The sequence below is a fragment of the Mya arenaria genome, chromosome 7 (assembly GCF_026914265.1).
Source record: "Mya arenaria isolate MELC-2E11 chromosome 7, ASM2691426v1".
In the NCBI taxonomy this organism is placed as follows: Eukaryota; Metazoa; Mollusca; class Bivalvia; order Myida; family Myidae; genus Mya; species Mya arenaria.
The window spans coordinates 56,578,227-56,639,187 of NC_069128.1; the positions used below are offsets into that span (position 1 = coordinate 56,578,227).

General features: G+C 33.3%; 1 protein-coding gene across 1 annotated transcript; it reads right to left on the reverse strand.

Annotated features, from left to right (window-relative positions):
* Nucleotides 1-23,340: 23,340 nt before the first annotated feature.
* On the reverse strand, nt 23,341-59,699 carry LOC128241275 (dynein heavy chain-like). Its single transcript, XM_052958218.1, has 3 exons — nt 59,695-59,699; nt 58,867-58,974; nt 23,341-23,992 (listed from the first exon to the last, which is right to left on the reverse strand). The coding sequence occupies exons 1-3, from the start codon at nt 59,697-59,699 to the stop codon at nt 23,341-23,343; spliced, it is 765 nt and encodes a 254-aa protein (XP_052814178.1).
* Nucleotides 59,700-60,961: the final 1,262 nt, after the last annotated feature.

Here is a 60,961-nt window from a genome sequence, read left to right on the forward strand (position 1 = left end):
AAATGTATGGCCGATGTTGAAATGTTTGTAATTGTTAAATGGCTCCGCGCTTGTCCTATCAGAATTATACAATAAAATAAAGAATGACTTCGTTCCATGCATTGTTCATCATAATTTCCCTATAGAAAATATAAGGACAAACGTAAATATTTTCAATTATTATATACAATGCGGTCTAATACCCATACACACATACAACAGCTGGTTGTTATTTGTCATAGAATTTACTAATTATATTCAAATGTATTAATTTTGCATGCTATGATCTTTGGCCGATCCCTTTTAGTACAAATAAAACAACTGATTTGACTTGACTTAATAAAAATGATTTCACTAGGGCATTATTTCACTTGCAAATGAATATACGAATGTACTTGGAATGTGTGTTGACTTCGTCAAAACGCAAACATAATTATTGATATGTTTTATTATAACACGAAGGCACTGCGTAGGCATGTTTCGTATGCTATTTTCATTAATCATTCTTCTATTTTTCATCAAAGATGCAAATGTAGTAGAGAGGGAGACATAATAAAACAATATTCCATGTCTACTCTCGTCAAACACGCGGGAGAAATAAAGGCAAACTATGATAAATTGTCCTGTACGTCATTCAAAGCTTAAAAATTAATTGACAAGTGTAGGCTGATGTATGTAAGTATTTTGTATGACGGCTTCGTAATAATCGTTTGTAAAAATGCTGATGTCGATATACCGTAAACAGAATTTAATTAAAAGGCTTATGAAGTGATATATAATTTTTTGTGTCATACTCGTACAATGCTAGCCTAAAGATGATACTAGTTTTTTGCATGTGCTGCCTTCTGAGCTGATTTCAAAGAAGACCGTACAGTTTCTTAACTTAACCACATTTTACCGCCTACAATATTTACGCGGTACAAAGTAGTGCGAGGTAAAGCATTTCGTAGCTAAACATAGATTGCCTATAAACACTTGTTTTGTCATGGTGACATATCACTGCCGTAAAATTGCATAATAATGTTCGCGAATTGTTTTGTGTAAACCAATCAAATTTCGCGATAATTATCTAGCTATAAGGTTAATATTCGCAAAAACCTTTCGTAAAGATATATTATTATACTTAATGCAAGCTTGAACTGCCACCTGTTACCTTTTCATGCTGCACAACGCTAACATGTTATCTAGTTATTGTTTGTGAATTCCATTTATTAAGTAGCATATTTACAAGTTAACTAAATGGGATTCGTGTAACCACTTATCTATAAAAATAGTTTTGGCATCGTACAGTTTCTGGTTATATAGTTATAGTTTGCGAATTCCTCTGAATAAGTAACATAATAACTGGTTAACTAGATACCATTCGAGTTACTAGCTATCTATCTATAGATTTATACAACTGGTTATGTACTTATGATTGCAAATTCCACTTAGTAAGTGGTGACACGAATCTTATCTAGTTAATGGAATGCATTTATAGGTAACTGGTAACATGAATTCCATTTAAATAAACTGTTAGTATGTTGCTTTGATAGAAAATGATAGAAAACTACAAAATATATGATGGCCAGACAAACAAAACCTCAAACCACAAAGCAATTATTTCTGATCAGTGTTTATCATTTTCTTTGTCTACCACGAAATGAGATTATGACAACACGGTGTTTAACCCGACCTCTACACTTACAACAACGGTTCGTAAAGGGTTGATCGAATTGCAAGCCTTTCGCGTAATAGGAATTATTTCAGCATCGTGAGAAACAATAATTGCTTTGTATAATATTTGATCCCAGATCGAATTGTTCCGAATCTATTTGATTGAAATAGCGATGTTCTAGTGAAGAATTGATCATGTTGTTGATGGGGGTTTTCACACCTCGCTACAAAAACTTTTATTCTATTATCTTGATCTGTAACAAATCCAGAGTTATTGTTTAACCGGTAAACATTATAGAATTTATGTACAAGCATATGAACGCATTTTTATCAAACCAAGATAAGTAAGTACATGAATGAAAGCATGTATATATAGATATATTCAAACCGTTAAGTGTATTAAAATATAATTTCACTGTATCACTTAGTTTAGGCCGGTTGGATATGGACAAAAATAATATAAACGCACACAGTGTTTGGAAAAATATATTACATCATCGCTTGCATTGTTTCTGCTAAAAGTTAAAAAGAAATCAATCAAACATCAATTAATTATACATTGTGCTAAATAATGCGCATACAATTCAAACTTGTATGTCGTATTGCCATATTTGAAGATATTCCAATGTGAGTAAAATAAAATATTGTTTTGTGTGTTAATAGACAGTTGCTCTAAGCAACTTAAATACAGATGACAGGCATACGACCAATGAACAAATCCTTGTCGAATGGGTGCGTTATTATCTGGCACTATACCACGGTGATTAAAATGACATTACATGAATAATGCGATGGACTTACAACGGAAGAAGTTAATAATTGTACTATATAACGATATTCAACGTATATTTCAGGTTTAACAGCTGATGGTTTAGTGAATTATTTTGTAACAATCTTCACCGTATAATTTAGGTTTAACATCTGATAGTCCGTTGTTTTGTAACATTCTACAGCGTATTATATAGCGTATATTACAGGTTTAGCAGCTGATGGTCCTGTGTAACATTTTGTAACGATTTTTATATGCAAGATTGAGGAACCCGTTTGTAATGAAAAAAAATTCTGTTCTAGACTGAGCAGCTGATGTGACTGGGTATTGAAACGAAATATTGTTGTTGTTTTTTCAGACCGTACAGCTGATGTTCCTATGTATCTTGTTTGTTACGTTCGTGGTTGTTAGCTTCCTTATCCTAGCCGGCTTTGTATCCTCAGGCAAGCAATGATCTCGTATTAATATGTTCTTCATCAATGTAGCGTGTGCAAGTACACAAACAATTTTTTTTTACCATATTGTAATATATGGGGAGAAATAACCACTGTTCATAGCTAATCATAGTACAAATAAATAAATAGCACATCACCATAGTTTATGTAATTATCAGTTTTTTATGGCCATAGATAGTAAACAGATGTTTTTACATATGGCATATTTCGAGCTATCTGGTCTAATTTCGACTGTCGTAGAATTATCGCAAGTCTGTTGTTCTCACAGTCGATATTGATGCTAAATATAGTCACATTAATATGTTGAAACCGTTTGGGTTGCAGCGTATCCGTTGGCTGTCTCCTGTTACTTACATACATCATCGGTGACAATCACGTGGTACGAGGGCTACATTGGTTGTAAGGTGGTTAAATTTGCCCAATGTGTAGCCTACTCTCTTGAGGAGCTGTCTATATATCGCAAGACAATTGAATATGAACTATGTCAGTAAGAACGTTGCAACATATTTCTGAACTAGATTACAAATATTGTAATATCGATAGTCAAGTGCAATGTATTTTGTAACATATTTAACACCACTGATAGTGATATATTCCTTTAAAAATATATGATGACTGTACTCTAAATATGTATTCATCAAAAAAAGACGAACGGCTGTCTAACATTTGCAACGATAATGTTCTGAAAAGACAAAGTAATCCAAACAGTTTACAAACATCAATTTAGAGGGAAGAGCCATGCTGGCCGTCAAACATTTTACCATGAGTTGTTAAAAGGCAAAACGACATCTTTTTAGCATGTCTATTTTTTTTACAAAGAAGAGGGCACTAATATTTGTATAACCAAAAAATGAATTTAGATTCAGAAAACTATGTTAAATCAACACAAAAAAAATCAGAAAAGTGTTCAGCATAGGCTAATCAAGCGAAAATTCCCTCCGACAATCAAAAGTGAATGACAGAAAAACCATCGCATTTAATGATATATGAAAATGCGACGTGAATCATGTTATAAAAACAGTTTTTAGATGGATCCCTAATCATTGAAGTACTTGGGGCTTACGTATTAGTTTTTTTTTATAAAGTTTTATCAAGTTTATGCATACTTTGATAAGATTTACCTTTAACCCCCTCCCCCCAGTAAATTTACATTCTACTGACCATTCCAAGGCGTTACCGATCATTCCTAGTTGCACACCCCTAGTTTTTTGTATAGTCTATATGCACTGTGTTATTTGTGGAGTTTGTGCTGTTGTTCAAAGTTTCTTGTATGTGATTTTTTTGTTTTTGTGTTATATGTCTTTGGCGTTTAGCCTGTGCTATTAAACGGGCTCTATGCCTAAAATTTTAGCTTCTGAGCTTATTTCTGTAGTTTTTCACATAACTATTGAGTATAATTTCCATTTAATATTATGTGCAATTTCATCGCCTACTGGATGCCTGATAAGAAAGATAAAAGGCTTCTTTAAGCAAATCCTTTATAAAAATAACACAGACATTAAATAGCTTATTCCGTTTTATTCTTCCGATATATTTTATATGGTCGTAAATTTCGTTACACAGCCTTCTGTTATAAGGACTTTGATTTAAAGATACACTCCTACTCCCAAATAAGATGAACCACAATTAACACAATTGTTTTGATTTACTGAAAAGGATGAATCAACATCGAAAACAATGGTTCCTATGAAGTGCATTTAATTCGAAAGAAAGGTGCAGAAAGCAAGGTATTTTTACATAATGAGTTGATAGTTGATCACTATAAATCTTCTAGCACGCACCAGAATTTAATATTTGTGCATTGTCAGCTTTTAAATACACGGTTACAATCGTGTATCAGTAATTATAATTTCCATAAATGCATAATTTAGTAAGTAGTAAAAGGTTTATCACTCAAGAACGGGTAAGCCGTTTATCAATGTCAAAACATGTGACTGAAACTTCTATGACATATTTGATTTTAAGATGAATGAAACGGTGTGAACGGAATGATAATTACGCTATATACATGACATATACTGTGTTTGTTGTTTTTTAGTTTATTCGTCAGAATCAATATACGTACAACTAATTAACGAAAAAATCCTCGATTGTCATTTCTTTAAGACATGTTAGCCTCTGTTCTCTGCAAGATTAACTGGAAACAATGGTTATGAGAAACTCTTTAAAATAATTGTATTTTTTCCATTCCTGTTCATTTAGATTCAAACGTCGAGATTTGTTTTTAATTTTAATTAATGATCAGCATTTCATAATACCAGCAAGTTTTTCATTCGTCCTAATTGTACGCCTTTTATCGGTCAGTTAAGCTTTTGGTAAAATTAAAGGAGACAATTTTACAACATAGCTTTTCCGAATACGGACATTTATATACGTTTATTTCTAGCCTATTTTCAGTTGAAACATACAACTTAGATAACATATTACCTGTCACATTTTACGACGTTTATATGTCAGAAGTCTCCTTTTAAACGACGCAACAGAAACTAACATTAGTAAACAATATTTATTTAAATTGGGCAACTATAATAGCTTGTCTATTCCAGAGAGGAGGTGCCGTATACTTCTTGGTTTGGCCTGGCTGTTTGCTGTTCTATTTTCCACCCCGATGTTGCACATGTTACAAGTTGACGTATTGATAGCTGTAGGTTGTTGGTTGTCTTTCAGCATTCTTAGTCTCTCTTTATGAGAGCGCTGAACGCTGTGCATTTAAAAAGGCTTTTCCTTACAGAATAGGCTTTTGGATGTGTTGCTGTCGTTTCATTTTACTAGAAGACTATATAAATCAGTGTTGGCATAAGGGGAAATTGAGGCTGAGTACTTATATACAAGCCCACCCTAAAACAATGCATTACACGGCGGTTTGAATTGTGCCCTTAATCCCAGTGTCGTTCAGCAAATTTATTGTATAGTATCTACCTTTGCCCACCAGTGCCACGCTTTGGATGGTGTCTGCTTCGCCCATTAGGGTCTTACTCATTGTATGGTATCCGCCATTGCCAATCAGTGAGTATGGAATTTTATGGTATCAGCGTCTAACAAGCAGTGCTTAAGGCAGTGTATGGTGTCTGCGTTTGCCCATTAGTGCCTAGGTCATTGTATGGTTTATGTGTTTGTTTATCAGTGCGTTTGGGCTCTGTATGGCTCTGACTTCCATCATTACTTAAGGCATTGCATGGTGTATGTGTTTGTTTACCATTGCCTGGGGAATATTATTGTGTCCGCGCTTGTTTATCAGATACTAGGGCTCTGTATAATGGCTGCTGTCGTCCATCATTTCTTAGGGCATTGTATGGTGTTCGAGTTTGTGTATCAGTACCTAGGACTCTGTATGTTATCTTCTGTTGTTCATCAGTGCTAAGTGCATTATATGGTGTCCGCATTTGTTTATCAATGACAAGGTCTGTATGGTGTCTGCTGTCTTTCATCATTTCCTAGGGAATTGTATGGTGTCTGCGTTTGTCCATTACTCTCTAGGGCATGTAATTGTGTATGTGGTTGCCAATCATAGCCAAGGTCATGGTAAAAATAGCAATATTAAATTGAACGCTGGCTTTCAAACATATCTTATCTCTGTGTCTTATCGCATGCAACGCGTTGCTTAATATGTTCATTTAATACATGCACTTAGTATGTCCTTAGAATTTTAAAAATTGATCTTCCTTAACCTAATTAGCTTGCATAGTCCATTAAACGTCCATAAATCTATTTAATTAAGATCGGAGACATTTTTTTACTTCAATTTTCTAGGAAACTTCGTTTTTGTTTTTAATTCGTTCTTTTAGAAAATAAAATGTGAAAAGTTCATAATGTTTTTTTTTGTTAACTAAGTTATTTTCTAAGTCTAGACTGGTAGTGCATACGATGTTTTGTTTACGCAGAAATCTTACCCGTGTTATCAGTTGTAAGAATTAAGAGTGATAAGGCCAGTATTATTTAAGCAAGTTTCTGGAATAAAAAAATGTACAAAAACGCCAACAAACACTGACTATTATATATTTCAGTTACTTTTTTAAATTTGTACTAATTTGGTAGGAATTATACTCCGTATGCCATGTTTTCAGTGTTTGTAAGTTAATAAGTAAAAATGTAAAATTGAATTAAATAAACAGCTGCCTTACACATTCCATACTAGTATGTGTCAAATGCATGTTTCGTATTGAATGTACTTTTGGAATGGAAACTAAATGGACAGAAAAAAGCTAATGTTGTGTTGTTCGAAGTCACGATAATCAGAAATTAACTGTCACTCAGACTAACAAAGAGATACACACGACAACATAATTACAAGTTTATAACTTTTGCATAACAGTTATTCCGGTATCATTGTCCAGTCTATTGCGACCTACGCTTAGATAAAACTGTCCGTTTATCTTTTAAACGAAAAGTTTGGACATTCGTTCAAGATGATTATGCAAAACTAAGGAACTTTATCTCTAATATTGACTGGTTAAGTTGTGTGCACACAGTTATCAATACATATACCGATAATTTCACTAACCACTTCATGACTATGTGTGAGACATGCATACCTACATAGACTGTTATAATTCGCAATAGGGACCCACCTTGGTTTTTTTTACAAAATTTAAAATTTACATTTTACTGACCGTTCCAAGGCTCTACCTAACACTCCTAGATAAACATAACCAGTTTTTTATATATAGTATGTATTCACTGTGCTGCTTGTGGAGATTTGTGCTGTTCTTCCATGTTTCTTGTTTGTGATTTTATGTTCTATGTCTTTGGCGTTTACCCAGTGCCATTAAACCGGGTTTATGTTTAAACGTTTTGCTACTGAGCTTGTTTCTGTAGCTTTTCGCATAAATATTCACTCTCTTCGACAAAGACGGCTCGCTTATAGAACAGCAGAACGTATAATACGATTCAAATACGGACAAAGCGAACCTACTAAATAATTTCTTTCAATCTCAGACTCTATTAAATATACCAAACAGGCCCTTTCCTTCCTCCACTGACACTGATAATCCGAAACTACGAGACTTTGTTATTTCACTTCAAGATGTAATTGATTCAATAATGGTTCTTAAGACAATACTGTAAATGTTACGTTCAATGGGGATAACATAATAAACATAGACTAATGATAGATGTAACACCTTTAAGGACATATCGTCGCTCTCATCACAACACTAGTATAAAAACATGAGCTAATTGTTAGCTACGAGGCTGTTTAAACTTTCTGCTATTGAGCTTGTTTCTGCAGCTTTTTTCATAAATATTGTACAGTCTCATTTTATTGCGATTGGATGGGATTTTCTGAATGTTTCGGAATGTCCTCCAAATATAATGTCCTTTTCACGAGTTCACATCTTAATCACCTTTCTATTCAAAAACCTTTATGCAGTAAAAGTTTTTTCCTATACAATTGTCTCCGTCTGTGGATAAAAAGAGTGTTTACCATTGGAAGTCGTATATTTATACCCGATCAATACTTTGACAACGTCTGACTTATTCCTACGTTGTCTAGTGTATCTTTTGTTCTTTTTATATTAATACATTCCACTGTTTTTCATATGAATGCAATCTTTTACGAAAGCATTCGTAACGCAAAACATTGACGACGTGTCGTAAATCTTTTTGTGAAATAGCCTTTAGTACTTAACTTGAAAAACATAAAAAATGTGATGTGTGTATTCTACATGGAATTGTGTTGGCATTATATAAACGCATTTGCTAGACAGATATTCAAGTATTGCGATCGTTAAACTATGTAATAGGTTTCAGACGTGCTATTGTCTATATCTACTGTTAATGAACCAAAGCGGACATTGATCACCTTGAATGTGTGTCTTTGGCGTTGCCCATTGCCACTAAACCGGGTTTATGTTTAAACTTTTTGCTACTGAGCATGTTTCAGTAGCTTTTTGCATATATATATATATTATTCTATAAATATAATTCATAAAAGGATAATATAAAGTAAGTTTCCATTATCGCACGAAAACGAAAATACATCTTTCACCAGTAATATGATGTTCTAGGTCTTTCGCAAACAATATTTGTCTCTATTACATATGTAAAAGTTGTAGATTATACAGTAAGTCGTGATAGAAAAAAAAATAAAAAAATATACTTCAATAAAATAAAAGCCGATGTTTGAAACTTCAGCTTCTCTTTGTAAAATGGCGTGCGTTTTAAAATAAAACGATGTAACAAAAATAGACGTCATACCGCCTTGTGTTCTATGTATTCATACAATTATATTTCATTATTTTGTATCGCGCAGGTATCTTGTTTTTTGTATTCACATTAAACCTTCTGTAATTGTAACTTTAATCTATTATACAACATGCAGTGTAATGGAAATAGCTTTAAATTGTTTGCAACAACATAAACAAGATAACGTTTTACATTTATATATCCATCAAACGTAACTCATTAAAATTTTGATTCTCTAAATTCTCTAAATGCTGTTAAATTTAGAATTTTCCTTTCAGAAATGTTTCCACAGCCCTGCAATTACAAACAGCATGAGCAATACTCAATTATATTTTTAAAAAAATGAAAATTGAGATTTTTTCCTCACTAACTTTGCAGAAATCGTTGTCCTTATTGCTTTGACTCCAGAACCACCTTGCTATTTAATGCTATATAGATAGTTTGTATTGTTATGAATGATAGGAAAATGCTTGATATTACATTTTTAATGTACATTGGTTCCAATTAAATATGTTGTATATATGTTGTTGTGAGATTTACGGAAATCGGTTCTAGTAATGTTGTGCAACGGTATCATATCGTTAAAAACCTCTGTACTTTGTCAGGATATCTTCGAAAGGACGGCGAATAGTAAGCTTTGACAGGAGACGGTGTAATTTTGTGAACAAGTTAAAAAAAATATTGCAGTTGCGCTGCCTAAGCGAGCAATTGTATTAATGGAACTACTTCGATATATAAGTTCGGCTGTGATTTTTGATTTATTTCTCGAGGTACCTGCGCCGATTGTCTCGCCATTGTTAAACGTGTGCTCCGGTTTAGTCCAGGCCTTTAAATGCAAATGTGAGTGTTTTCAATATATAAGACACAATCCGGTCCTAGGAACAAGTTTGAGCCATCATTTATAATAAAACACCAACATAAGCACGCTGTCATTAGTTATAATATTTGCTATCGATATTAATATACATTTTGTTGCGTGTTTTTTTTTGCCGGTGGCCTCTAACAACCAGTAAAACATTTGACTTGATTTTATTTAAAAACAATAATTTCACTTTATTACAAAATGACGTAACCTATAGAAATTCAAGAATACACTTCGAATGGGAAGTACTTTTGTCAAAACGCACACAATTATTCAGCAATATTGAATTTAAATTGTTTGGTTATATAAACACAAAGGCATTGCGTGTACATATTGTGTATGCTTATGCCATTAATCACTCTTTTAAATTTCATCCAATATGCAAACGTAGCTCAGAGGGAGACAGAATGAAGCAACGTTCCATGTTAACTTGTCATAAAACACGTGGAAACAAATAAGCAAATTATGACCAATTGTCCTATACGCCATTCAAAACTACGTATTTATCCCAAGTGTAAGCTGATGTGTGTCCTTAATACGTTGTGTAGCATGCATGTTATAATTGGTTGTCGAATAGATTATTTAGATATCATCGTCAGCGGGATTTGCTTAAAACAGACTGTCAACGAAATTTGATTGGAAGTATTTTAAACAGATACTAAAATATTGCTTGTCAGAGACATACCATGTAAGCCAACAAGTGAAATCATTTGTATTTGATGTCTTTGCAGCTGACTACAATGTAGATGGTCTTTCCCCAGCATTATAGTTTCTTCACCTACCTCTTTTCTCAATCGTACAATTTTTTTTTACCTACCCACTATTTACCGCCAACAATTGTTTACGCGGCGCAAAAAAGTGCACACTAGAGCATTTCGTAGCTGAACGTCGAGTGGCAATATACAAGGTTGAATGCAAACTGCTGTTTTTTCCTTATTAATTCTGTTTTGTAGATTACTTAGTGACTGCCCGGTACACGAGAGGTTGAGTATTCTGTGCGAAAGATCAAGGGTTCAATCTAAGCACACGCAATATGCATGCTGTTTTTTCTTCTTTTGATAATGCAAACCTTTTGAACAGAAGCAAGTTCTAATACATTGAACTCATGGCATCGTACAGTACAACAATGGAAAAGAACCGTTCATGTTATGTTCGTCTTCCCTTTTTACGTTGAAACATTGAAAATATGTTAAAACATTCTATAATGAGCACGAGGGGTATATCTAGAAAGTTGTGTTAATACAGTCTAAAATGAATTTGAGAATTCATCCGGAACGTTGTTTTGAAACAACCTAGTTTAATGAGTATAAAGGATTATCTAGAAAGTTGGGTATATAAAATCGTTAATGCATGTGCGGGAGTTATCTAGAAAGTTGCTTCAATAGAGTCTATGTTGCATGTAAGGAGGTTATCCATAAAGTTGTGTATTTATAGTCTTTGATTTGTGTTAGGGGATTATCCAGAAAGTTATGTTCATACAGTCTATATGCAAGTTGTGGGGGGTTATCTAGAAAGTTATGTTAAAACATTATATAATGCATGTTGTCGGGGTTATCTAGAAAGTTATGTAAATACAGTTTATAATGCAAGTGGTGGGGGTGTCTAGAAAGTTATGTGAATACAGTCTTGAACTAGCATGAGGAGGATTACCCAGAAAATTGTGTAAAATACAGTGTGTAAAATGCAAGTGAAATGTTATCTATACTGTTGTGTTTAAACAGTTTCAATCTAATGAGAGGAGGAGGATCAAGAACGCTGTTTAAATACAGCTTCGTAACGAGTGTTATTAGGTTGCCGAAACGTTCAAGGTCGTTAGGATTAAGACAATATTATTGGTATCGATTTGCTTTCAAATGTGCATGAATTTTCCTTTTTCGTTTTAACCAAATCAAATCATCTATCATCATTGTCATATAATTATTATTGATATATAATATATCGTTTCAGTTTTTGGTAAGACCAAGGCTGCTATGACCAAGGTTATAATTGTTATCTCAGAGCGAATATTGGTTCCCTTTCTTCACTTAGCGTATTATCTTACGAACAATAACATATACTGTGATCCGACCTCGCCTTGAAACTTTACCACTGTCTATGCACATTACATATTCTGCTAACACACAACTAAATCATGAACACGAAGAGCATAATTCTGTGTCATTATAAATAAGTAAGAAAATATGAATCCTAACTTTTTGGAAAATCTAAATCGTTCAATCAAATTTCAACATTCATCTAGATATATACGTTTATACAGTATGACCTCTGGCACACCAACCATGTTTTAAGGACAATGTAGCAATTATCTTGGTAAGCCATTCGTATAAGTACGCTGGGACATTGACTCTGCGTTATTGGTTCTGGACACGCACATTGCATACTTTAAGATACATACATAAACGAAATGTTATTTTCTCCTTAATATTTTCTCCGTGACATTATCTGTTGCATACACATTGTTTTCCGAAAACCATTTTATCAGTGAACTTATTTTGTCGCCATGATATAGTTCCGGAGAAAAAACAACTCGCCATCTTATTTTCCAATAATGCGTTAAGCCAGATATATGCGCGAATTGGAATGACCAAAAGCAATGCCTTTTTTTCTAATTTGATATAAGTTCTAACATAAGTTGTCTAGTCAGATCGCTATCACACTGAATTGATCTCAAAAGTACCAGGGGGCTATTTTATTTATCTCAGTTGTTCTCGTAAGAATAATAATATTATATAATTTCATTTGACTTCTCAATGTGATCGTTATTTGCCAATTATATAAAAAATGATAATTTATCTCTTTTTAATATACGTGTTGCAGTTAAAGAATGCAGATATATAATGTTTTTTTATAGTATTTCAAATAAATTTATGTATATATATTTATAATTAGTACAAGGGCTATGTAAGTTACAAACACTTTAAGAATGGTGTACCTTGTTAACAGCGTTTTTTCTCCATTGCTTATTTGTGAGTGATAAAAACCGTTTATTATATGCACCTTTAAAAATAACCTTTGTGTGTAAAAGTGAGATATAGTAATATCTGAATAGGAACTAGAAATAAGCAAGTTTACGTGTCATCGATACTGTTGCTGAGACCTGTGAATTTGCATGAAAAAAATGAGATCAAATAATAGGCTGAGCAAACAAGATGAAGTCGTATACTATACACAATTTAACGAGACAATATCCAAGGGCACAAGCCGACAATGATCATTATCACTACAGTGAGAGGGTTTTGTGCAAAGGTGCCATTGAAGGCTTCGAATAAAGTACGTACAGATCATAGACATGCATTAGAATCTATAGTGATTCATATTAGACCATATCGGTCTTTACAATAGTCTGTGATAAGCTTATAAAACTACATTCATTATGTCGTCTGACTAGTTTTCAGTAAGGAGCTAAAAAATAACATACATAAGGCTACCTGTTCTTATTCATGTAAGTAAACAAACGGAAATGAACGGTAGAGAGGAATGTAGTGGTACAATGACTGGTTGAGAGCGGCGTAGTAGTAAAGTTAACGCTTAAGAGTGGTGTTATGGTACAGTGAATGGTTGAGGGTGGTGAAGAGGTTCAGTGAATGGTTGAGAGTGGTTTAGTGGTACAGTGAATGGTTGAGAGTGGTGAAGTGGTTCAGTGAATGGTTGAGAGTGGTTAAGTGGTAGAGTGAATGGTTGAGAGTGGTTTAGTTGTACAGTGAATGGTTGAGAGTGGTGTAGTGGTAGATTGAATTGTTGAGAGTGGTGTAGTGGTACAGTGAATGGTTGAGAGTGGTTTAGTGGTAGAGTGAATGGTTGAGAGTGGTGTAGTTGTACAGTGAATGGTTGAAGGTGGTGTAGTGGTACAGTGAATAATTAAGAGGGGTGTTGTGATAGAGTGAACGGTTGAGAGTCGTGTAGTGCTTTAGTGAATGGTCTGGAGAAGTGTTACGGTACAGTGAATGTTTGAGAGTGTGGTAATGGTACAGTGAACGGATGAGAGTGGTTTAGTGGTACAGTTAATGATTGAGAGTTGTTTACTGGTACAGTGAATGGTTGAGAGTGTTGTTATGGTACAGTGAACGGAAGAGAGTGTTGTTATGGTATAATGAACGGATGAGAGTGTTGTAATGGTACAGTGAACGGATGAAAGTGGTTAAGTGGTACAGTGAATTGTTGAGGGTTGTTTACTGGTACAGTGAATGGTTGAGAGTTGTTCACTGGTACAGTGAACGAATGAGAGTGATTCAGTAGCAAAGTGAAATATTAAGAGTGGCGTTATTGTACATGTACAGTGAATGGTTAAGAATGGTGTTGTGGAACAATGAACGGATAAGAGGGTTATAATTGTACAGTGAACGGATGAGAGTGGTGTCGTTGTGCAGTGACGACAGTGAAGAAGCACTGCGACCGTTTTGCATTTACAGCATACCAGGAGTGCCGGGCGCTTAAGATATTTTTTATATATTTGAACACACGTTACTGCGTGTGGTAACATAATTATGTACGATAAATTTACAACATCTCATTTAAAACATCCACATAAGCAACTTTGTCCCTTAAAGTGATAACAATATTACCATCTTTATAACAAATCGGTCAAGGGAAGTATAATCATAAAGATTTAGTATAATGATAGTTAATTAGAATACTCAGTTAATCCAGAAAATTTAATATTTACTGAACCAATGCAATTAATGCTCTGATTAAACTAAATTGACGAGGTGAACTTTGTGAATTGAATTTAAACTTAGCCTTGTGAATATTTGTTAACAAAGGCCTCATATATCTAATTAATATTTGCTGCGAGGCTTGAACTTTTGCATTAGGAGTCGAATTATTTAGAAAATTTCTAAACATTCCTCGTGATATAAGTCCCTCCAGCCTAGACCAGAACCTGACTTAAGTTTTGCCACCGGGCCTGCTCAACTGTTATTGATTGCAACTAGATAAAAGTTGTTTATATTTCGAATCTGATATATCGCACTTTTACGAGACCAGATGCTTAACCATATTGTTTATAAAGCATTTATTTTGTAAGTAAACGTCGATTTCTATACCATTAGGTCTGTCTGTGGATATAAAGATCAGTTTCTCAAAGAAATCCTGTTGTTACCTCCGATTTTTTATATGAAAGCGTCTAGCTTTTATTTAAGTTGTCTGGCAGATCTTTGGAAATGTGATATAAAACTATTTATATTAATATCAATGCTGTCCCCCGCATTTCTTTCTTTTTATATGATCTAAGATAAGTATTATCATAACTGTCTTTATTACAAATATCACCGTTAACAAGGGCAGTAATGTCAGGTGGTCCATGCTTCCCGGTTCATTGTTTTGAGTGATAAACGTCCCCGATTCGGTGAGTATTACCACTTTTTTCTATATGTTTCAACGATAAAATTTAGAAACGACCTTGTGCACCGAATGAAGAGCAATTGCTCGTTTACGAAGACGCGTGTTTTAGATCAAAATAATGTCTGTATTAAAATATCTCGTGAAAACAATGCACATTTTAACTAGGCTTCCCGACTCACTCAATGCATTTTTTGCTTCAAAACAACTATTTAATACCGTTCTCTTGCGTTCAAACCCCACCGGATGCTTTGTTTTGGTCAATAACAGTATTGCTATTGCAGACAGCCAATTGTGGAGTTAAATCGGCTTATTTACGAAAATGCTTGCTGGTTCATTCTGTACACTTTTAAATTATCATCATTTCTAGCCTTATTACATTTTAACATCGTTAAGCTTCGCAAAACTGACTATTGAATATTTATTAAAAATACCCGTGTTACACCATACCATTGTATAGATCACAGACGGAGATATTTACCGGAATGGGGTCGTTTTATATAATACGTTAATGCACTATGACCAACACCTATAAAAGTCAGTAACGTAAATTATTTTTTTATTAACCATACAGCGGGAGTGATGTCACGTCCTGCTTAAAAGGGAGCTAGTTAATGAAAACTTCTTCGTCGCTGTATATTATTGTTTTTGGTTTTTCATCTGACATTCTCTCGAATAAGTAAAACGTCAGAGATATACTTAGCATATCATTTATACTTATAATTCGTTAACAAAAACGATTTTATATTCTTTTTTAAATGTGCAGTTGTTATCAAACTAAATATTGTGCTAAGCAACACACAAACCAATAACATAAAGTCCAACCCGAGTTCAAGTGACTGAGATAGTGGCTCATGATATTAACATAACAACGAAAGTCCCAATTTCAATGATTTTCTTTGGTATTTAAAATTTGTTCACCCAATTCGTAAGCAGAACTCTGTCTTAACGTCAGGATAACATGTCAAATGTTCTACGATCCATTTTAGATTACGATAAAGAAGTATAATTCGGGATGAACAATTCAAATGAGTTTAAGGCCGTCTTTTCAGTATAAAATAGTTCCAATCTCAAACAATGTATTAATAAAGCAAATTACTACTTGGATGCTATATACAAGAAACAAGAATCATTTTTATGGTCGCGTACATGTTTTATGTTTTGCGACATGAATAACAAACATAAATATCATATCAAAACATAACCTATAGCTGGTGACCTGGAAATATATGAATTTACTTTTGAAGAGGTACAATTTTGAACAATTATTTTATAAAAGCCGTGTTCTTGTTAAATCCATGCATTTAATTGTAAAACGTAAGATGGAAAAGTGCACCGTTCACAATGATCAATGATCAAATCAACTTGTTTTTTTTCTGGCTGTACATGCAGTCCAAATGCGCACGGTTTCTCTAGTTTACATCAACTGTAAAATGGATAGTTAATTATAAAGAATAGATTAAGAATAATCGTATACATTTCAAACAAGAAAATTGAAAGAAGCATAACGGACATGTTGATCACAGTATGGTACTGCGCTGTGTAGTTTGTAAAATTGTACAGATAATTTAGCTTGATAAAAATATATTTGTATTTAAGTATTGCTAAGAGGAGGTACATAACTTCTCACGTAATTTAAATACTAGTAGATTTTGCTGAATTTATCAGAAGCGATAGCGTTTAAAGACATGGCTGCTTCCATGACTGGGACAAACCTATCTAACCTGTCTGGCATACCTACCACTGTACGTTTATTGGTAATACCAAACCGTAACACCGAAACAAATAATTGCCATCCAAAACACACCAAAATAGAAGTATGTGTTCGACTTATGTTAATGATATACAACAATCATAAACAAATATTAGACCCTGATATTTAATATATTATAATTTGTTCATATTCAAAATGCCTTTCTGGTACTTGAAAACCACATCTTGACCAGTGGGAATACCAAGTATAGATTATAGTTCAACCTTTTGTGTGTATTAAATATTCATTTTGAGGAAGCTCATTTTACTATTAAATGTATATTATGGAAATGCAAGGAAACTATCAAGTTACTCCTGCATTCATGAATGTGACATGAGGTTGGAGATTGTATAATGTCTTGCCGATAAAAAAATAAATCGGCAATAAAATAAAAAAAAATGTCGTTATCAAGCTATTTGCTCTATCGGAATTATGGCGATACCGTGGACACAAATTAGTAAGTAGCTCTTCAAACACTAGTATTAAATGTATAACAACATGTCTGAAAGAAAGATCCTTGGAAACCATACAATACATACACAGTATGATCCCAGCACTCTGCGTTAGATTCTAACAGTTAATTGACAATTACGCTAAATTACACATCATTAGAGGGAACCCTTCGGATCGGCTTATGTTTTTTGTTCTTCATTTAGACGTAGGTATTCGTTTTAAAGGACTATAAACAAAATAACACGAAACTTAGTCGCATCTGGAATATGGTAGTATTGCTGGCAAAAACTGACTGTTATTTATCTTGTTTGTTGGAATGGGATGATCTTTTTTAATTAACATATGGCATTTTTCTGTATGCTATTTGTATTTTTAAGGGCTGAACAATAATTAAATACATAAAAGAAGTACATTCAATTAGGGTGATTCAAATACGACCTTACACATTCTTTTAAAAATGTAAATATTAATAAAAAGCGTTTTTATATGGCTTCATTTATACTATTCTTATATTTCACTTTGCAAGTTTAAAATTATAAACTATTATAATAAAGAAAATATAATAATAACATTTAATATAATACCGATTTCAATTTCTGCATTTGTAAAACGACCGCGGTTTCAAGGAATACGGTTTTGTTTCGCTAATATTGTCATGTAATTTTGAAATTGGTATTATAATTATCTAATGATTAAATAAAACGTTTTAATCAGCGTGAACAATGATCTCTTCAAGTTCAAACGAAACGTAGTGGATCTTAAAGACACTTCGAAGGCGGAACCTAAGAATTCTTGATAAAAAACACCTACATTTTATACAGTATATAGCATTGTGAATTTTGTGCTGTTGTTCAAAATTTCTTGTTTGTGATGTTTATTATGTCTTTGGCGTTGAACCTGTACCATTAAACTGGGTTTATGTTTGATTTTTTGGCTACTGAGCTTGTTTCTGTAGTTTTCCATATTATACATATTGTAGCTGTACAGTCTATAATGCATGTGAGGGGATAATCCAGAATGTTGCGTTTAACCAATTTCGAAATTTTTAATAATAGAATGTCGTTATTAGTGGAGGGTTAGTTGTGTTAATACTGTATTTTATTGAGTGTCAGTAAGGTTATACAGAATGTTATGTTAATAGATTATATGATGAGTGTAAATGGGTTATCCAGTTTGTTAATAATGCGCGTGAGGAGGGTTATACAGAATGTTATGTTAATAGATTATATAATGAGTGCAAATGGGTTATCCAGTTTGTTAATAATGCGCGTGAGGAGGGTTATACAGAACGGTATGTTACTAGATTATATATGAGTGCAAATGGGTTATCCAGTTTGTTAATAATGCGCATGAGGAGGGTTTTACAGAATGTTATGTTAATAGATTATATAATGAGTGTAAATGAGTTATCCAGTTTGTTGATACTGCGCGTGAGGAGGGTTACTCCGAAAATGATGTTAATACAATCTCGAAATGACTGTGATGTGGTTATCCAGAATGTTGAGTGTGAGGAAGACTGTCAAAATATGTGTTGAAACAGTTTAAAATGCTTGTGAGGGGGCTGTCAAGAAAGATGTGTTAATAATTCTATAATAAATATGAGGGAATTATCCAGAAAGTTATTTTGATACCTTCTTAAAGGAGCGTGGGGAGGATTATCAAGAAATGTGTAATAATGCTGTCTATAATGCATGTGAGGGGGTATCAATATAGTTGTGTTATTACAATATATACTGAAAGTGAGGGAATTATCTTGAAACTTGTGTTTATACAGTTTTTATTGAGTGTGAGGATGATTATTATGAAAACTACTTCAATACAGTCTATAATGAATGTGTGGGAAATATCCATGTAATTTTGCTCATCAAATTTGAAACGTTTGAAGATGTTATCAAGATAAAAAGGTTAATCGAGTCCATTAAACTATGAGAGAGACATCCATTATGTTGTGTTACAACATTCTATAACGACTGTGAGGAAGAATATCCAGAAAATTGAGTTAAAACAGATTCATAACGAGTGTGCGTAGGTTATCCGAAACGTTCAAGGTAACGTATTAAGTCAATCTTATTGGTAGGGATTTGTATTCAAATTGCATTTGATGACCAATCTTTCCCGTTGTTTTTTTCTAAATTAAACCATCTTTTATCATTTTCATATTGGTATTATTAATTTATAGTTTATTGTTTCGTTTATGGTAAGACAGACTGAAATAATCACGGTTCATAGTTACTACAGAGTGAATATTGGTTCCCATTTTACATTCAGTCTTTAATATCCAGAACATAAACAGAGAGTGTTATACGAACATATAATGTATTACTGCCGTATACGTATAACACACAGTTAAATCTTGAACATAAAATGCATTATTCTGAGTTATGTTAGAACAAATGAGGAAAAAAGTGTTAATAATTACTTTTTGGAAAATCCTCTCTCAATACCATTTGATAAATCCAATTTAAACATTTATCCAGATGTATAAGTACAAACAGTATGACATTAAGATGCCTGGCACGCTAACAATGTTCTATTGTCACTGTTTAACCATAAATGTTTAATATTTTCGGTTATTCACTCCCTCATGAACGTTGGGATTTGACTCTGCGTTATAGGTTATGAACACGCACATTGCATACTTTAAGATACATATATCACGAAAACGGAATGTTGTTTTCTCTTGTATTCTTTCTTTGACGCTTATATTACGAACACCTTTTTTCGGAAACCAATTTATATATATCAGTGATTTCGTTTCTAAATGAGAATGTTTTGCCACCGGAAACTGAAGATTTAATGAAAAAGCGCAATTTTCTAATTTGATAGACTTTCATATTAGATGTCTAGTAAGATCGCTATCACATTTAATTCATCTAAAAGTACCAGGGGGCTATTTTATTTTATTGTTCAAGATTATTCTCATAAGACTACAACAATTTTATTATTCAATTTCCGTCTCCTTTTGATCGTATCTTGACATTTATATATATAATAATGTTATACAATATAGCTATAATGTACTTGTTACCGTAGAAGAAATGAGGCGTCTTGTTGATCGAATAGTATTTTAATTATAAGTATGTGAATACGAATATAACCACTATATTGGCTTTGTATAGTACAAACACGTAAACTCCCACTTTAAAACTGATTTCTGTGTGTAAAGGTTAGATATATTTTCCTATTACCAAGGTATCGACAAATGTGGTGAATATTATTCTAAATTCTACTGTCTTGATGTTACAATAGACAGATTAACAAAAACATGTGCAAAATCTGATCATGATTTAAATGTCTATCATTAAATGAATAGTAACCTGCCTGTTCACAATCAGAAGTATTGTCCATGTTATTCACTCTTGTTTCAGTAAATAATGTATGTGCTATCCCTAACAACCAGCAAGGCGATGTCCAAGCCACACTGATGCTGTTTCTCTCTTCAAATGAATCTTGTATCTGTGTCAACCTGGGTAACAGACTCGAGAGAGATACATAATTATAATCTAAAAGCTGTAATCAATATATACAACAGATGGAGTGATGATTGGCTGCAGTCAACCATCACCCATCTGTTGTAAACAAAGTGTGCAACAGGACTGACAATAGGAACATGATGCATGCGATTGCTAAAATATGATGCCGTGGAAATCAGTGGACGGACTTTATTGACTGTGAACGCTTCAACCTCCAGATAAAGGACAACATTGTGTATGTCATTAGCGAATGCGAATTGACAGCCTTATTGAGGTCTCAAGTACTGAGCGACAGTTTGTTTTATGGCAGTGACTTTGTATCAGGGTTATTGAACTTGAGCCAATCTATGTTTGTATTATGGCTCGATTGTGCTCCTATACAGCTATAACTTGAAGATGACGTGGACACGACTTAATTACTGATATCATTTCAGTACATCCACAAATGTGTTCAATGTGTTTAAGTTGAATATGACACATATGTGGTTCAGCATTTAATTATTATCATGTTTAAGTGAAGAAAACATATGGCAGCTAATCACCCTTATTAGGCACCTGTTGTACATATTTGTAATGATCCATTAGAATTTTAAATATTACCTTTTTTACTTGTATAAAAAATGCAAATCTCCTATAAGGAGATATTGAATTCAATTGAATTGCCATCAAAATGTCTTGACTATAAATTGTATTATTACCTAGACTATAAATTATACATTCACAATCAGAGATAACGTTTTTTGATCATACATTACTGCTTGGTCATTGACAAGTATTTTCCCCGGTATCATTACCCCTAATTCAAAAGCATTCACTGGTGTTGCTATATATACTGTTTATGGCAACTTGATCTTTAAGTATACTTTTTTTTCTATAAACCTCTAAAAGGTAACAAAACCTTATTCTACAAACACACCTACGACACGTTTTGGATTCCTGTAATTTCGTTATTAATGCCGATTTGGCCTTTCACCATGATTTAACAAATGAAACAAGTTCAATTGAAAAGCAATTTCGACTTATCTGTGATCTGTTTGTATCTCAGTGTTTGAACGCTGTATCTTTAGTTTATGTCCTGGTATTTTTTCTTTGTGTTACTAAAATGAAAATATTTATCATCAAGCTTGCAAATTACCAAAGGCGGGTATATTCACTTTTGATAGCAGGTACGTGAGACCGAAAGAGCGTTATCAGATATTATTCACGAAGATCGTTATCCGGTGAAACTGGCAAAAAGCTTCCCTCAACTTATAAGGAAGAATGTAGGCTGTACAAACTTCTGATTGGTATATTCATGATATGCTAAAGTTGACAGGCATGTCCTGATTTGAGATTTGCTTTGTCTACAAATAAGGAACCTCAACCTAGAAACTGAATAGGAACCGGAAATAAGCAAATGTATGTGTCAAACTTGTCATTTATGCTGTTGTTGAGACGTTTGAATTTACATGAAAAAAGATATTTTATGAGATCAGATATCAGGCTTAGCAAACAAGATGAATTCATAGAGATCTAAAGAGACAAGATCTAGGGCAACAAGACGTCAATACTCACTTTGAATGCATTGAGAGGGTGATAATGGTATTGTTCAAAGTTGTATGTTTTACAGTAAACGTTAAGTTTGGATCACGTTTAACGGATACACATGCAATAAATTCAGGAGTGATTTATATCCTACCTTATCTGTCTTCACAACAGGCTGTGATGACTTTTTAAAAGTATACTTATCAGGTCGCCTGTCAAGTTAGGACACGAACGAAAATGAACGAAAAAGGAATCGGGCCGTTATTACGATAGATGGAAATAACGATAAATGGCACACTTAGCATTTTCAAATGGTATAAAGCCGTGGCCAGATGGCATCAGCAGACGATCTGAACCATATGATATCAAGAACAATTATTCCAATGGGAATACATTGTTATAAAGCATGGATATCCCGTTAACATAAATCACATTTTTTGAACGACAAACTCAAACGCAATCAAAATGAACATAACCATAACTTCATTCAAACTGACGTGAATGAATGCAATGAATGGATGAAAATGGTGTAATGCCTCAATATGATACTAACAGTGATGTAGTGATCGTGAAGTCGGTTGAGGGTATTGTAGTGGTCGAGTAACCGGTTGAGGGTAGTGTGGTGTTACAGTGAAGGGTTTAGAGTAGTTTAGTGGTACATTGACCAGAACAGAGTGGTGTGGTTTTACAGTCACCGGTTGAGAGTGCTGTAGGGGTCGGTTGAAAGTAATGTAGTGGTACAGTGAACTGATGTAGTAGTACAATGACAAGTGGAGAGCAGTGTAATAGTTGAGGGCGATGTAGTGGTACAGTGAACTGATGTAGTGTTACAATGACAAATGGAGAGCAGTGTAATAGTTGAAAGTGATGTAGTGGTACAGTGAACTGATGTAGTGTTACAATGATAAGTGGAGAGCAGTGTAATAGTTGAGAGTTATGTAGTAGTACAGTGAACTGATGTATTGGTACAATGACAAGTGGAGAGCAGTGTTATAGTTGAGAGTGATATAGTGGTACAGTGAACTGATGTAGTGGTACAGTGAACTGATGTAGTGGTACAGTGAACTGATGAAGTGGTACAATGACAAGTGGAGAGCAGTGTAATTGTTGAAAGTTATGTAGTGGTACAGTGAACTGATGTAGTGGTACAATGACAAGTGGAGAGCAGTGTAATTGTTGAAAGTTATGTAGTGGTACAGTGAACTGATGTAGTGGTACAATGACAAGTGGAGAGCAGTGTGATAGTTGAGTGTGATGTAGTGGTACAGTGAACTGATGTAGTGGTACAATGACAAGTGGAGAGCAGTGTGATAGTTGAGAGTGATGTAGTGGTACAGTGAACTGATGTAGTGGTACAATGACAAGTGGAGAGCAGTGTAATAGTTGAGAGTGATGTAGTGGTACAGTGAACCGATGTAGTGGTACAATGACAAGTGGAGAGCAGTGTGATAGTTGAGAGTGATGTAGTGGTACAGTGAACTGATGTAGTGGTACAATGAAAAGTGGAGAGCAGTGTAATAGTTGAGAGTGATGTAGTGGTACAGTGAACTGATGTAGTGGTACAATGATAAGTGGAGAGCAGTGAAATAGTTGAGAGAGATTTAGTGGTACAGTGAACTATTGAGGATAATTGTGTAGTATAGTACCCGTTGAGAGTAGTTAAGTAGGAACAATGACCAGTTTAGAGTTAAGTAGTTGGAAAGTGAATAATTAAGAGCCTATGAACTTATTGCCCGACACTCAAGATATCAGAAGTTTGCCAGGATAACGATTTTTGGCTACGGTTTGTTTAGAAAACAATTGTTGTTAGTTTGTTATTTGATATATTTGGCATACAACTATCAAGCATAGTAATGTAAATATGAGAAGGTATTGTGTTATGATAGGTGTTCGTTTTTATCATTGTTTACTAACATGTAGATAAATATCAGACTGTGTTCGACGAAATATAGCCGTACAAACCTAATGTTATTCATGAGACGAGGTGAGTTTGAAGTTCGCAAACAATAGGTTTATTATATAGTTTAACGTTTTAAGCGTACCTTGGTAGACATGAATTACTCATATAATATAATGGTTTCCTGACCTTAAGTCGTTCTCATAATCCAATGCCAATACAATAAAATAACACATATTGCTATTGCTATATATATTGCTGTTGCACAATTCTTTTTATTGCATTTTAATGAGATACCGTTCTTATTGCAGAAGAGTGGTATTATAATTTCTTGACTGTACGCACATAATTGTGCGAATCCCTTTTTGGGAGATAGTGATAAAAAACACTTTTTTTAAATCAAAAATGAAGATACACGAACTGTTGTCGAAATATTTGTTGATCATATCACACGACACTGACTTTGTGTTTTCCTGTCATTTTGAACATTCAAATATGTTCCATGTTTTACGTTAAACTTTCCGATCGGACATAAAGCGAATATATGTCTACACAAAAGGTCCCTACTCCTACTATAGCATTCTTGAGGTAGACTCTAAAAATGTAAATCGAACATATAGATAGTTACTTACCTGCCTATGGAAATAAAGTGCTTACATTGAATGCGTTCAATAAGCAGCCAAATACCCCTCGAAGCATCTGAATATATGTGTACAAGCTATGTATTATATTTAACCTGAACCTGCAAGTTGTTTGAAGACAGAAACACACACTCACAAACCAGAAACATGGAACAACAACACAAAACTCAATCCACAGTACCTAATGTTAAACCTTTTCAAAATATGATGCAGTTATTGTTTGAAACTAAACAAATCACACACCATTACTGAGAGAAGACAGTGAGAATATTTTTCTTCCGGAGATGGATGTCGGCTACCCAGGTGATATAATCCAAGCAAAGGCAGCCATTAAACAAAAGTAGAACAGGTGTAAGCATTTAACAGGAAACGTTTTTGAACAGAAATACTGTTGGAAATTGATTACTTAATTTGGTTTTGACTCATAAACAAAACATTTGTTGTTGTTTTCTTAATTATCGGAGCTACATATTAGCGGTATTTTTAACTTTCTTCATATATTTGATATAAATTTCGAATTCTGATAGAGAATAGGCTTGCCAAAGAATGCCTTTGGCTATATTTCTTTGTAGTTCCGAGATACAAATACGTCTCCCTCAATGAACATAACTTCTAAAGCTGATTTTAATCAAAATAGTTATGTAGAGAATGATTTGCCATGTGAACCCCTTGGTAGAAATACAATGTATACTACCAAAATACTCCAACTATTTGCAGTGTTCGAGTGTGTGAATACACGTGCTAAAAACATGTCATAATTGAAATAGTATAAACGCAAATCATTATTTCGTCTTATTAACAAGACAATAAGCAATAAGTACTATGGTCTTTTACAAATATAGCGTTACACAAAGCAATATATCGCCAATGTTATAACAGGTTTACCATGACCATCTTATAGCTCATATTAAAAACACACACCTAAACTGCAAATAAATATTCCTTGGCTAGACCATTGTTTATCATTGTATTTTGCTTTATCATTTTTTTGCTTGGGACTGAATCTATTGAAAAATTGAAAAGACGACCTTAAACACATTTGCATTTTTATCCAGAATTCCACTTCTGTATCGTAATCTGAAATGGATCGTAGAGCGCTTGACAATGATAGATACCCAATGGAGTCCTTACGTTTAGACAGTCTTCTAACGATGTGGTGAACGGATTTCGAATTCTTAAGAAATTCATTGAAATAGGCTCCTTCGTTGTCGAACAAGTTAAATGTTAAAATTGTGAGTCATTATTAGTATGAGCATAGATCGTCCCAGTCATTAGATCTCGGATTGGACCTTTATGTTTCAGTTTTGAGTGTGGCTTAGCTCAATTCTTAGTTTGGAAATAAATGCACTATTAAGAAACATGATTAAATCGTTTTCGTTTACATAAGCCAGCTTAACAATAATGTCACGAATAAAACACAACTGTCCGAAAAATTGGACTTGTAACTGTGTTTTTCATTGTATAATTAAAGGTCCTTTTTGCTATAAATCGCATCCTTATTAAAAGGTTTCTAAGAAACTGTGGTAGTTATCCTTATAATTTACAAAGCTTACTTTCGACGCTGTTATGAGTTTAAACAGTAAGTTATATTCGTTCAAGTATATCAAGTATTGTGAAAACATATTTCATATTACAAAAAAAAAGCTTTTCAATAATGTATTCAAACATTTTTGATTGAGGTTTGTATATTAAAAACAATAATATTTTTTTGATATTAAATGTTTTCCCTTAGTCGTAGACTTGAACATTTAAATGCCTTACGTGTTACATATACTTTATTATACAAAAGGCCTTTAAATCTGCGAATAACATGTTTAGACAATTATATGATAGTTTTTGTATAGGTCAAAGCAAGAAACAACAGCATCATATCTGAAATGGGATTTAACCCACTACCTCTAAGTTGAGGGGTAGAAATGTATACCGCTAAACCACTCTGAGCATTGTTTGAGTAGATAGATCGATCGATCGATATATAGATAGTGAGACAGATGAATGAATGGAGGATGGATGGATAGGGTGATGAGTGAGTTGATAAATGGATGGATGGATGGATGGATGATGAATGGATGGACGGATGGATGGACGGATTGATGGATAGTTCATTAAAACCTAAAATACCACGAGTTTGACATATTTCAAACAATAATTTAGAAGCAGAAAACATTTACGCTATGCGAAATAACAAAACATATCTGATTTTGTTTTCATATATCAGAAAAATATTTTTTCTCATCAAAATAACAATTCATTGTGATATTTTCAAACAATTACGATACTTATGCGAAAACTTACAGACACAAGCTCAATAGCAAAAAGTTTAAACATAAACCCGGTTTAATGGCACTGACTAAACTCCAAAGACACAGAACACACAAAAAATCACAAACAAAAAAGCATTGAAAGTGAGAAGATGCATTCCAATACAATTATCAACGGAATATTGACTATGTTCAACTAAAAATGACAGGTGAAAATTTAATTCGGTTGCATAATTATTTACAGATGATTCCTTATTTGAGGAATTTAAAAATATCCACGTTATATCATATACATCTTAACATGTTACATTTGGAGAAAAGTGAATAATTGTATGTATTGTGAAGTATTGTTTTAAATATATAACAGGATAAAAATTTGCGTAAATTATGTTATATGTTTAAATTATACACTTACGCACACTGTCTTACACACGCAAACAAACGCACAGCTTTCACTCACACGCATGCAGGACAGCCTATATACTTTTAAATTTAGAAAGATAACCTACAATGAAAATTTGTTTTGCTGTGCAATTTGAATAATTTTGCTGTGACTATTTGTGTCTTTCAATGGTGTTAATTTATATGTTATTTAAAGTAGTTTCCATTTTCTGTTGTGGGTTTCGATGTTACTCCTTTTCAATTGTGAGCGCTTTGAACACATGGCCATTATGTGTGATTATAATGTGTATATCTTTTAGACTATTGAACGATATATGTGTCCTCTTTTTACGTTTTCAGATTATCGTGTATGAAAGGCCTATGCAAAATTGAAAAATCTTTGAGTCAGAAATACCAGAAGAATGCGATTTTAGTTTGATCTGTTTTCTTAGCAAAGCAATCAACAAATGAAATATATTCTTCTAGTCAAAACATTTTCCCAATGCGGCAGTGTTGTTCTCGTAAAAAATGTTTACGAAAACTATCCTCAGATTGTCTTCATATCTGTATAATGCATGCCACTTTATTCTAATCTTGAACTTTTCTCGATACACTAGGGTATTCTGGTATGCAAATACATCGAAATGAAAATTCAATGTTACCGTGAAAAATAGTTTGTATAAGGAATTTATTTTATGTTTCACACATTACAAATCAGGCAGCAAATTAATATTGAAAACATTCGTGGCCTCTCATATACTCATTATTGGTCTATATTGTGGTCAGTGCCATGAACAAACTACGGTAATGTTGTATATATCAGTATCTAGAACACGCCGTTAATATAAATGTGTTGCTAATATTGATTGGTTCAATATTCTACACATAATGCAGTTTCTGCAGCTACTGTTTCTGGTACAGACGCTGGTACTAATGACACTTGTTTTACTGCTGCTGTGACTGCTACTGCTGCTGCTTTTAATGCCATTGCTATTAGACCCTTTTTTAGAGGCTTATTATTTTTAATATTTTCTTCAATATATTCGCGACAAACGAAAAACCACAAGCTGCTACTTTGTCGCCCTGAAAACAACAACACGATATTGTAAATATCAGCTTTAAACTAAGTACGTTTACAGTAAAGACTTTTGTGTATGTGCTACATTTTAGCTTTACATCTTAAAGGGACTGTACACCACATTGGCAACAAAAGAAGTTTTTTTGTAACGAATCTAAGGACAATTATTTATTAAAATGTTTTACTCCTTGATAAAAAAATTGCAAAACAAATACCAAAATGTAAAAACATATCGACTCGGAGACAGAGTTCGAACTGATGTCGCCAATTTGCAGTCCAGTATTGTATAATCTTGGCTACGAAGGCTCACTCTAAACGAATTGAATATTTAAGCTATATTCCTAACTTGGTAATATCACGTGATAACATCGACCAGCCAATCACGCATAAGGAAGGAATTCCACTAGGTAGACATACCTAGTAATCTTTTTAATGGAAAAATACAAAAAAAACTGCGAAAAATAAATTAATTGTAAACTATGTGGTACTTCAGTTAATAAGTGTCAATGCATTGTACACACAGATACCAAGTTCATGTCAGTTTTCGACAATTTTTTTTATTTTTTTTTCGCCATTTCATCATACGGAGTACAGTCCCTTTAAGTCTCTTCAAACTATTTCAGTAGGCGCTTTATCGATGACAACTGTTCCAAAGCCTATTATAAAGCGCCTATTACACTAATTATGTCCATTATTTATCCAACACCTCCTAATATTAGGTTTCTATGTTGTATAGATCATTTATCACAATTTGCTAGTTTTCCTTCCGCCTGTTCAAAGTAGTTCACATGAAAAATAACTTCAATGTGTCTCGTTCAGAGCTCAATTTGCATTTTGGAGGCAACTTCGAAAAACGGATAATGGAAATGGTATACACAACCTATCCGCGTAATGCAATATCGCTGTAATAAAACCATAATTATTGCTCCATGGATATATTCTTAATACTATTGTGAAACGAATAAAGATTCATCGTCCTATTACATACAAGCAAAATTGCCTTTTGATTTATATGTTTATTCCGTGGGCCGAAATGGAAGATGTACCCAAATCGAAGAGCAGGGCAATTATCAGAAACGACTTTTACCGACTGATTGCACAGTATCCGAAGCGGGGACCCGGATGAATCCATCTTCCACTCCGAGCCATCTTTCATCAAATTTTGGAACGAAAGTGAGAAAGTACATCCCTCAGACCGATACGAATTTTTGATTTGAACATGTATTGAAGTTTAAAAGTACAGTAAAACACCATTTTAACTTTTTTGAATGTTGATATATATATATCAACTTTGTTTCACTTTGTTGCATTAACAAGTCCACCTAATTTGAATAGCCAATCAGATGTGTTCTCGGTTTATGATAAACTATAAAGTTTATCCGAATTACACACTCACAAAAATCTCACAAAATAAGATTATTTCTTTAGTAAGCAAAATTAAACAATTTTAACTTTCAAAAGACACTATTTTACAAGAAAAAGTCAAAAAAAATAATCATGAAATTGTTTAAACGGGAAAGCAACACAAATGCATCGAAGAAAGACTACAGTTAACTGCATATGTTTATAAATGTGTTGATGTATTGGAATGCATCCACACTTCTATTGCTCTTCCTGTGATGAATTTATATCCTGCCAATTGCTTTAATGTCGCGATAAACGCATTATACTCAAAATACCTCTGATAGTACCAAAAAAAAACACCACTTGAGGGACTGGTTTCGAACTAGGTCATATATTGCTGAACTATATATTTCGGCCATGTAATTGATTATCAAACATTCATTTTGCAAAATATTATATGAACTGACCTAATGTGCTCACTAATCGATTAACCAAATTACCACTACATTCAATCCTTATATGGAAACACATATTAAGTACATAACTAATGCCTTGCCTGAGCTTAATGTTAATTTTCCAATCTAATAACAGATGGAGAATTTGTCAAATAATCAAGTTCCATCAAAGCAATTATTATTGCTCAGGATGCCAAGTTATTACTATAACTGTAAAGCCCTGCCATTTGATCGATCCTTATCGATTACTGATATTGCCTGAAGAAGTCGTGCTTAACCGCATATTGTCATGATAAAGGTTCCTGGTAGACAGCGGAAATAAGAAGATACGAATGTAAGACATGCTTTGAGGGCTCTGTTTTCGTATAAATTGCTTATCGTCCTGTTCGTCCATGTATCCTCTCTTGTCATTATGTTGCGAATGCAATTCAAATATTTATTGTTCAAAGAATAAAAAACGCTATGAATTAAGTAATGAAACTCAATTACAATTACAATTGGTAGTCCATGATTCCGAGGAATCGGGCAGTACCTAACTACACGGTGGATGAAATTTGCACATATGTTGCGTTTACTTTACTTGCATTTTATGTTGTTATAATTGTCAGCCACACTATAGATTGTAGATGTCTGCAAAAAATGAAATGTGTTTTGTTCTCCAAAAATGCATTGCTTGTAAAGTCTATCAGGACTGCTGCAAGCAATTAACCTAGATTGGAAATACACTTTACTGTAATTTAAAATAAATAGATTTAAATATTACAGCTTATAGAATCAGGCTCTTGTCCGTTTCCTGGGTAAAATCCGTTACCGTGTCCATTTTCAGAGGCCATAAGAAAGTGCGGTGGTAGAACCTAACAATACATGATCACATACACCCTTTGATTACATTTTACGCGGTCAAATTGATCAAAATCATGGTCTGGAGTTAAGATGTAATTTTATATAATAACGAATGCCGTTCATGGATGAACAACGTAGTATGGTCAAATTAAATCACTTACAACATTTGTAAGCTAACATTTATTTATGTGCAATTTACAGTTCTTGCCAATAAATGTGTGAGCATACCACATCACAACATTCATTACTACCTCTATGTATGAAACCGATAATGACATCCTCATTATCAAGACGCTTTTAAGAGAAACCGTTCGTATGAGTTTCTAATTGCATGAGAGTACTATTATAGTTTCTTGATTGTACGCACATAATTGTGCGAATCAATCTTTGGGGATATGGCGATAAAAACGCTATTATTTAAAAGCGAAAATAAAAATGCACAAAATGTTGTCACATTGCTTGTTTATAATATTGGAAAACGCTGACTTCGTGTTTTTCCTTTCGTTTGGAACATTAAACCTACCGATCCGACATGAAGCGAATATATGTCTACACAAAAGGTCCTAACTTCTGCTTTAACAATCTTGAGGTAAGTGCTAAGAATATTAAAAGGTACTCATATATAATTAGATACCACCCAAGCGAAATTAAAGGCGTACGATGAATGCGTAATACCAATGCAGCCAAATACCCGCCGGTCAGCTGAATATATGTTTTATAACTCGCAATTGATTGAAAGAACTATGTTTTTTTCTGGTTCTGACAGCAAAACAGTGATAAGCCAAAGTTTTGTCATGAATGTAAGTGTATTTAAGTTATTCATTTCTATAAAAGTAGATAGATATGCAAATTTGGTGGTCGCTACTACATTTTATCTAGAGAGAATCAGTACGCTTGTTGAAATGTTCGTTCTGATTGAAAGGCAATACCGACATTGAACCCATTTGTTCAATATATGTACGATATATGTGTCCTCTTTTTACGTTTTCAGACTATCGAGCATGAAAGGCCGATACAAAATTGAAAAATCTTTGAGTCAGAAATACCAAAAAATGCGATTTTAGTTTGATCTGTTTTCTTAGCAAAGCAATCAACAAATGAAATATATTCTTCTAGTCAAAACATTTTCCCAATGCGGCAGTGTTGTTCTCGTAAAAAATGTTAACGAAAACTATCCTCAGATTGTCTTCATATCTGTATAAAGCATGCCACTTTATTCTAATCTTGAACTTTTCTCGATACACTAGGGTATTCTGGTATGCAAATACATCGAAATGAAAATTCACTGTTACCGTGGAAAAAAGTTGGTATAAGGAATTTATTTTATGTTTCACACATTACAAATCAGGCAGCAAATTAATATTGAAAACATTCGTGGCCTCTCATATACTCATTATTGGTCTATATTGTGGTCAGTGCCATGAACAAACTACGGTAATGTTGTATATATCAGTATCTAGAACACGCCGTTAATATAAATGTGTTGCTAATATTGATTGGTTCAATATTCTACACATAATGCAGTTTCTGCAGCTACTGTTTCTGGTACAGACGCTGGTACTAATGACACTTGTTTTACTGCTGCTGTGACTGCTACTGCTGCTGCTTTTAATGCCATTGCTATTAGACCCTTATTTAGAGGCTTATTATTTTTAATATTTTCTTCAATATATTCGCGACAAACGAAAAACCACAAGCTGCTACTTTGTCGCCCTGAAAAATACAACACGATATTGTAAATATCAGCTTTAAACGAAGTATGTTTACAGTAAAGACTTTTGTGTATGTGCTACATTTTAGCATTACATCTTAAAGGGACTGTACACCACATTGGCAACAAAAGAAGTTTTTTGTAACGAATCTAAGGACAATTATTTATTAAAATGTTTTACTCCTTGATAAAAAAAATTGCAAAACAAATACCAAAATGTAAAAACATATCGACTTGGAGACAGGGTTCGAACTGATGTCGCCAATTTTGCAATCCAGTATTGTATCCTCTGTGCTACGAAGGATCACTCTAAACGAATTGAATATTTAAGCTATATTCCTAACTTGGTAATATCACGTGATAACATCGACCAGCCAATCACGCATAAGGAAGGAATTCTAATAGGTAGACATACCTAGTAATCTTTTTAATGGAAAAATACAAAAAAAAACTGCGAAAAATAAATTAATTGTAAACTATGTGGTACTTCAGTTAATAAGTGTCAATGCATTGTACACACAGATACCAAGTTCATGTCAGTTTTCGACATTTTTTTTCGCCATTTCATCATACGGAGTACAGTCCCTTTAAGTCTCTTCAATCCATTTCAGTAGGCGCTTTATCGATGACAACTGTTCAAAAGCCTATTATAAAGCGTCTATCACACTAATTATGTCCATAATTTATCCAACACTTCCTAATATTAGGTTTCTATGTTGTATAGATCATTTATCATAATTTGCTAGTTTTCATTCCGCATGTTCAAAGTAGTTCACATGAAAAATAACTTCAATGTGTCTCGTTCAGAGCACAATTTGCATTTTGGAGGCAACTTCGAAAAACGGATAATGGAAATGGTATACACAACCTGTCCGCGCAATGCAATATCGCTGTAATAAAACCATAAATATTGCTCCATGGATATATTCTTAATACTATTGTGAAACGAATAAAGATTCATCGTCTTATTACATACAAGCAAAATTGCCTTTTGATTTAATATATGTTTATTCCGTAGGCCGAAATGGAAGATGTACCCAAATCGAAGAGCAGAGCAATTATCAGAAACGACTTTTAACGACTGATTGCACAGTATCCGAAGCGGGGGCCCGGATGAATCCATCTTCCACTCCGAGCCATTTTTCATCAAATTTTCAGGGAACGAAAGTGAGAAAGTACATCCCTCAGACCGATACGAATTTTTGATTTGAACATTTATTGAAGTTTAAAAGTACAGTAAAACACCATTTTAACTTTTTTGAATGTTGATATATATATATATATATATATATATATATATATTCACTTTGTTTCACTTTCAAATTGTTGCATTAACAAGTCCACCTAATTTGAATAGCCAATCAGATGTGTTCTCGGTTAATGATAAACTATAAAGTAGTTCCGAATTACACACTCACAAAAATCTCACAAAATAATATTATTTCTTTAGTAAGCAAAATTAAACAATTTTAACTTTCAAAAGACACTATTTTACAAGAAAAAGTCAGAAAATGAAATCATGAAATTGTTTAAACGGGAAAGCAACACAAATGCACCGAAGAAAGACTACAGTTAACTGCATGTGTTTATAAATGTGTTGATGTATTGGTATGCATCCACACTTCTATTGCTCTTCCTGTGATGAATTTATATCCTGCCAATTGCTTTAATGTCGCGATAAACGCATTATACTCAAAATACCTCTGATAGTACCAAAAAAAAACACCACTTGAGGGACTGGTTTCGAACTAGGTTATATATTGCTGAAATATATATTTTGGCCATGTAATTGATTATCAAACATTCAGTTTGCAAAATATTATATGCACTGACCTAATGTGCTCACTAATCGATTAACCAAATTACCACTACATTCAGTCCTTATATGGAAACACATATTAAGTACATAACTAATGCCTTGCCTGTGCTTAATGTTAATTTTCCAATCTAATAACAGATGGAGAATTTGTCAAATAATCAAGTTTCATCAAAGCAATTATTATTGCTCAGGATGCCAAGTTATTACTATAACTGTAAAGCCCTGCCATTTGATCGCTCCTTATCGATTACTGATATTGCCTGAAGAAGTCGTGCTTAACCGCATATTGTCATGATAAAGGTTCCTTGTAGACAGCGGAAATAAGAAGATACGAATATAAGACATGCTTTGAGGGCTCTGTTTTCATATAAATTGCTTATCGTCCTGTTCGTCCATGTATCCTCTCTTGTCATTATGTTGCGAATGCAATTCAAACATTTATTGTTCAATGAATAAAAAAACGCTATGATTTTGGTAATAAAACTCAATTACAATTACAATTGGTAGTCCATGATCCCGAGGAATCGGGCAGTACCTAACTGCACGGTGGATGAAATTTGCACATATGTTGCGTTTACTTTACTTGCATTTTATGTTGTTATAATTGTCAGCCACACTATAGATTGTAGATGTCTGCAAAAAATGAAATGTGTTTTGTTCTCCAAAAATGCATTGCTTGTAAAGTCTATCAGGACTGCTGCAAGCAATTAACCTGGTTGGAAATACACGTTACTGTAATTTAAAATAAATTGATTTAAATATTACAGCTTATAGAATCAGGCTCTTGTCCGTTTCCTGGGTAAAATCCGTTACCGTGTCCATTTTCAGAGGCCATAAGAAAGTGCGGTGGTAGAACCTAACAATACATGATCACATACACCCTTTGATTATATTTTACGCGGTAAAATTGATCAAAATCACGGTCTGGAGTTAAGATGTAATTTTATATAATACCGAATGCCGTACATGGATGAACAACGTAGTATGGTCAAATTAAATCACTTACAACATTTGTAAGCTAACATTTATTTATGTGCAATTTACAGTTCTTGCCAATAAATGTGTTTGAGCATACCACATCACAACATTCATTAATACCTCTATGTATGAAACCGATAATGACATCCTCATTATCAAGACGCTTTTAAGAGAAACCGTTCGTATGAGTTTCTAATTGCATGAGAGTACTATTATAGTTTCTTGATTGTACGCACATAATTGTGCGAATCAATCTTTGGGGAGATGGCGATAAAAACGCTATTATTTAAAAGCGAAAATAAAAATGCACAAAATGTTGTCACACTGTTTGTTTATAATATCGGAAAACGCTGACTTCGTGTTTTTCCTTTCGTTAGAAACATTCAAATGTTTTATATGATTAACGTTAAACCTACCGATCCGACATGAAGCGAATATATGTCTACACAAAAGGTCCTAACTTCTGCTAACAATCTTGAGGTAAGTGCTAAGAATATTAAAAGGTACTCATATATAATAAGATAACACCCAAGCGAAATAAAAGGCGTACGATGAATGCTTAATACCAATGCAGCCAAATACCCGCCGGTCAGCTGAATATATGTTTTATAACTCGCAATTGATTGAAAGAACTATGTTTTTTTCTGGTTCTGACAGCAAAACAGTGATAAGCCAAAGTTTTGTCATGAAGGTAAGTGTATTTAAGTAATTCATTTCTATAAAAGTAAATAGATATGCAAATATGGTGGTCGCTTCTACATTTTATCTAGAGAGAATCAGTACGCTTGTTGAAATGTTCGTTCTGATTGAAAGTTAATACCGACATTGAACCCATTTGTTCAGTGCTAAACATCAATATCATGTTAAGCATGATGTTCCATTCCATTTAACTCCTGGCTTGTATTTGCATTTTACAAGAGTGTGCGTCCGCAAAGGTTTTTATAAAATTGAATGAGAATATTGCATTTAAAAAATATTTGTACTTTGAATCGTACCTTTTGCGATCTAATAGCGTGGGCATGACTGTTTTGCATTTATGATAATCCGTTCAGGGTAACCTTTCATGCATGACTTGTCAACTAGCGAATGTCATGCCTTTATGCATCTACCGTGAACACCAAGTAAACCTTGGTTAGCTAAATTAGTAAAATTAACTAAAATCACCGTTGTTAGCGCCAAGTGTATCCGGGAGTCGTTAATAAGCTTATTTCCGCAATTTCAAATATGGTAAGGTAGATCATGAGGATTAAAAGCATTTCATTGGTTTGCTCGTTTTAGCTTCCCTGTTGTTTTCAGAAAAAAAACACAAGAAGGGGTATTGTCATAGTTATAGTATCGTCATCGGCAGCGAACCTTGACCACACATAAACAGCACGGAAAAGAGTTTAAAATATTTCATGGAAACTTAGTACACAAGTTGTTAACAACAATGTGAACTCGTATAGCAAACCCATAACTTATTTATGTCGAGCTTTACCCATGTTTGCTTGAAAAAGAAGAACATAACGGTCCTTCGTTGGCGTTCGTTCCTCGGCGCTCTCGCTGTTTGCTTACATAATTTTCTTTTGGATAAAATGTGTTATTTTTAAAAGCTATATTCTAGCCACAGATATTCTTAGTTTCATAATAAAATGTATCCCATTGAAATAAAAATCAAGTTTTAATTAATGGTATCGATCACCTAATAATTTCAAAAGCTAAACAGTGCCAGTTTTAATTTATATCTCGAAACAAAGCTCATTGTATTTCGTCGGTAGCAGTTTAGTCTTCACACTATTGAGTAACCAATTCTGTGTAATTTGATATTGAATAAACTGTACTGAAACACCTCAGTATTACCTTATCCATTCGATGATTAATTGTTTCTGTCATGTGTCTTGCATGTTTGTGTAATTTGAATAAGTTTGCGAACACAATTCAAATACAGTTTCTACGACGAGTTTATTAAAATGATTTATTTTAATAAAAGCAGACTGTGTGGATCAATGTTAATACCGGAATAAGAGCTATTGATATAAAAAGTTTTGTAGAAAGACCATTTATCTTTGGTATGCTTGTACGTACAATTTAGTTATTCAAAGAAGTCAGCACCTGATATCGTTTAAAGATAAAGAGGGTATGAGCTTATTTGGTCAAAAGTGCTGGCTTTGAATTGAGTTCCAATAAAGCCGATATTGCTGAGTTCAAGTTTTGGATGGAGTTTTAATCAAGCCTAGATAGCTCAGTTCACGCTTTAAATAGAGTGTCAATAAAGCCAAGAATGCTGAGTTCACGCTTTTAACATAATTTCATTCAAGTTGAGCTTTCTGAGTTCACGCTTTTGATGGAATGTATTTCGCTGTACATAATACTCATCGCAAACCATATGAATGAAGTATACATTGTATTTGTATACTGTACTCATGGGCTTATGCCTACCGTATATGTTTTTCCAAAATAAACACATTTAAAAAAAATATATAAAACCGCGATAGCTGGGTCTACGCGTTGGGTGGATTTAAAATTAAGCCGGGACTGCTATATCCACGTTTTGGCTGGAGTATCAATCAAGCCGAGATTGCTGAGTTCTTGTGTTCGATGGAGTTTGAATAAAGGCTTATGAGCTCACGCGTTGGATAAAGTTTCAAACATAGTCTCTCAGACAAATAAATAACCATAACAACAATACATTAACCTAACTATGAATTAAATCCATAAGCACAAAGTGAACAAACTCGTTTTAATAGCAGGACTTGACATCGTTTCCATTTCATGATTAATAAAACGAGTACAAAAATGAATTGACGGTATCTACGTTTTCCTTAAAGAATATGGTGTTTGGACATAATGCTTACAATTATTATATTAAACGTCTCCATCTCGGTAAATATCACTTTCTGTGATCTATGACGATTTTATAAAATGGAAAGAATGAGGGGGTGAGGGGTGGAGAGAGCATTTATATTAATAACATGGTGTTGTATCATATTTCAAAAGTTCTGCCAGACATTTTACACAATAATTAGACGTTGTCAAATGTTAAATCAGAGTTAACAACATGGTTTCTCAGAGGTAATAGTCATCATATCCACAGACAGAACTATTATTAGAAATCAACGTTTACTTACAGGATAAAGTGCTTTAAACATTATATCGAATCTGGTCTCGTAAAATGTGCGATATATCGGGTGCGGGTATGTTTCTAAACATAAACAACTTTTATCCAGACGTAATAAATAACAGCTGAATGTTTACAAACATTCACAATACTTAGTTAAGACTCAAGACACTAAGTTCACGAATATTTATAGAATAAAAGTTAATTTCTTTCCAGTCCTTAAGCCAGACTGCTATAATTGGGCCAGTATTTCGCAAAAAGGTAAGTATTTTTTACGGAACGTTTCGAACTGCTGTCCAAACTCAGGAGATTTGTTCAGTAAATATTGCAGGATTATGTGTTTATGGTAAAGAAATATCATTATACTTAGTTTTTAGAATTAAACTTCCATTGACCGTAATGTTAAAAAGTTTTGTAATATTTGCTTGACTTAAAGGGCCTTCATTGCTTATTTGGAATTGTAAATGCAATCCTTGTTTCTATCGTGCATAATTATCTCACCACTTGCAGTAACGTGTGTTTAAATATATCAATATACTTTAAAGCGCCCGGCAATCCTGGTATGCATACAATACACAACGTTCGCAGTGCTAGTTCACAATTGTAATCCCTTCACTGTACAACGTAATTACTCTCATCCGTTCACTGAACCACAACACTCTTCTTAACAATTCATTGTACCACAGCACTACTCTTAAACGTTCACTCTACCACTATATCACTCTCAGTCGTTCACTGTACTACTATAACGCCTTTACCTCCCATCGAAACACTTAATTACTCAACACCGTTTATTTCCGTTCGTGTCCTTACTTGAAACCGAACAGGCGACCTAATGTATGTTTTGTAATTAGTTTGTTTCCGTTCCGTTATGAAAACCGGACAGACGACATAATGAATGTATTTTCATAATCACAGTCCATTGTGAAGACAGATATGGCCTGAGATGAATCAGTATCGATTCTATTGCATGTCTTTAATTTGTACGTACTTCATCCAAACCGTTCAATGGTAAGCGGAATCCTTTGCGCAAAACCATTCTCACTGCATTAATAGTGATTGTTGACGGCTTGTGCGTCTAAACATTGTCTCGTTAGATTGTGTATTTTATATGAAATCATCTTGATATCTGATTTTATACAAACTCTTTTTTTTCGTGCAAATCCTAAGGCTAAAGCCACAGTATAACTGACAAGCTTGACGCATATACTTGATTATTTCCGGTTCATATTAAGATTAAGGTTTGGAGATGCTTTATTCGTAGAAAAAGCAATCCTCATATCAGGAAACGTCTGTAATTTTTATCATATCATGAATATACTTATCATACGTGTGTAAAGCCTTCATATTTCTTCACTTTAAACACAAGAGAAAAAGCGGTCAATGAATTCGATAACAATCTTCATGAATAATTTCAGACATTGATACAAAATGGGACAAGCCCAGAAAAAAGGAGAGTATAACAAGATAATTCCTGTTTTACGGCACACAGTAATTGAAACCACATAAACAACGAATAGACCCCACATTCTGAGATATAAAATACCACACAGATCCAATATTCATCGAAATTGCTTTTCAATGACTATTGCTTTTAAATGTGCTTATTTGATTAATTAGTTAAAAGGTGAACGGTTAACTAGGTATTGCTAACCAAACCACTGGAAACCGTAATGTCTGGTAGAAATGCTTGAAAAATAAGGTTTCGCTTCTGATTGTTACAAGTTACAATGCATATATTGATTAACAATCAAATAATGGTCCGAATTTGGCTATTTTTTGCCCATCTCTTTTTGACCTTTTGTTACATTTATTTAGCATTTAGAATTTAGAACGTATTCGCCACATCTCTAGAAACCTTGGTAAAAAATGATGATATCTGACCTTTACACGAACATTTAAAGGTGCTGGTAATAAAAGGGTCTTACCACTCAAAACTGATGAATGAAGGGCGAACGTTGATAACAAGAAATACCTCTCTGGCGCCCTTGTCTGTACCTTGTATAGCCTATAATTGTGATACTATACAACACACAATGCGTCCCCTTTTTTACCATAACGGTAACAAGCATATAATACAGATATATATATATTATATCAGTAATTATAAAATTGTCAAATAACAATAACATTAAAAAGTTTCAGGAAATGATATATTTGTATAAGTGTACGAGACCAACCGAGAAGAATAAACTAGCATCCAAACACCAACCCTCGCCCCTTGTACTTACAGATCAGTTAACTATGATTGCGATCGTACTCGGCAACTATTGTAAAAACTATCAAATAAGAATAAGAGGGTTTTGCGTTGGATCATTTCCATTTGCACATATATTTGCCTGGAAGCATTATCTGGGAATTGAGATGGCTTTATTTTCAACGAAACGATGGGCAGCTTACTGAATCTGTTAAGCTGCGCTGTTACCTTTTTATCTTCAGTTTCCGGCGGAAAAAATAATTCTCATTCTCATTTCGAAATTAAATCACTGATAAAATGGTTATTTGGAATATGTTTATGTTATGTACAAAGTAACAGGGAAATAATAAGGGAGAATAAAATCTCGTTTATCGTGATGTCTGTATTTTAAAGTAAGCCGTGTGTCCAAAACCTATAAGACAGAGTCAATATTTCTTCGTCGTTATTAGAATGGCTTACCTAGTTTATTACAACATTGTCCTTAAAAAATGGTGGACGTGCCAGACGTCTTTATGACATATTGTTTGAACGAATATATGTAGATGAATATTGAAATTGGGTTTATTTAATTTATGTTGATGATAGTATTGATAGAGGATTTTCCGAAAGGTAACTATTGATTTGTTCTTACTCTTTCGTAATAACAAAGAATTATGCACTTTATGTTCAAGATTAAACTATTGTTACCAGCATGTCAAACGCTCATAGGCACTAGTACATTTTAAAGACCAGTTCGTTATATACTCCCTGTTTATTTTCGGGATATATTGTGCTAAATGTAAAAACGGAACCAATATTTACCCTGAGGTAACAATAGACCTTGATCATTTTAGTCTCTCTTACATAAGACCTGATGATTATAAATAAGTACTACTAATAATAAAATGATGAAAGATAGGTTGAGTCTGTTTGGCTTGTAAGAACGAGACATATTGGACATCTCATGCAAATTTGGACACAAACATATAACATCGATATTTGTCTTAATCCATTAGCATAAACGTGCCGGACAATCTACTTACACTCGTTACGAGACTGTTTTAACATAACTTTCTGGATTAATCTACTCACACTCGTCATTGACATAAGAACTACTTTTTTCCGCACCATTACACTTATTACAGACTGTTTGAAGACACATTTCTAAAAAAAACATGACGGCTTGTGCGTCTAAACATTGTCTCGTTAGATTGTGTATTTTATATGAAATCATCTTGATATATGATTTCATAGAAACTCTTTTTTTTCCGTGCAAATCCTAAGGCTAAAGCCACAGTATAACTGACAAGCTTGACGCATATACTTGATTATTTCCGGTTCATATTAAGATTAAGGTTTGGAGATGCTTTATTCGTAGAAAAAGCAATTCTCATATCAGGAAACGTCTGTAATTTTTATCATATCATGAACATTCCTATCATACGTGTGTAAAGCCTTTATATTTCTTCACTTTAAACACAAGAGAAAAAGCGGTCAATGAATTCGATAACGATCTTCATGAATAATTTCAGACATTGATACAAAATGGGACATGCCCAGAAAAAAGGAGAGTATAACAAGATAGTTCATGTTTTACGGCACACAGTAATTGAAACCACATAAACAACGAATAGATCCCACATTCTGAGATATAAAATACCACACAGATCCAATATGCATCGAAATTGCTTTTCAATGACAATTGCTTTTAAATGTGCTTATTTGTTTAATTAGTTAAAAGGTGAACGGTTAACTAGGTATTGCTAACCAAACCACTGGAAACCGTAATGTCTGGTAGAAATGCTTGAAAAATAAGGTTTCGCTTCTGATTGTTACAAGTTACAATGCATATATTGATAAACAATCAAATAATGGTCCGAATTTGGTTAATTTTTTGCTCATCTCCTTTTGACCTTTTGTTACATTTATTTAGCATTTAGAATTTAGAACGTATTCGCCACATCTCTAGATGCCTTGGTAAAAAATGATGATATCTGACCTTGACACGAACATTTAAAGGTGCTGGTAATAAAAGGGTCTTACCACTCAAAACTGATCAATGAAGGGCGAACGTTGATAACAAGAAATGCCTCTCTGGCGCCCTTGTCTGTACCTTGTATAGCCTATAATTGAAATACTATACAACACACAATGCGTCCCTTTTTTACCATAGCGGTAACAAGCATATAATACATATATATATATATTATATCATTAATTATATAATTGTCAAATAACAATAACATTAAGAAGTTTCAGGAAATGATATATAAGTGTACGAGACCAACCGAGAAGAATAAACTAGCATCCAAACACCAACCCCCGCCCCTTGTACTTACAGATCAGTTAACTATGATTGCGATCATACTCGGCAACTATTGTAAAAACTATCAAATAAGAAAAAGAGGGTTTTGCGTTGGATCATTTCCATTTGCACATATATTTGCCTGGAAGCATTATCTGGGAATTGAGATGGCTTTATTTTCAACGTAATGATATTATGGGCAGCTTATTGAATCTGTTAAGCTGCGCTGTTACCTTTTTATCTTCAGTTTCCGGCGGAAAAAAATAATTCTCATTCTCATTTCGAAATCAAATCCCTGATAAAATGGTTATTTGGGATATGTTTATGTTATGTACAAAGTAACAGGGAAAGAATAAGGGAGAAAAAATCTCGTTTATCGTGATGTCTGTATTTTAAAGTGTGCCGTGTGTCCAAAACCTATAAGACAGAGTCAATATTTCTTCGTCGTTATTAGAATGGCTTACCTAGTTTATTACATCATTGTCCTTAAAAAATGGTGGGCGTGCCAGACGTCTTTATGACATACTGTTTGAACTTATATATATAGATGAATGTTGAAATTGGGTTTATTTAATTTCTGTTGATGATAGTATTGATAGAGGATTTTCCGAAAGGTAACTATTGATTTGTTCTTACTCATTCGTAATAACAAAGAATTATGCACTTTATGTTCAAGATTAAACTAGTGTTACCAGCATGTCAAACGCTCATAGGCTCTAGTACATTTTAAAGACCAGTTCGTTATATACTCACTGTTTATTCTCGGGATATATTGTGCTAAATGTAAAAACGGAACCAATATTTACCCTGAGGTAACAATAGACCTTGATCATTTTAGTTTCTCTTACATAAGACCTAATAATTATAAATAAATACTACTAATAATATAATGATGAAAGATAGGCTGGGTCTGTTTGGCTTGTAAGAACGAGACATATTGGACATCTCATGCAAATTTGGATACAAACATATAACATCGATATTTGTCTTAATCCATTAGCATAAACGTGCCGGACAATCTACTTACACTCGTTACGAGACTGTTTTAACATACTTTCTGGATTAATCTACTCACACTCGTCATTAACATAAGAACTACTTTTTTCCGGACCATTACACTGATTACAGACTGTTTGAAGACACATTTCTAAAAAAAACATTATGTTCTTTTCAATATTGCATTAACACAATAACATTAATGTAAGACCATACTAAGATGTACCTTGCTCTAACAACTGAGCCAAGTTGCCAGCGTGAAAAACTTCTCGCAAACTACAGAAATGGCTATGCGTTACTATTCCAGTAATCGGAATCGAAAGAATCACAATTAAAATGTAAGGTCGACGGCAAAAATAAATATCGATTTTTACATTTTATCTTAAATGGAACAATAAAAGGCGATGTAATAATTTGGTCTTCCATGATTTCATAGTATAACACTATTTTGAAATGTATATCAACAATTCTTCGGTTTAGGAGAAGTAGGATCGCACATTGATTTGTGCTACTAACTAACGCCCCCTCGAACGATACATGCACAACCCATATAACGATATATGCTAGATCTACCCTTGGTTATTTGCTGATTGAAATTGAAGAAATATTGCGTAAGAATTTCACCAAACAATACAACAAATTCATGTTTTTCAAATTCAAACTTGAGAACTATATAACCATTGTTTTTGTATTTAAATATTGGCCTCTGATATGTGTGCCTTTAAACAAGATCGCGGTGGGGTACATGAAGAAAAACACAAATAGTAGTTAAATATCAACGAATTGCTTATCAATACAATACAAGAGTTCTTGCATTCGAATATTGTATCATAAAAATCATTTATATATTCAAGAAGTTATAGATAATCACCAGACACCATCGATGAGGATAAAACCGCTACATATAAATGACGTACGTAGGTAGTTGTTTGCAGGCACTAAGTTTGTATAGATTCAAGTATCGACCAAGGATGGATGTCTTGCTGATACCGATATCAAAACAAATACCTGATCGAATAATACACAAATAGTTCTTGTCTGTTTTGAGGGACAATAATATATTTATTTCGAAAAGCTTGTGTAACGAAATATTACTGTCGGCATATTTGAACGTATTTCTTTCTTGTATAGAAGTATTGTATAGCTGTTTTAATTACAAATTACATACAGAGGAATGTCATCGATCAAATAAGCGTTCCTTTTCATAAAAAAACTAGATAAATATCATAAAACTTTTGCCAATAATACTACAATATGCCAGATGCGACTCATTTTCCTATGTTTTTTTGTTTCTAGTCATTTGAACCAACTACAGTGTCTTGAAGATACTTATAAATATGGAGTAAATGTTAGCCGATCCTAGGGGTTTTCGATAATGATGTGCAATTTATCGAAATTGTCAATTAACTGTTTCAATCACACTGAGAATGCTGGGTTCATACTGTGTATGTATTGTATGTTTCACACGGATCATTTTTCCAAACATGTTCATATTAATTACTGATGTTTGTAGAGCTACATATTCGTTCATAATATCGCCAAACTTCGATTGATCGAACAGCTTCAAAACGACATTCTGTATTTCCTCGGCAAGATACAATTCAAAAATAAGAAACTTTCATGAAAGACCGGAAAGATTAAAGTTGTCTTTGCATTTTCATAATCTACACCTAACAGTTAAATGTGCATCCTCACAATGATATTTAATAAACACAATAGGTTGAACAATGCCTCATGAACAATACTTAATACACCCACTGGACAGGATTTCGTACTTTTAATAATTGTTTCCATGATTATTACAAGAGAACGGCTTTACAAAAAACTGTTCAAATATTGTACCTTTCTAAAACTTTATGCATTTATTTCCAGGTCACCAGCTCCTTGCTATGTTTTGATTTGGTATGTATGTTTGTTATTCATGTCGAAACAAAATGATGAAAATATTAGCAAATGTTACTTATTAACATGTACGCGACCATAAAAAATATTCTTGTATCTTCTATATATCACCAAACTGTATGGTAAGGAAGATTTGGTCTATAATATTTAAATATTTAAAAAAAATATATACAATTTTACGACGAACTGTAGCTTTTAGGGCTATAATAAGGATCGGCTTGGATGACTTTTATATCATACTTGAACAATAAATAATAATAAATAAATAAAACATAGTTGTCGATCAGATCAAAGTGATATTGTTCATTATAAGACATTAATATATCTAATTAAGAAATCGTTTTATACATTTAACAAATAATACATGGAGCCAAGGGAATGCAATCCAGTCACATCATTTTAAACAATGATTACAACTGCGACACTTATTTTTGAAGACATAGCAACTTCTTCAATAAAATAAGCGTTGTCGATAGAAAAGAGCGAGTGCTTACTATGTATTGTGTTCAAATCCTATGAATTTATTGCCCGATCCTCAAGATGTAAGAGTTTTGCCAGGAAAACGAGCTAGGCTGGGTTTTGTTAAGAAAACAGTTGCTGTTAGGCATTTTATTATTTGGCATATTATTATCGCGGACTGTAATCTAGATTAGTGAAAGTAGTGTGGTCTTGTTTTCGGAAATATCAGACTATGTTCAACAAACAATATCCGTACACAAATAATGGTAAAGTACGTTAAACGTGCTAAATTTAAAGTTCGTGAACAAAAGGTTAATAGTATAGTTTTAAGTATTATATACGTACTTCGATAGACATGAATTACTCATTTAATGTCATGATTCTTACCTAACAATCATTGAAGTCATACCGACATTGAACCCGATTCTTCAGTGCTATAAATCCAACAAAAGTTCAGCATGATTTTCCATTCCACTTAGTTCCTGCCTTTTATTTGCATATTTTAAGCATATGAGTCCGGTAAGCTTTATAATATGCATTTGCAATTATTTGCACCTGGGATCATACCAATAACGTTCACTATTATCAGCCAGCTGATTTCGTGGGCATGACTGTTTTGTATTCATAATGAATCCGTTAAGGGTAACATTTTATGACTGACTTGTCAATAGCAATTAACATTTTAATAGTTATTGTTCACACATGCCTTAATGCATCTACCGTGAACCCAAACAAATAAATTATTGTTGCTACCGCGTATGTTTTAAGTGTTGTTTTGGTTAAAGTCGAGCAATGTCGTGGAAGGAAAAAGAGCAATGTTCTCTAAAAGCAAGAATTAAGTCACATGTGGTAGGGTCATTAAGAAATACAGCAAACTTCTTCATCCAAAATAGCCACTGGCTGAGTATGATGGGTTTATTCCTTGACGGTCTCTGAACAAACCAATATAAACCGAATATCCCTTGTTTACCAACAACAAAGTTGGGTTGGTTATGTGAGATTGCTTACCTCGATGAGTCGTTATTCAATTCTGCAATGTAAAAAATATGTTCTTGTATATCATAGTGCTTTGTTCGTTTCAGCTTGCCTCTTTTTCGGCATCGTTGTGCAAAAGATTAGCTTTTACTATACAATTTGGAAAACAGTTAAATACATATAAAAGAAAACTTGGCACACATGTTGACAGCAAAAATGCCCACTCATTTAGCAAAGCTCATAATATTTAACAAGTTTCATTGTATTTCGTTCGTAGCAGTTAAGTATTCTCATTTTCAATTTACCAGTTCTCTGTTATTTCATATTAAATTAACTGTACTGAAACATCTCCTTATAACCTTATATATTTAACGATTAACTGTTTCTGGCAAGTGTATCACATGTTCGTGCAATTTAAATAAGTGTGTACATACAACTCTCGGACATTGACTTAGATGAAGGTTTTAAAAGGAAGTGTTTTTGTAAATAAAAGGAGACTGTTTTGATCAATGCATCTATCAAGATGTGTTTGTTGTAAATGATGTGATTATTGACGGATTGTGTCCCTGGACCTGGTATCGTAAGATTGTGTATTTTATACGAATTCAACTGGTTTACTGATATCTGATCTCATAAAATCTCTTTCAATTCATGCAAAACAACAGGTCTCAGCGACAGAATAACTGACAGATTTGACACATACACTGGCTTATTTCCGGTTCCTATTTCGATTGAGGTTGGAGATTCTTTGTTCGTAAACAAAGTAAAACTCAAATCAGGAAACGCCTGGCAATGTTAGCATGGATATAACAATGATAGGTGTGTAAATCCTACATATTTCTTCAATTTAAACTGAAGGCTAAACGTTCATTAAACTCGATAACGATCTTCATTAATAATGCAGACATACGCATAATTGGTTTCGCGTATAAAACACCTGCTATTTAATCAGAATATGCCCACCATTGAAAAGCTTGATAATAAATCTTTCGATTTCAATAGTATAATAAAAACTACAGAGACAATCCCAATAGTCGGAAAGGATAAACACCTGCTAAAAGACAAAAGAAAATAACCCAAAAACAATGAACAAAAGACACAACGTATAAATACCACATGCTGAGATACAAATATAACAAACAGATCCCATACGCATCAATTATTTTATTCAATGACGCTTGCTTTTATCGAGTGTTTAACTTGTTTAATTGTTTAATTCGATATAACTAACGAAAAAGGACACTGAAATGGCCTGTACGTATACTAGGACTCCGGTTTCGTTATCTTTAGTTGTTTATTTAATGATTGATCGCATTTGTTCTTGCATTTATACTGTAGGGAGGTAGTAGGGCACGCGAGTAAGTTCTATAAAGCGTGCATGTGATTGCTTTCGAATTAGTGTAAATGTTACTGAAAAAATAATTTAAGATAGCACTAAGGTAAAGCAAAAAATTGTAATTAAAAATGTATTGTAATGGTTCTAAAAACAGCTTTAAGATTAAAAGTATGTATCATCCGAGTCCGTTTCCCGGGATATCACCAGTACAAGGGTCATTTTGACAGGCAAAGAGCAGTGTACTAGTATTGCTTGGACAAAATATTATTGGTTGCTAGGGATGATACATACATAATTTGTATTTTTAGAAGACTATGCTACAGATTGTGAAAAGGCAGGTTACTATGCATTTGAAATTATATATACTATAGTAAAAGGCTCTTTTTCACTCACAAATGATCAATGAAGGGCAAATGTTGGTAACAAGAAACACCTCTCTGAAGCCCGTACGTGTAATCAGGACGTGCGCTTTCTTAAACATAACGGAAACAAGCATATCATACAGAAATATATGATATCAATAAATATATATGAGGCAAATAACGATCACATTGAAAGGTCTTATTAAGTTATTTAGTTGTATAATACGAAACCAACCGAGAATGATTTTATCTTCAATCTCCTTTTTTCGCCGGAATTTTTTTTCCATTTAGAACAAAATCACTGATATATAATTGTGTATGCAATGGTTAACAAAGTAACAGAAATAATTGAAGGGTCTGTCTGTCTGTCTGTCTGTCTGTCTGTCTATCTTTTTATTAACATAACGTTCCAGGTAACCCCTTAACACGCATTATAACCTGTATTAACACAATGTTCCGTAAATCTCACTTACATTCATTGTTACCTGTTTTAACACAATGTTCCAGAAATCTCACTTACATTCATTGTTACCTGTATTAACACAATGTTCCGGAAATGACATTTACATTCATTATTACCTGTATTAAAACAACGTTCCGGAAATCACACTTATATTCATTATTACTTGTATTAACACAATGTTCCGGAAATCTCACTTACATTCATTATAACCTGTATTAACACAATGTTCCGGAAATCACACTTACATTCATTGTTACCTGTATTAACACAATGTTCCGGAAATCTCACTTACATTCATTGTTACCTGTATTAACACAATGTTCCGGAAATCTCACTTACATTCATAGTTACCTGTATTAACACAATGTTACGGAAATGACATTTACATTCATTATTACCTGTATTAAAACAACGTTCCGGAAATCACACTTATATTCATTATTACTTGTATTAAAACAATGTTCCGTAAATCACACTTACATTCATTATTACCTGTATTAAAACAATGTTCCGTAAATCACACTTACATTCATTATTACCTGTATTAACACAATGTTCCGGAAATCTCACTTACATTCATTATTACCTGTATTAACACAATGTTCCGAAATTTCACTTACATTCATTGTTACCTGTATTAAAACAACGTTCCGAAATCACACTTACATTCATTGTTACCTGTATTAACACAATGTTCCGTAAATCACACTTACATTCATTGTTACCTGTATTAAAACAACGTTCCGAAAATCACACTTACATTCATTGTTACCTGTATTAAAACAACGTTCCGAAATCACACTTACATTCATTATTACCTGTATTAAAACAACGTTCCGAAATCACACTTACGTTCATTATTACCTGTATTAAAACAATGTTCGTAAATCACACTTACGTTCATTATTACCTGTATTAAAACAATGTTCGTAAATCACACTTACGTTCATTATTACCTGTATTAAAACAATGTTCCGTAAATTACACTTATATTCATTATTACCTGTATTAAAACAACGTTCCGAAATCACACTTACATTCATTATTACCTGTATTAAAACAATGTTCCGTAAATCACACTTACATTCATTATTACCTGTATTAAAACAATGTTCCGTAAATCACACTTACGTTCATTATTACCTGTATTAAAACAATGTTCCGTAAATCACACTTACGTTCATTATTACCTGTATTAAAACAATGTTCCGTAAATCACACTTACGTTCATTGTTACCTGTATTAAAACAATGTTCCGTAAATCACACTTACGTTCATTATTACCTGTATTAAAACAATGTTCCGTAAATCACACTTACATTCATTATTACCTGTATTAAAACAATGTTCCGTAAATCACACTTACATTCATTGTTACCTGTATTAAAACAATGTTCCAAAATCACACTTACATTCATTGTTACCTGTATTAAAACAACGTTCCGGATATCCCTATTACACCTATTATAAACTGTATCATTACAACATTCTGGATGCCCTCTAATATAATTATAAAATGTATTAACACAACGTTCCAGATAACCCCCCTACAATAATTTGACTGGTTTTAAGTGCAACCGTACAAGAGTAGAGAATGACAACATGAAGTTTGAAATTGCATTAACAAGGCTAAAGAATACAGAAACGAACACGAAAATATGAACATAAACAGTGCAGTAAAAACATTTAAACCGGAGTACAGGTTTTTATAACAGTCCAATTTGTCAGTTAAAACTAAATTTAAGTGACAACAAGAATGGATTTAATGCATTTACAGATATAATCGCTGCATAATTATTTGTGTGAATGCCAATTTTACGAAAGATGCGATGGTTTAAGAGACCATAATAATAAACAGTTTAATTAAATTGTTAAACATCGGTATTTTGCAGGAAACAATATTGCTCTGTATGACATTCATTGCGCGCCAGCACATTAACCGGTAAAATGCTTAAACAAACGACAATGGAACGTCATTCTCAAAACCGGAAAAATAATGCAATGAATCTCTAAAACTGTTAGTGAGATAGGACTTTACGCCTGGTTGGAAAGTTTGAACCGCCAGTGAACTCGAGTGTTCGGTAAAAGAGTGCTGAGTAAAAATAAGTGTTCAGTTAAAATAAGAAATTATGGCAAGCATTTATAAACTTAATAAAAACGTTTCAGAATGTTTTTTGCATACATAATGGATCGTAAATTTATTAATATTACTTATTTGGTTATTTTGTTGATATTTTATATTGGTCCTTTCTACCAATGTCGATAAATTATAAGGAGAAGCTCTGAGAGTGAATCATTTTGTAAGTAAATACCATTCATTTCAACTTAGCACTAATAAGCTCGCAAATTTTACAATATTAATAATAATAATAATCACAAAAATAGTAATAATAATAATAATAATAATAATAATAATAATAATAATAATAATAATAATAATAATAATAATAATAATAATAATAATAAAAATAATCATAATCATAATCAAAATAATAATTATGATAAAAATAATAATGATAATGATAATGATAATAACAATAATAATAATTTATTGGTGTTAATTTTAATTCTCATTTTCTCTTTATTATTATGATAAATGGTCGAATATAAGTACGCGTTGCTAAGCATGAAGTGCAGAAAAAATTATAAACAAACATCATCGTCGCTCGTTCAATAAGAACAAGCTTTGATAAAGAGTGTGTCAATGACAGGCAGGCAATTCAGACATTCCATTGATATAAGATCAAACGAACTGTTTGTGAATGCTATCTACAGAACTTGAATCACGGGGAGAATTTCTGTGTGATCATATGTTTTGACATATAACTCTTTTAATATATATTTAAAATGGACTGTACTTTAGGCTTTATATGGTGTTCTGAGGTGAAAACCTCAACGCACTTTCAGTCGAACCAGAGACTTGCATGCTCGTTCAATATGTATTTTACCACCTCTGAACCATTTTCAATTGAATATCTAAAACGGATTGTTAGTTTCACGAAATTTAAATACCGATCAAATGTTTCCACCGACTGTAGTTGTTTTTGCTTTAAACGTTTTCTTCCGTGTTTCCGTTACAGTGTTTTTTCAGTTAGTGATCCCAAAGACGAATGGGGTTTATCATGGTTCTCCGCTTTCTCGGATATCAAAATTAGTGTGTTGTTTGGGGCATCTTGTGTCTCTTGTTAATGTCAGTTAGGCTCTAAATAGGTATTCTGGTACATGGGCATACATTTATTCTGATCATGGATAGTTGTATTCACCTTTTTAATATGTTTCTATTATGTCTATGTTATTTAGTGGCATTTTGTGTATCTTATGTAGTGTGTTTGGTTAATTAAATCTAAATATTTTATCCAGGCATATTTGCTTGTTCCCCGGTGTAAGATGTCCATGGCATCATAAAATCATGCACGATTCATTGAATGTAATGTTTAAATACCTTCTCGGTATATTCTCATCATGTTTGATACAGTGAATTGCTTGTATTTAGACAATACCGAAATACCTACAGTTTGTTTGATCTAGTAACTAATTTGCTTAAAGTTATGTTCGATATATAATCTCTACATACACGATTTATTGACTAATGTTTTAAGGCTTCTTCGAAATTACGACTTTATGTTCGACCCAGTTTGAAGATGTTCCCTGCATAACTTACTACTTTATGACCTATCCAATGATTTATTTGTTTAAATAAACCTCAAAATACAAATAATGATCTAACCAGATTTTTTTTCAAACTTTCTTATCATGACTTCATTATACTTGATCTAGTGGCAACTTGTTTCAAACCTGTCCTCGGCATTTGTTTAAAGATATTTTCAGAATGATTACACTATGATATATCTACTGTTTTATTTGTTTTAGAGCATTATCAGCATCACTAACGTATGCTTTACCCAGTGGCTTATTTGTTTGAAAACATTTCAAGAATCAATACGCAATGCTTGATTCAATAATTTGCCATAACCAACGATCCAGTGACCACTGTGTTTTTCGGAATAATTATTCTTGATCATGTGACTAATTTATTTCAAGACGTTCTCGGTGTTACATTATCAAAGTTGATCCTATGACACATGTTTTAAAGGAAGTCTAGGTTTTACTTCATTATGCTTGATCCAATGACCAATGTTTTGAAGAAAGTCTCGGATTAAGTTTACTTATGTTTGATCTAATGACTCATGTTTTGAAGGAAGTCCCCGATTAATTCACTTATGCTTGGTCCAAAGTATCATGTTAAAAGAAAGTCTCGGATTAAGTTCACTTATGCTTGGTCCAATGTATCATGTTTTAAAGAAAGTCTCGGATTAAGTTCACTTATGCTTGGTCCAATGACTCATGTTTAAAATAAAGTCTAGGATATACTTCATTATGCTTGGTCCAATGATTCATGTTTTAAAGGAAGTCTGGGATTTACATCATTATGCTTGATCCAATAATTCATGTTTTAAAGAAAGTCTCGGATTAACTCCATTATGCTTGATCCAATGATTCATGCTTTGAAGGAGGTTTCGGATTAAATTCATTATGCTAGATCTAATGACTCATGTTTTGAAGGACGTCTTGGATTTTATTATTTGTGCTTGATCTAGTGAAATGTTTGTTAAACACAGTCTCGGCATTACCATTGCATGCCTTATCCAGTGACTTTTTGCTGCTTTCGAGCTTTTTTCCTTTATAACTGCGACATTTGTAGTATTTGATAAATGGAATTATGAGCTTTAGCCTGACAACAGCGTTGTGTATAGTTGGTTTCAACTGCATACTCAGAGATAGACTAATATCACCGGAACCGGAACTACACACTCACCTACATCAAGTTAAAAATGCTATATATGTAAGAAAAGCTAGCCAACGATACTCGTTGATGATGAGTAAAAACATGACGTTTATTTACGAAAGTTAAAAGACATTTCAATTGCAAGATTGTACCATTTTAGTTTCAAATACTCATTCAAAAGGTCATTGAGCGAAACACTCAGTTTCGAAACTAACATTTTGTGTTTTCGTAGTTGTTAAAGAAAATCGCCATAATACCAGGATCAGGCTTATCAATGCATGTACTAACATACTTTATATATATCGGCCGTACTTGAGCAAATAATAGTTGGCAAGATTAATAAGATAGCGAATAATACATACTGGTTTTCAGATAGAAGTGATTTCACCGGGATTTTAGAACGGGTAATTTGGCTTAATCAATCCTATATATCTTAAAATAGCTCACTCATGTGAGTTCCTGATTTACCACTTTCATATTATACAAATAAAAGACAAAAAAGTGCACGACATTCAGAAGCTACATTAACAATACATCTACGACACGTTGAATACTATAGATGCTTAGATGAAATAAATGGGTTGTTACACATGTTTTTTCCATTATAAATCGAAATTTCGAAAACGCCATTATGCATATTTTGAATTCTTGTTTTAAGTAGTCATCACTTTGATACGAGAAAAAAACATCATGGTGAACAAATATAACGTAGCGAACCTATTATTGTTGCGTCATTTGACCTCGACTTTCCTTGAATGTATGTACGTGTTTATATAACACGTATGTACAAGGCATAACACTTTGTCAGCATGTTGTTGCATTTAAAGACTTTTCCTTTAGACATCAGCCACAAAACATGTGTTTCTTTTTTCCATTTATATAACGCACTTTCAAGTTTTCTGTATATCAATGCCTGTATTGAATATGCTACGGAATGCTGGCGTCATTAGATGTATCTAATTGAATACAAAAAAGCACTGGACAGTTTTTTCGATTTATTAACAAATGCGTACGTATGAACCAATTCACTTTGCGACATCAAAGGGAATTAAGTATCCAATCACATTCAACAATTTCTTCTTTAGCCTATCCGAATAGTTTATAACCCCTTCAAACGAACGAACCTTGGGTATTAGTGTATTGAGAATACGAATTAGTCATAAAACACCCCATAAAGAATCAGCAATGATTCGACGAAAACACTGATTAACTATAGAGTTTTATTTTTTACCAATTGAACCTTCGCCTAGAAAAGTGCAGGTTTGAAAGCAGAAAATAAGTTGTTTACCATCTTCCAGCCCAATCCTATGTTTTGATATTTCATATTCGATATTGCATACTTTGTAGTTTTTGGTCAATAATGAAATTGTTTGTACCCAAATATGGAAACTTCAAAAAAATATCCGTGTTAGAAGTTTGTTGATACCGTTTCATACAGTAGCCTAATGTGCATGCGCAAATATTCTTTCGCAAACCTACTCAAAATAAATAGGATATTTGGCGTCGATTTCAATTGCATTTATAACGAAGTAATTGATAATTACTATTTTTACAGTGGTTATAGAAAAAAATAATTATACAAAAAAAATGAAAAAAAAAAATGTCATTTTAAAGGGTAATTAGCAGGTACATAAAAGGTACTTTAAAAGTGCGTATTTTATTTGTCAAATTTGACGTCAAATTAGTATAACAATACAATAACACTGCGAGGAATGTTGTAACGGATTGTCTATCCCTCCTCGAAAGACGTGATAAACATATGCAAATGCAGCACAAACAAGCTAAATGAGCGAAAGTGCGCATTCTTGCCGTTGCAAGCATGCCGGGAGGAAATGAGTGATTAACTACCCTATACATCATATAAAGCTAACACGAAAAAGTGTAGGAAAAATAGCGTACTGAATTTATGTACGAGACGCGTAATAACAGGTTGTGGAGGGTACTGTAGATTAAACGTCGTCGGGATTGGATTTAAAGTAGACGACTTACGAATGAGGTTGTTTGTCAATCAAACCATTTGCAATAATGTTTGATTTTGATAATTTATGACATGGTATGATTTTGTTATCATTTTAGATGGTATAGCTTGTTAATAACTTAAATGAACCTAAGTACGTCATGATAGAAACATTTTTTCAAAATCTGGCATGAATGACATTAAGTCAATTAATGGCACTGTTTGGTGATTCATTTAAACAGTGGTTTTCTAAACATGCATCAAATAGTGCAAAAAACATGTGTAACTAGGCATACAAATTTGACATAACTGTACATCGGATAGCTTCAGATTTTTGACTTGTTAAGAAGATGTATTTTAACGCAGGCACGCAATGTAAGTCTTAAACTGTTTTACAGACATATGTTCGTATTGCAGGTAATTGATACTGCATCAAAACCCGAATTATTAATATCATAAAGAAGAACTCATGTAGTTGCAATCGGAACGACTCGGCTATGTTCCAAATATAATAATTAATTATTAATACGGGTCTTCAAAAATAGTCCAACATAGGGACGCCCATATTAAAATAGTGTTGTTTGTGTTTTCAGCCTTTAATGTATCTTGCAAATTGAACACATGGCAAAGAGTATCAAGTTTCTTTTTCTTTTAATCTTATTTCAAGTTTCTGTAAAGCGTAACTAAGACACGAATCGATAAATGATTTGTTACAAGATAACGATATTGTCATCACATTTTCGTATATCTTAAAAATTATTTACGATGTCTTTACCGAAGCTTGCCGGATATTGTAAAGTAGTTACGATTGATGAAGTTGTTTTATCATGTTATCTCGAGCAACTTTTAATACAGCGTATCGCTTGCTGATGAATTGCTGTCAAGCAAGGTACAAGATAACCGGTCGGGATATATTAAAAGTGCAGTCAGTCTGATATTACATTTGTTAGACACTATTTCCCAAACATTTTGTTTTATCTTAGGACTGGACCTTCGACTCACACGTATCAGAGTAAATCTGACTATTTCAAACGATTAGTATGCGCAATAATTTTTCAATATTGCAATATGAGTACAGTGTCGACCCGTGCTTGGCGTGCCTAGTTCTGGTGATATAACTGTGCAACGTTGTTATATGATTTAACTAATTGACAAATAGAATACACCAATACAATATCAGGATAAAATTGTGTATTAAAAGCCATTAAAAGTGCAATATTTATTTAGCAAGACTGCCTTGAACCGCCATTTTGACCCGGTATTGATATATATTTTATGAGCCTAGTCTGCACATTGTACACAAACACACCAATATGTCAGTGCAAAATGCCACAGACATTGCTCATTACATCTGGTTGAAATCAAAGCCATGACCTGTCGCTCTTTAGTACGATATTCTACCACGTGACATTATATAGATATTGAATACCTGGTTCCGTTTTTTAATCTTTTCCTTCAGTTTTGGAATAAAAAGTCAGTCCTTCAAATGACCATATCATCGTACAATCTGAGTTATATTACACCTGCATAGCTTTCTTAATATACAGGCATTTGTCGGGACTGGAGCTCCCAACAACTCGCCCATCAAGCTATACGGTATAAATGCCACTCTAAACAAATACCTGGTTGCATTATACACCACGAATACAACAGCGATTCGATTTCTTATCCCAAATGCATTGAACGAATTCAATTAGTTTATACCATTGAGTGTATTTGCATATCCACATTGCTCGTATGCTACGAAAGAGTTCCTTATTAGGATATAGTAGTCGGCATTTGAAAGATTATATCTTCTAAGGCAATCACACTGCCACATTTTGGCTTTGTTTGGACAACTGGTGTATAATCCAATTATTGATGTTCTTATTATTACCCGGTTTGTATTCATATGTAGTCTGTCGATATTGATTCGTGTTTCTCTTGTTTACCAAGTTCGTCTAAATATGTTATGGCAACTGGATGCGTTTATATTCCGATGATGAATGGTCTTAATGAAACATATCATGCATGCATAAACAGTATGTTATGTTGTCTTTATATGACAAAGACGAGTTTCTTGTATATTGTATGTCAGGCCTTAATATTGTGTCTATTGGCGTTGTCGTTTTGTAACTTAGATTGACCTCTGTAGGCATGTTCGTCTTGTAACTTAGGTTAACCTCGGTAGGCATGGCTGTCCTCTAACTTAGTTTGTTACCTGTAGGCAAAGCCTTCCTGTATCCTTTTTTGATCCCTGTAGTCAAAGCCGTCCTGTATCTTAGTTTGATCCCTGTAGGCAAGGTCGTCCTGTAACTTAGATTGATCCCTGTAATCACAGTTGTCCAGTATATAAGTTTGAACTCTGTAGTCGTCCTGTTACTTAGTTTGACCCATGTAAGCAAGGTTGTCCGGTTACTTTGTTTGGTCCATGAAGGGAAAGTCGTCCAGTATCTAAGTTTGTTCCCTGTAGGCAAGGTCGTCCAGTATCTAAGTTGGTCCCCTGTAGGCAAAGTCCTTCTGTAATTTAGTTTGACCCTTGTCGTTTCCACTCTATTACTGCTATGCGAACATTATCTCAAATGTTGGTGATAGTTCTCACACACCCAGCAGTTTTACTCCTTTTAAAATTCCCTGTATCACCCTCCTCTAAATTCTTGGCCGGTGATCGATATTCAGCACCAAATAAACACAATACATACAACATAACTATTGAGTTATATAGATACTTCGTGACTCCAATAATATTCTCAATAACATAAGGTTTGATTAGCATAACATTATTATACCGATAGTGTATCGTCACTTGCTGAATGAATATTCTCAGACGCCCCAATAAACGGTATGCATATAAAAAGATCAGATGCAGTCTGAAATTGAGTACAAAAGGCAAAAAAATATTTTACTTTACTTACAATACCCAATGACTATATACGAATAAGACAGTTTGTGTTGCATTCATGAGTCGTATATATTTCTCTAGCAGGTGATATAAACAATATTACTGAACATGAATATTAAAACATTAAATAAAATATGCACTACCTACTTCATATTCTTGTAATAAACCTAACTGTCGGTCCTTAAATAAGTTTTCAACACTAATGTGTACCAATACTGCATTGAGCTAAGGCTTTTCAGGCATTATTTAATTTACCCCACTCATGTGACTATATTCTTTCTTTTAGGCTAATTTGCTTTTTCATTTCCAATACATTTATCGCCTTACTTAAATGGGAATATGGGCTTGGAGCTGACAACAGTTGTTAATCAGATTGTAGATTACTCCATTGTTACTTAGAGTTCCCCGTAGACATATAAACGCCTGTAAGTGCTGTGAACCTATCGCAATGGATAAAATATTTCTTTGAGGATATCTGTCACGCCAAATAAGTTATCAATGTCATAATATTCCCGCACATATAATCGCCCGATGCATACAAATTGTTATGAAGGTTGCCGTTGTGTTGTTGACATGTGTTTATTTGTCTGGTACGAAGATTTGACGAAAATCACACCATAGAACCAGCTTCTGCAACACGCAGGACAGAACGAAGCAAAGGTCACACCAGCGGTTAATGTCATTAACACACAGTGTGACGATAGATAGTGCGTAAACATTCACATCTAAAATTAGAACTTACAAAAATATTGTCCATACACTCAAATGATAAAGTCTTCTCTTTGACTTCTTTCGGGTGTAAGTGTGTTGTTTTGCATTAATACAAGTTATTTTTTATTTAACAGCTTTGGTATGAATATTAATGTTTCAGTCTCGCTTTGAAATATTACTTTAGACAAGTTCAATTATTTCGTTGCAATAAACAAATAAAATACTATAGCGTCATACAGAATACCATATACACTTTCGAATATATATTTCGTAATGGTATTCAAGACATTTTACTAAGAATTACGGGTTGTTATGTGATGATAATCAAACCCTATACATCAGTTACTTCTCCTGGCCGACATGAACATATTAAAAAAAAAACAATTCTGAAATAATGCAATCGATTTTGATAGTAAAATATTCATTTAATACATAATGAAAATAATAGATAACTCATGTATTACGAATGTCGTTTTAGTGCTTAACAGCCATCGTTACGAGTGCGTGAACAGTTCGACCCGACCTATTCTTTACAACGTCTTCGAGTCCCACGAGCTATTATTCCGATAAAATTTAAAATGCTATTATACGTTGTGCATAACTAAGGTCAAATGATGACCTGTCATAGCTTAAAAAAAAAAAAACGTGCGCAAGCAAATAATGCAACTTTTAGGTACTTTGTATTTGTACATATTTTGAACTT

What these genes read in the sequence shown, in the direction of transcription:
- LOC128241275 (XM_052958218.1), bottom strand. An exon ending in CAGGAAGGCTTTGCCTACAG is followed by an intron (nt 23,993 to 58,866) that starts GTAACAAACTAA and finishes CCACTACATCAG; the next exon opens with TTCACTGTACCACTACATCA.